A 72,089-nucleotide genomic window follows, 5' to 3' on the forward strand; every position below is an offset into this window, starting at 1 on the left:
CATACAACATATACATTCTGTCATTCAGATTGAGACAAAGGAATTCCTCTTAAACACTTACTGAGAAAACAAATGGCTCTCTTTTTGGCAAGGTAATAACTGAAAATAGCTTTCTTGATAAGAATACTAATCTTGAGAGGTTAATATGTGCCAGACACTGTTTTATTCACCTTATGTGAATTATCCCATTTAATTCGTTCAAGCTTTTGATGCAGATTTTAATATTGTAGGTCTTAACGGTCAATGAGGAAGAAACTTGCCATTTCAGGGCACCAAACTGACCCAAAGCTTTCAATGTGATGGACATAGACTAGGACCTTGTTCAGAGCAAGCAACTCTAAGATGTACTCACCAGGTTCTATAAGGACAGGATACAAACCAGTGTGATTCAGGATTAGAAGAATAAAAACTATCACGTTGGTCAAAGCCAATAATTTGAACAGTTCACCATAAAATGAACAACACTTAACTTAATCAGAGCCTGCCCAATGGGGTAGCCAATTCAGAATCTCTACAAAAGAGACACAGAGTCTCATGGGCTAATTAATATCCTGGTCCAGAATTCATCATCTGTTCATGCAGCAAATCTTTGTGAGCACCTCCTATGTGCCAGGTATTTTTCTGGACACTGAGAATTCAGCAGGGAGCAAAAGAGACAAAAAATATCTGCTCACCTAGAGCTTACATTCTTGCATGGATATAGAGACATTAAACAAATAAATAAGTAAAATTTGCAGATCAGTTGATGAAAAGTGCAATGCAGAAAATAAAGCAAGGGTAGTGAATTAGGAGCTCTGATTAGGGTAGAGGACAAGGGACAAAGGGATGTCAACCTGTAGCCTCAATCTTAATAGGTTGGGTAAGGTCACTCTGAATCCCCAGATGAATAAATGCACCAGATTATTCTGCCAGGGAAAAAATAAACAGAATAAAAATAGAAATAATGAAGAAACAAATAGGTATATTACCATTTTTGTACCACGTTTTGGTGTAAGGGTCTTGATTAGTACTGTAAACACGTTAATATTGTGTGAGTCTTGTCTGCCTTCTGAAGCGTTTAAAACATTTACAAGAACATGATAAATTAGACTTACAATTTTAATTAAACATTTAGAAATCTTAGATTTAACCAGTAATCACTGTTTACGTGTTTTCCAAAACGTCATTTGTTAAATTCACGTCTTTTTATTTATTTGTTGTAGAAATAGTAAGTATATAAAGAGAGAAATGTTAAAGCTTTTATACTTTTTAAAATACTCATTGATTAATAAATGCATAAGACTAATAAATTGTTCTCCAAAAACACACAAAGAGAACTGTTTCTCTCCATGAACCAAAGTCCCTTAAAGATGTTGCACATGAGAAAATGGAGGCTCAGCAAAGATAAATAACTTAGCCTCGTCCAAAGTCCTGCGGCAAAGCCACCCAGGATTTGAACATGACCGCTACACGAATAGCCTCTCACCAGCGATAGTAAGCGTTTAACGTGTGGAGCACAGAACCTGGCAGAGAGTGGGAACTTAATATTTCTCTCCCCCTGACCCCAGACTAAAGCAAACTGGCAGGACTAACCAGGGTAATCCAAAATACTGCCCCCACTACACACACACACACACACACACACGTCATTCAGAGTGAGGTAGTCCTAACAAAGACCCTTCATCTGCTCCCCTTCCTCCTAGCTCTTAGCAAATCAAATCCTTCAGAAGACAGACACCCATCTGATCTGTGGTAATTTAATGGGTAAACTCATTAAAAGGATCTGAGTAAGCCTGGTGATTGTGGTAGGCAGTCTACAAAGACGGCCCCACAACGAACCACACCTTTCTCTATTCATGATCTTGGGTAATCCCCTCCCATTGAACCCAAACTGTTCCTGTAACTCACTCACCACCAACAGAATAAGGCAGAACAGACCTACTGACCTTGCAGGACTTTGAAAGCCAAATCAGATAAAGTCTTACAACCTCTGCCTTGGTCTCTTGGAGCACTCACTCTGGGGGGAAATCAGCTCTCATAGGAGAAGTCTGACTACCCTGAGACCATCATGCTATGAAGAAGCCCAAGCGAGCCAGGTGTTGAGGCTGCTGGAGAGAGAGATGCCTAACCCGCCCCCAGGTGTCCAGCCTTAGAGCCGGAAGTGTGAGCAATGAAACCTTCCAGTGCGTCCAGCCTCAACCACCACCTGACTGGAACCATGGGAACCCTCAATAAGCAAAAATTGCCCCACCAGGCCCGTCAACCCCCAGAACTGTGAGAGATCATGGTAAATCGTGTTAAACCACTATGTTTCAGAATGGTTTTTACACTACAGTAGATAAATAATGATCACTCTGCGAGAACTCCATTTGGCATTTTCTCAATGTGTTTTTTTAGTTAATAAACACTGTGTTATCCTAGATGTTACTATCCATCCTAAATGGCCCATCAGCATGTTCTTTTTCTCCTCTATCCATACTCAGAGTAGTAATAACATACACTTTATCTAATATTTCAAAATTACCACCTATCATGATACCCAGACAAAGAATATTTTCTTTCTCCTTTTTCAGGAAATGGTTGAAAATGAACTTAATAATGAACATTTTCCAAGCAACGCTCTACTCCAGAACTCATGGGAGTTATAAAACAACCCAAAACTAAGAAGATGAAATGGCTCACTCTTTAAATTCTTTATATCTCAAAGTCTTTGATTTAAATCATTATTTTTTTAAAAAAATCAAATCACACAGTGCTCTTAATAAAGCATTATTATTTCAGGGCAAAGGATAAAACTTTCCAAATGCAAATGTTTAGCTGGAGTAGAGTCTTAAAAGATTCCAAGACATTAGTCAGGAGATGGATTGCTTCGCTATTACAAGTCTGGGTTATGATATCACTGGAACCGAATTCCCGTCAGATTAGTCTTTACTCAAAATGAATGTTTGTAATTATGAAATGAAATAAGTTTTAATTTGAATTGCCTAAAAAGGGGAAACCAAATATTGTGTAATTACAGGAGAAGAAATTTGAGATGGAAAACAAGATAGCGTTATTTACAAGTAAAAAGGCATTTATGGGATTATGGGGCTTTAAAGTGCATATTTGGACCATTTGGGGTGGCAGAATTTGGAACTAAAATATTTTTCATCAGCGTTTATTTACAGTGTGCATGCAAGAAATGGAATCCCAGACACATCTGATACTGGGCTTATTTAAACCTTTTATATCCCTACTAAATTTGAAAAGACTCAAATGTTAGCCACACATAATGGAAGTAATCGTGGAGTGTGATAAAATGAGTATTTGAAAACCACATGCAACTTTTAGGCCCAAATCCAGAACGATAAAATTCACCTAGAGACATAATGAGCCTGACTCTCCTTCTTGGAGAACGAAAAGCAGTGAGAGGGGAATCATGTCCTTATTCTCCTTCCCCAGCTGGTGGCACCTGAGCGGAGCCCCCAGTGACTTGTAAGCGCTTTGCTGCTAAGACCGCCCACAAGCGCCATTTTGCCTCTCTGTAGGGCGGCCCTCAGCAAAACTGTGACTTCAGAGGCTTTTTGTCTCTATCTTATATTTCTACTGTCCTCTTCTAAAGCCCTACTTCTTGCGCCCAAGAGTCTAGGACCCTAGGACCCCAGGTCTGTCCCAGTTATCTTTCCCATAGCCTGCACTGCCCAACTTTGGTAGCTCCAAACCTTTGTCCTCAACCTTTTTTTTGGGATAAAGCCTTCCTGTTGAGCGTCACCTTCCTCTGGTGGGGACAAACTAATTTCCACTAAGCCACTCTTCCCGGAGATGGTGGCTCCTTAAAAGGTATGGCAAAGACAGTTCACAGCTCACCAGATGCTTATGTTCCTTGTCCTATATTGCATGCTTATTACTGGAAGGCGGTCGCTCAGCCAGGTACTCCATTTCCCAGACTCCCTTGCAGTCAAGTGTGGCCAGGCGACTGAGTCCAATGAAATAGAGACAGAAGTGATAAGTGCTTGGGTCCCTGAACACCTCCCACCCAGCTCTTCTTCATGCTCCTTTCCCCAGTCAGCCGGCTGGAAGGGAGATAATCCCATGGTGATTTGACAAATCTCCACCAACTGGGTCCCCGGATGACTTCATGGAAGTGGGCCACCCCCTGTGCACATATTTGCCCTACTATTAAATACACATGTTTAGGACTTTCTCTCTCTTTTTTTGTTGATAACTGCAGCTATACCACCCCAAAGACTACTTAATCCAAAGGAGTCATTCTCTAATAACTGAAACTCAGACAACTTGAGGCAGATTTTGGAGGGTGAAAGAAACTTTGCAATTGCCTCCAAATTATCTCGTTTAAAAGTTACCTCCACGTAGGGGCCAGCTGGTGTAGTGGTTAAGTTCCTGCACTCTGCTTCAGTGGCTGGGGATTTGCCGGGACCACTTATCAAGCCATGCTATGGCAAGGTCCTAGGTACAAAATAGAGGATGATGGGCACAGATGTTACCTCAGGGCCGATCTTTCTCAGCAAAAAGAGGAAGACTGGTAACGGATGTTTGCTCATGGCTAATCTTCCTCACCAAAAAGATAAAAAAATAAAAATTTCCTTCATATAGGACTTTTTTAATAGACCTCCAGCAAGGGTTTGCCATCAGTCTCTCTCTTGTGTCCAGGTGACCACATGGGTCACAGACTCTGCCCTCCGGCTTCCTTCCTACCCAAGGACCTTCTTCAACCAACTTCATCACTGTTTGCACTCAGTAGTCATTGCTGAGCCTCAAGTATTTTCAATGAGTTTTCCCAGCATTTCAACTTAGAAATATACTGGTCAATGAAAATCTCCTGTGTCATGATCTCATTGTTCATTCATTCATTCACTCATGCACTTATTCAATACCCCAAATATCAAGTATTGTGCTAGGTGTTGACTCAATGCAGCTCACTGTCCGTTGGTGCCATTAAGTAAAGGAATGGTCACAAGAACAGGTAAGAGCTGTAAAACGATAATCTAGGTAACCATATAATTATCATTACAGCTGAATTTATTGAGCCCCTGCTATGTCCCAGACACTCTGCTGAGAACTGGACAGTCCTTATTTCAATGAATCATCATAAGAACCATCCTCATATTATAGATGGAGAAATAGAGCCTTAGAGACGTTGGGCAACGTGCGGCAATTGCACAAAAAACTACTAATCAGGGTTGAGGTTTAAACCAAGTTCTGTCTGATTCCAAAGTCATTTGCTAACTGTGTGACTTTGGGCAAAGTAGGTAAATGCCATAACTCTCCATCTCTAATCTGAAATACCATCTCAGTCACAAAGAAGTAATTTCTACTGAGAGCTAAATTGCAGAGCAGACATGTTTACACTTCCAGTGTCCATAGTATACTTTACGAATATCATGTATAAAAATCTGGCCTCTTGAATTTTCTTGCTTCTGAAATGACAGTGGAGGGTGGAGGAAGCTTAAATAAATATTTACAGTATTCCTATTATGAGAAAATTTTCCAGGTGCTGTGTCTTGAAACGCCGATTGCTTTCACACAAACCGAGCCCCCAGTGAAGGCATCTCAGACTTCATGTTTGCAACTTAAAACAGTTGTGAGAAGGGGATCGGTTATCGCATGACACAGGGACTCCTGTTCACGCGCCCACGTGAGTGTGACCGTGGGCTCTGAAACGCCCAGAGGAGAGCACCTCCTGCCTGAGTTTCTGGGCTGTGAGATGTACAGCATCATGAGCCCACTCCCAGCCTGGCTTTGCTGCCAAATGCACACTCGATCCAGTCATGGACTCCAGGTGCTTATTCAGGCTGAGCCGTGGACTGATGATAACCTTGGATCCCCTGGAGAACTGAGAAATACACATTTCGAAGAGACTCGAAGACTGTACAGAGAGAGCAGCACAGAAGAAGGCCTCCGGGAAATTGTGGAGCACAGCTGATGGATGCCTGTGAATTAAGGACTAAGGAGCACAACCTGGGGGATCTTCACGTCAAGGCCGGAGCTGCAGCCCCGGGTCAGGGGAGCTTCTGCTCCTCAAGGTGGACTGACGGAGCAGAGAAAGGATTCTAACCGAAACAACAATAAAGTTTGTAAAATGAAGCTCCAACACCCACCGCTCCCTAAGGAATTAGAGTATGTTTGGGAAAAGGAATTTATTTTTCTGGGGTTTTTAATTTTGTTTGTTTTTTTCAGCTGGGTTGGGTTGTAAAGCTGAGAAGAGTGAGATTTCTGGAGTCAGATACCTAAATTTAAATTTCTACTTTACCACTTTCTAACTGTGTGGTGCTGGGCGAGTATCTAAAGGTCGGTTTCTTTGACTGTGAATGTGAATAATAATTATACCTACCTCCCAGGATTAACAATAATTAAGCTCCATGTAAAACACTTTAACAAAGTACCTGGAATTCAGTCAATGCTTGAGCAACTTCACACATTTGTGTGGCAGTTTTCGGATAGGAACCAGAGCTGAAGTGCGATAAAGTAGCGGTTCTAAAAAGTTTTGGTCTCAAGATCCCTTATACTCTTAAAAATTGAGAACCCCTAAGAGTATTTGTTTATGTAGATTATGCCTGTCAATATTTGCCATACTAGAAATTAAAACTGAAAACACTCTTAAATATTTATAAACTAATTCGTTTAAAAATAATGATAGGAACTCCATTATATGTTTGTATAACATATTTTCATGAAAAATAACTATTTTTCCAAATGAAATAACTTGGTGGGAAGAGTTACATTGTTTTACATTTTTGCAAAGCTCTTTATTGTCTGCTTTAATAGAATTAGCTCGATTCCCAATGTCTGCCTCTGCGTTTCATCAGTTGTGACGGGTCATTTTCATTAAAGTAGATGAAGAGAACCCAGCCTCGCACAGACTGTAGTTGGAAGAGAGAGGAGTGGGTTATTAGTCTTTCCAGACAATTGTGGACAGTCTTCTTCAATGCAACATCAAAACGCTACAAGTGGTCGTTTCTTAAAGGCCAGCTGCAATGAAGAATCTAAAACTACATAAATAAACTTCCTTCTTGAAGTCTCTTGTACTTTGAAGGAAACCTTCACATTTGCAAAATACTGTTTCAAACAGATGTTGAAACGTTTCATTATAGAATAGCGTCTTGCATCTTGTGACTCTGGGATATTCCACTGCACAATTGTGCGAGTGGGAGAGTGAAAAAGATAAGTAGTCACTTCGTATTATTACGACAACAGGTTTGACCTCAAAGACTCCATGAAAGGTTCTTAGTGACTAAGGTGTCTGTAAGAGCACACTTTGAGAATTCCTGCTTTAAAACGAGATAGAAAAAAACAATGTGTTTCAGAGAGAAATCTGGGAGAGAGTCAAAAATAACAGAATCTGGGGGAAGATCTTAAGAGAAAACGTACCCACCCACCCCCACCCCCAGCAAGTGGTGGAATAGCTAAAGGGAGTTTGGGGAAGAGATATATGTAATTTATGTTTTTAAGTCATTTTTTGGTGAGATTTGTTCTATAACCCGTTCCTCTCTCTGCCTTGAGGAAGCTTCAGAAAAGCCTATATAGTTCACAAATGTTACACAAGTGAACCCTCTGGCAGGACATAAAAAATGCTGCTAACTTTGTGACCTGGTCTGTGCAGCCTGGGGAAAGTTCACTTGGACATAGGACCCCAGAAAAAATATGGAGGTTCCGGGGATTTGCAGAAATACAGGATGGGGTGAAGGGCATACCTCTGTGAGGAAAGAGGGCTTCCCCTGTCTGGGGAAGTAGGAGTTGACAACCAACTCCTATCTGGTTGTCAAAATCTTAGTGCCCCTAGCTGACTAGAGGGTAGTGAGCATCAAGTGTCACTCTGTCCCCCAACCTAGGACAGGCTGCTGTGTCCTCAGCTTGCTACCTCTACCTGGAGAAAACATCCTTCTATCCCAGTGGTGCTATGACTGGTGAGTGACTGTAGCAGGTAAATTGAGGCCCAAGTAGATTTTAACCAGAGGAAGGTTGGGGGAGTGGAAGAGAATCTCCATGTGGAGAGTAAAAGGCAAGAAGCCCTTGACCACAGTTACCTGAGTCCAGTCTGGCCGTGACCAAGAGAGAATAATCACCAGGTCTTCGGAAACTCTAAGCCAAGCGTTCGCAAATGGGAGGAATTTGCTTCCCAGGGAACAGTTGGCAACATCTGGAGATATTTTAGGTTGTCACAACCTGGTGGGGAGGAACATTATTAGCACCTGGTGAGTAGAGGGCAAGGATGCTGCTAAACATCCCACGATGTACAGGACAAGTCCTCACAACAAAAATTATCCCGCCCCACGTGTCAATAGCAACAAAGTCATGAAACTCTGGCCTAAGCCAGCCCGTCCCTGGGCTGCCCTGGGCCTGGCAACCATGCATTGCCTATCCCCCTACGCAATGGGGGGAAATTTTCAATGGCCTTTCAGAGTTTTGTGGGCTAAGGGGATCAAAGATTGGATGTGTAGTTATCCCCATGTCTTTCTTCTGTGCACACCTGTTCCTGGGAAAGGATCCGACGCTGGCTCTTCCTAGTGTAGGGTGGAAGTAAATTACCATGATTCCTCTCTCTCAGGCATATTGGCATTTTAAGCTACACTGTCGGCTGTGTAATGTGAGTCTTTCTGGGGGGTGGAGGGCACAGTCAACTTCCATAACAGAGTATGAGGCAGTGGCAAGCAGGTAGGGGAAGTTCTAGGGTTAAGAGCTAGAATAGCAAAAGGTTCCTTATTGGTAGCCTTGAAATCACATCACGGAAGGCACATAGTGACGAGGCAGTAGTGGCCACCTATGTTTACTGGGCCTTTGCTATGAGCAGGCAATGTTCTAACTGCCTTACCTGTATCAACTCACTCAACCTTCAAAACAGCATGTTGGGGTAGTTACTACCGTCATCCTCATTTTATAAAGGAAGAAACTGAGACACAGAGAGATATATAATAACTCACTCAAAGCCCACTAGTGACTGAGGACGTAAAAGTCACTCTCAGACAGCCTGACAGCAGAGGAGAGCATGGGCTCTTAGCCACCACGGCCGCACTGCTTCTTGTGCTATAAAAAGAACCCCGACTGGGAGGAATGGGTCCCACACTGCACTAGACATGTGTTTGGGGCAAGATGAGCTTCACACAGGGTTATGGTTTCCTTCTTTATGAAGTGATAGGATTGGAACAAGCAATCGCTGAGTTCCCTGAGGTCACGAACGTTCAGCAATTCTTATGGTCCAGACATAAAATTTCAAAATAAGTAGACTTCATCTGATCTTTGGTGCCATTTCTACTGAGCAACATGGTTGGGTTGGGGCCTTACACAGCATCCTCTTAAGCAAATTTAGCCATAAGAACTCCACCCTACAAGGATCCCCACTGTCTTCCCTTAGAATTATCCCCTTGTTCTTGGACTAGCTTGGCCACCAGAGCACAATCCCACTCCCTTATTTGGTGGATCTTTTTTGGGTGAGAGAAAGAAAAGCAGAGAAAACTAATTCATGTCAAGCCGTGATGGGTGATGAGCTGCAGAACCTTGCTGCAATGTGAGGCCAAGACTGTCAAGGTGGTCAGGAAAGAAAAGCTATTTGGGGGTCTGACAAACTTGGGTAGCACCCCTAAAATCAGCAACTCTCATTCCTCTCAAAGTCTAAAATTGGTTCCATGGAACTAGTCCCATATTTCTTTTATGTGTCATTATATTCAGCCATGAGCTAGGCTCAAAGCATGCTCAAAAAGTACTTGTTGGTTGACTAAGAAAATAATGGCTCTGTGTGCCTCGAGTTGTATTTCAGTAAGTTAATCTCTGTTGGAAAAAAGTTAGAATTTGAGTTTAGCTCTTGAAAAAAATATACCTTCACCACCTAACAAGTCAGAGATTTATCAGGATGTTCCCACCTGCTCTGACCTGACATCTTCCTGGAGGGAACTAATGACACATACCCAACGCTTTGCTTCTCAAAGTACTGAAGGGCTTATCAGGAATGAGGATCTCTGGCCCCACCCTGGACCTTTTGAAACAGAGCCTACATTTTGACAAGACCCTCAGACGATTTGTTTGCATGTTAACGTTTGAGAAGCATGGGAGGGGTTATTATATTATACTGAGGAGAGGTCAGGAAACTTGGACCTTGATGCATAAGGGTAGCTAAAGAATTCCTGTTTAAATATTAAAGATTGCTCTGCATTTTTGGAGTCAATTTGGGTCTAGAAGCAACAATGAAACACACACACACACAGAGGTATTATTCCTGTTCTGCAGGATTTCGCAGCCTAGAGAAGAACAGAAATGTTAAAAAAGTGACCACCGTCCATTGCGATGATACAGTAATGGTGGGAGATTCAGATGTGAGAGGAGAGCAGGAGAAATTACCGCGTTTACCTGGGGAACTGAGAAAATTTGGCAATGGAGGTAGCATAGGCAAGAGATCCTTTCAGTTTTCAGTTTCAAGGCAGAAAATTATTTCAAAGAGTGTCAAGCAAGTGACATCTGTTGCCTATCACCAGGAGAAGAAATCCAAACACTTCTGTCCACTTCGTCTTGGTATCAGAGTTGCCAGGACAACACAACTCAGTCAAGCGCGGGCTGGAACAATGCTTTACTCACACAGGGAAGGGAAAGAGCAAGATCAGCTGCAACAGTGGGCACCGGTCCCCCAGGGCTAGAAGGTCCCTCCTGGCAGCAGACACAGGGCAATTGACCTGCATGCACCCCTCTGATGCTGGAGTAGAAGGACTTGGTCCCCTCCCTGAAAAGGACAGAGACAGCAGTAGGGTTGGCCAGGTGCCATATGACGCACATGCTTAAGCAGAACAAAGGAGCACTGGCTAAATCTGAAACAGGGAAAGATATCCCCGCACAAGCTGATAAGGCCAGCACAGGCTGTGAGGACTCTATCTCTTGGCAAGGAAATGTTCTAGGCTCAAGGTCCATTCTTATCAGCCAAGCGGGGGTCGCAAGACTGCTGCATGAGCTCATGAGATCACCTTTCCCAACAAAGAGACTTAAACCAAAAAAAGAAATATATTGTTTCTTGTAACTAAACAATCCAGAGATAGTTGGCTTCAGGCATAGCTATATCCAGGTGTTGAAATCACATCCTGAGAGAGACAATTTTCTCCATTTCCTATGATTTCCTCTGCTCTGGCTTCATTCTTAGACAAGTTCCCTTTAGGAGTTTATCACAGAATGTTTAGGCTTACATTAACTTTTCAGGAATCTCTGAAGAAAGTTTCTCCCACCAGTTAATCCTAAAAACTTCCATTGGCCTGGCTTGGGTCATGTGACCATCTCTGAATCAATTGCTGTGGTCGACAGATCTAGACTGGAATCCTCACTCCGCTATTGCTAGCTTGCTTAACTGGTGTGCGCCTCAGTGTTCTCCTCTGTAAAAGGGCAGACGGGGTGCCCTGTTCCCACTAGTAAATGCAGTGAATGCTCACTAATTGGTAAGTACAATTATCATCATTAGGGGGTCTGTATTGCTAAAGGAGTTGATTTAATTTTTCAATATTGGGAACTTCTATTTTTTTCTTAGCAATCTTTCTTCCTTTTCTAAGCAATTCCATCCTTGGTTACACGTTTGTGAAGCCCAACACTATAAACATAAACCTTGGAAAGAAAGGGCTGTTGTCACGCTAGCTCACCCAGTGTGAGTGACAAGGGCCACTGGAAGAACACCAAGCATGGCAACTTAGATTTTAGACAGATTTCAGGTAACAACTTCTAAAAAAGAAGAAAAATTGGGCTGGCCCTGTGGCATAGCGGATAAGTTCACACGTTCTGCTTCAGCAGCCTGGTGTTCGCCAGTTTGGATCCTGGATGAAGACCTATGTACTACTCATCAAGCCATGCTGTTGCAGGCATCCCACATATAAAGTAGAGGAAGATGGGCACGAATATTAGCTCAGGGCCAGTCTTCCTCAGCAAAAAGAGGAGGATTGGTAGCAGATGTTAGCTCAGGGCTAATCTTCCTCAAAAAAAAAAAAAAGAACAAAAATTAAAAACACTCGTGGGGCACAGCAGTTAAGTGTGCACGTTCCACTTCGGCACCCTGGGGTTCGCCAGTTTGGATCCCGGGTGCAGACATGGCACTGCTTGGCAAGCCATGCTGTGGTAGGCGTCCCACGTATAAAGTAAAGGAAGATGGGCTCGGATGTTAGCTCAGGGCCAGTCTTCCTCAGCGAAAAGAGGAGGATTGGCAGCAGATGTTAGCTCAGGGCTGATCTTCCACAAAAAAAACCCCGCAGGACCACAAAGATTTGCAACATCATTTGTCTGTAACTTCCATCGGCCTTCAGATTCTGGCCGTGGATCCTGACCCGACTCCATGGGAGAAGGTTTACAGGGAATTTTTTCTGCTTTGGGTCAGGATCTCAATTTCTATCACTCCCTCCAATTTCCGCACCTTGTTTCCATTTGTCCAGGTGGACACGAGCAATTGCACCCCCCGATGGCATTTTCATGTGAGACTCTCACTGCACAAAAACCCCAAAAATGTCTTCCCTGGGCTCTACTGAATGAGGCCTGCATAGAAGAGAGACTATGAAACGACGTGCTGTGGTCAGGAGGAGGAGCAGAAAGGTAGACACGGTCCTTAGAAACATACATCAATTCAGTGCTCATCCTGTAGAAATGAGGTAGCCCAAGTGTCCAGGGGCAAGACTAGCCATAGGGTCGTATCAACCAGGTAGGGCAGGGTTCAAGCCAGGGCCTCCACAAGAGGAGGACCTCATGGCAGATCCATCTCACCGTGCTTCTCTTGTGGGTGTTAACCACTCATGTGCATTACCCTCTCCCCTGATCACAGTCACAAACAGCTGCCAATGGATGATAATGGGTTTGAATTTAACCTGACAAATAAAAATGGCAAGCAATAGGATATATTGGAGTATATGAGGAAGCCATTTTGTGTAAACCTAATTCGGCCTGACCTTGTCTTTCCAAAAGGGCCTGACTGTGGCTGTTGAGCATGCATTGTATATCTGCTTTAGACATTCCCTATGGCAAGAACAAAGGCCCTTGAGATAAGGGTGCAACTTCCCTCCCCCTCCCAATGTTGGCATTCCCTTAAGGATTAAGCATCTTTCCTTAGGCTAGGAACTGATTGCTGCGCTCACCTGTGACCACCCAGCTTGAGACGATAGACTTGCCTCCGGCTACGCCGTCTGAGACAGCAGACCCACTACCTGCTGTGTCCATCAAGTGCTGTGCAGACAGGGCAACCTTGTGACTATTGTGGGAGGGACATTTCAATCATATGTGAAACGTCCTGTATGGGGGTATATGACCACTCTGTACACCTCACTTCCTTGGTGCCCTTTCTTCCTTCGGGAGGAAAGGCCCCGGGCCATGGTCCTCAGATTTCAGCTCAGAATAAACTCACCCAAATTTTCATTTATAGATTGGTTATGGATTATTTTCTTCGACAAACCTGACTACTATTTCTGAGCAATTGATGGAGTCTCGACTAATATTTTCAGGGACAGATCAAGGAAAAACAGCTGCTTATGTAACAAAAGGTTATCCACAGAATACATATACATATTTTGTAAGAAAACAGAAAAGCTAAATTACAGGGCCGGCCTGGCGGCACAGCAGTTAAGTGCACACGTTCCGCTTCTGGGTGGCCCAAGGTTCACTGGTTCGGATCCCAGGTGCGGACATGGTACCGCATGGCAAGCCATGCTGTGGCAGCCGTCCCACATATAAGTAGAGGAAGATGGGCAGGGATGTTAGCTCAGGGCCAGTCTTCCTCAGCAAAAAGAGGAGGATTGGCAGCAGATGTTAGCTCAGGGCTAATCTTCCTCAAAAGAAAAGAATAAAAAAAAGCTAAATGACAAATACAGTCAGCCTGCTGCTGGAGATAGAAAATATCTGAGAGAGAAAGAAATAGGGAGGGCGGGAGACTGCTCCCATCACAGCATCGCCTATTGTTTGGATCTTTAGCGCTTCTTCCTCCTCCTGTAGTTCCATCTTTTCACTTTGAAGGAAAGTGCTGGCTGCGGGATTAGGCTAACTTTCCAACTTCACAGAAGAAAAAAGGAAAAACAAAGGAGAAACACCAAATGCATAACAATGATGACCTTCAAACTGCTAAGCTTAGAGGTCAGGCCTTTGCTCTGTGCTTGTAGCAATCTCTCAATAACTGATTAAAGGATTAACCACCCAATTTGTTCAAAAGAACACAAGATTTACGTACTTATAAGGTCCGGGAAGACATACACCTGAATTAGCATAACGATAAGCTCCACCAGCGGAGACAGACAGAAAAGTAATTCACATTTATAGTTTGAATTTTAAAACTAACTATAAAGTAGGAAATGGAGTCTACGTCGCCACCAGCGCCAACCGCATTAGGAACACGCGTTGGTTTTATCTGCACTTCTTGAGCAAACAGGTCTAATTAGAAATGAAAATCGTGCATCAATCGAATGCAGGTTAACGACTGACAGATCTACACATGTTTTATCTGGGGATCTTAAAGGCATTCCATCTGATTCTAACTGGCATGAAAAGAGAATTTCCACCTTCAACAAAGCAGAGAGGATGTTAAGCGCTACCCAGAATTCCTAAGAAGCTGAGCCAGCCTGGCCCGGAAGGGTGTCATTATGCGCAGTGAGCTCACCTGGGGGAGGCAGGTGCCAGAGAAACAACCTAATCCCAGGCTTTTGTTTTTTAATCTGGTCCCTCCCTCAACTGTGCAAAACTGTTTACTCAACAGGACAAGAATCACATTCCCTGTGTCAGTACAAGTGAAAAACACCCTTTGGGGGAGGGTCTGGGTTCAGGGATGGGAACTGGTGTGTTGGCCCCAGGGGAGTCTTCCCAAGAAGTCAGTGCAGGCAGATGTGCCCCTGGGAACACAAAGCTAATCTGTCTGCCGATGTCTGGATAATCCTCATACAGAAACAAAGGCCGGGGGAGAACCCACTGCCACCACTCCTGACCTGCCACACAATCCCCCTTGTGAGGACCGGCTCTGGCTGCTGTCTAATCCCTAAGCAGGGTTTAGTAAAGGAAGTGAAGAAAGAAGAGAGGAATTGGGATTTTAGTATTGGAGATTATGACCCTACACTAAAGTCCATACAGAAGCAAGCGAAGGGAAAGTCCTAATGGGAGTCCAATTTTATCAGGTTTGTCTGACTTTCCTCGGGGCTAGAAGATATTTTGCCTATCTTCCAAACTCTTCCTCCATCTTTTCAGCCGAGAAAGTAATTTAGCCAGTCCTTATCTTGATCTTAAATTTTGGCTCCTCAAGAATGCCTCCTTCACAGGATTTTATCATCTTCATCTCCTCTTCCAAACTGTCCCTGAATGCCCTCACCTTCAGAATGGCTGGCGATTCCTGTCTAGGATTCCCCTTTCTCTCCCCAAACCCACCCCTGGGGCTCTGCTATGCAACCTTTCCTCTTCTTCCAAAGCCTGCTTGAAGCTCACCTCCACAAAGAAGCTTTTCCAGAAATTTCTACCACACTCTACTGTAGTAACTTTAACGGACTCCCCTGAGTGGCTGCCCATTCATCTAACTCTGGGTTGGGTTGTGCTGTTTTACTGTGTCTCTATTAGTGATTGTCGTGTGCCTCATCATGAGGCATCCCTGCCAGACACCCCACGAAGGCAGAGCCCATCTCTTTACTGTGCACTAAATGTTCTCAGTCTCCAACACTGACGGCTCACTATAAACTATAAATGCCCGGCCTGTCTGTCTGGGCCTAAGTGGGTAGATCTGGGACACAAAGAAACAAGTTAATCCAATTAATAACAAGCTCAACACACAATAAAGATCATTATCTAATTTCAGCCACTCATTCACGTGTGCAGAGCGAACCCAAGGGACTGAGTTTCCACTATTGTTCTTGGTTTTGTTCCGATGGAGATAGACCACCCCTGTCGTTATACCACACCACTTCCTGACTTTCTTTTAACTCCACTGGAATCTTCTTTCTGTGCTGTTGAGACACAGGCCTATAATCAAAAGAATCCCAGTTTCTAAAATCAGAATGTAGTGGCACAATCTGACAAGAGAATTTTCCCTATTTGTAACTTCACGCTACAAAAAGCATCCTAATGATATAAAATTAAGTTCTGTTTATTTTTACGTTAAGCAAATCATCTATCGTCTTTTGAGACAAGAATAAAAGTTACGTTAATTTGATAATTTAGGAAAATCAAGAACATGTGATCACCACTGTTAGAACAAAGAAATCTTGTTTAATTCCTGTAATTCTTTCAGCACTAGAAGCCCTGGTCATCTAAAAGATAAGACCGTGAAGGGTAAGTAGGATTCTGAGATTAGTGGATGATGCACTCATAGATTTGTTTGTTCTGTGTCTCTAACCCAACCCCTTTGCCATGGAAGAAAAACATGGAGGCAGGCGAGTCTTGGAATGAATTTCTGGCATCTCATCAAAACTAACCTAAAAAAATCATCTGAGAGTGGACCAGAGCCAGCTAAGGAACAACCAGAACCGAGTTCAGAGTTTCAATGAATGAAAAAGAAGGGGGAGAGAGCTGGTGGAGGGGGAGGGGATAGTGTTGGGGACGGGAAGAGAAAGGAAGTCAAGGATAACTCAGACAGAGGTTGTGCCCAGCTCTCATTCTCACAGGTAGCAGAATACCATTGGGGGTTTTACAATATAAGAATAGCCCAAAAGGATCCTTTTTTTGTGTTGATCAAAGTGATTTCCCACTAGGGCTGCTTTGAAAAGCATCAAAAAAGTGAAAAAGGTTCTCACACCGACCTCTTCTTTGTGCTCCCGAGCCTCTTGGTCATAAATTACCGAGCAGGTTCCTCATACAGCAACCTCCATGTCAAGAGTTAACCGTGAAAGCAGTTGTTTTTAACACCTGTCTCAGACACAAATGGATTTAGGCCACTTTTATAAGGCATTGGAGTGGGGGTTCCAAGGAAACATATTCATGAGTTATAATACAAAACCATTTTTCTGATTATTTTCTACTAAAGGGAGGAAAGAGATCAATTGGCATGAAGCAATTTCTGAGGTCGGCTCAGTGACTCTTCACCAATGGGCAAACCATATTTCCGGCATCACAGAATTTTAAAGCTAGACGGGGCATCAGAGATCACCCCACCAACTTCCGCGTTTTCCAGATGAGGAACCAAAATCAGAGATAATCAGCAATTTTTGCAAGATGACAGTGTAATTTGCAAAGCCAGAATTAAATTTAAGATCGTCAGATTCAACATACATACTCATCTCTCTCCTGCTGCCTTCCTCCTCTTAGCTGAGAAGCATCCTGGAGCATCTTCTCTGGGGAAAACACAACAGCCGCTGACTTAAAGCATCCAGGCTGGCTGAAGGCTACCTCCGTCTTACAAAAGCCCCACCAACCTCAATATTCCCAGTTAGATTAATGGTTTGACTATTTCTATTCATGAAGGCACAGGTGTCTTTTAATATTTGAAATTATTCATTTCTGCCAAGAACATAAGCAGATTCACCATTATTCTAAACACTAATATTATGAAAGAACCCACCTATTGACCCCCAGAAACCCCTCACAAACTTTTAGGGAGCTATTGGCTTACACCAACTGTCCCCTGGACCAAGAAGCTACCTGGAGAATGCACGCAAGCTAAATTAGCCATTCAAAATCAATTTTTTACAAACATTGATCAACCCAAACAGAACACATCTTCAAAGTCATCTGATGGTTTGTGGACTCCGGGTGCAACATTTCTAAAATAATTTTTCAACGTTTAGGTAATTCGGTCTATTACAAAAGAACAATTTTATTATTCAAGGGAAAGGATGCACTCTGAAGAAGCAGAGCTGTAAGGCAGTCAAGCTCTTCAGTTTCTTGAATGTTCCAGCTTTCCTATGCTCACTGGCGCTGCCCTGCTCCCCACACGTATTTCCTGACCCAGAACGAGGAACAGCTGTCACTTAACCCTGCTTTAAACGTCGGTGGCAAATGCTGAAATTCCAGGGCTCTCCCTTTCATGTTGTCATTTGAGCAAAAAGACAGCTGCTCACTATTACATTCAAGATACCCTTCATCTACATGGAGAATGTGGCTAAGTCATTCCCATATGGCTTCCTGCGGTTCCCTGCAGCATGCACTAGCATTCAGCCTGCATAGGTGAAGGAGAGCTGAAATCGCACTCAGTGAACCTCCTTCATGAGAGTCAACAGCCCGCCTTTTCACACTTCTCCGTGGTCTCTGGTTCCTTTCTCCCAGTCCTGTTTACTTGTAGCCCTGTCTTCTCCTCTGTTTCTATTTCCTAAAAAAGCAGTAATGAGGGGGAAGTTATGATGGAGACCAGAAGGGATATGGGTACAATGACCATGGCTGTTCAAGCCCTCCATAATGCTCATCTGATGGATTTGGTGTCACCTAGACCACTGGATCTTTTGTTGGGGAGGCTGTGTGTGTGTGTGTGTGTGTGTGTGTGTGTGTGTTTATGCATGTGTTGGACATTCTTTGACTGTCCCAAGGACCTGACCCACAGAATGTATTGGGTGAAGACTTATTAAATTAAATGGAATGCAGTGGGATTTACATTAATTTCTGTGGGGCTAAGGTGATCAGATACATCATTTACAGTTTATATTAATACTTCTCTGAAACTTTTTGTGACTTCTAAAAAAATTATTTCCTGGTTGCTCACATGCTGCAAACCCAGATTGTAGGCTGGAGGAATAAGGTGGAAGACAATCCAAGAAAAGGAATAGAGTTAGAGAAAATAAAAATGGGAAGAAACAAGAAACAAGACATATGATAGGAAAAGAATGGACTAGAATTCAAGTTTCCTGACTGTTTTTGTTTGTTTGTTTGTTTGTTTTTTGCTGAGGAAGATTTGTCCTGAGCCATCTTCCGATCTGTGCCAGTTTTCCTCTATTTTGTATGTGGGTCGCTTCCACAGCATGGCTGCTGATGAGTGGTGTAGGTCTGTACCCAGGAACCAAACCCAGGCTGCTGAAGCAGGGCATGCCAATCTTAACCACCAGGCAACAGGGCCAGCCTCATCAAGTTGCCTGTTTTGTTTTTGTTTTTGTTTTTTGAGGAGGATTGGCCCTGAGCTAACATCTGTGCTGATCTCCCTCTATTTTATGTGGGATGGCGCCACAACATGGCTTGACAAGCGGTTCTAGGTCTGAGTACGGGACCTGAACTTGTGAACCCTGGGTCGCTGAAGCGGAACATGCAAACCTAACCACTATGCCACCAGGCAAGCCCCAAGTTGCCTGTTTTTAATAGAAAATTCAACTAACTCTTTGAGACTCAATTTTTTAATCTTTAAAAATAGAGAACATGGCACGGGACTAACAGTGTTGTTATGAAGGACAAACGGCATGGTCTATACAAAACTGCTTTAAATATCATAAAACACTAACAAATGCAAGGAATAATTGATATGATGGCAGATGATTAAGAACATGATTAAGAACATTGTCACACTGCCTGGGGTCATCTAATCCTACCTTTGCTCCTCATTTGCTGGATGTCCTTGGATGAATATCTTTAGCTATCTGAACCTGAGCATCCTCATCATCTATATAATGGGAATAATTATAGCAGCCACTTTTCACAGGGTTTTTAAGGACAAAATGAGATAACCTATAAGCCCAGCACCATGCTTAGAAATACTTATAAAGTATTTAAAATTGTCAGCTATTTTTATCATTGTTATTATTGTAGTAGCCTAATAATAATAAAAAAGCACTTGCATCGTGCTTACCACATGCCTGGTTCTAGGTGTGTTTATATCTATTATACACATACATATTTTATATACATATGTATATACTTTAACAGCAGAAAGGATTATAATTGTCTCTTTCTGGGCTAGAGAGAGGGTGAGAGCTGGGGGAGAAAGTGCAGCTATGGAAGGTCTCTACACCTTCCAGGAGATAACCACCACCAATTCTGCAGTGTTTTCAAACACCAACAGCCAATTCTCTGCTTCTCCAGACAGACACTGACTGGGGGGTCCAACAATTCAATTCAATTCTGACACCGTCTACCTGCAGTTCGCATCAGATCACACAGGTTAAAGGGGCTCAGTCCCACAAGGCTGCCCCCACTTCAGATGCCAATCGAAAGTCCTGGGCCACCCGTACTTCTGATCCATCAACTCTAAATCAGAGGTTCCCCACAACCCCCTCCTCAGGTTTGATAATTTGCTAGATTAGGTCACAAAACACAGGAAAATACTTCACTTACATTTGCTGGTACAACTCAGGAAATAGTCAAATGGAGGCGATGATTAGAGCAAAGTCTGGGGGTGGGGTAGCATGGAGCTTCCATGTCCGTCCTTTCTGGGCATGCCACCCTCCCAGCACCTTGAAGTGTTCACCAACTCAGAAGCCAAAATGAAGAGCAAACATACACTCAGGCATCGAAGGGAAAGACCTGAGCAGCTCTGCCCAAAATGTCTCCCCACAAAATGCTATCCCATGGGAAACTCCCTGAAAATGAGATTCTATAGAATTGAGAAATGCTGGGTGCTGTTGTGGCCTCATAGATATTCATATTAACCTATTTAAGGCTCTGAGAAGTAAAGGAATCTCTATAACTTTGCTTACCCAAAGATTCCCAGACTCAGCTGACCATTCTTATTTCTGCATTCTTATTTCCATAGTCACACGTCTTAAGAGAACATAGTTTGGGAAATGTTAAACTGGAGGACTTCTCTGCCCCTCCAGGTAACAGACATCCTTTTCTACAAGTCTTTTCACACACTGTTGGGCATAAAAGAGTCAATCAGATGATATTTCAGGACCAGAATGAAAAATGGAGTAATCATAGTAGACGGGTAGAGGAACTATCTCAGGAGAACAGAGTCTTGCAAAAAATTACACCATGAGGTCGTCACGACTGCTGTTCACCCAATATTTCAGGCACATAGTAGGACTGTATTTCTCTACCCTCTTAATGTTAGATATAGTCACATGATTTGCTCTGGCCAACTAAATATGAGTGCAAGTGTCATACGACTCTTCCAGAAACAAGTTTTAAAAGCTAGTCTGTAAGCCACCACATCCTTTTCCCATTAGTGAGGTGATTGTGGAAGCCATTGTTGAGACAGCCTCCAACAGCTTGGCCCCTTACAGACTGTGAAGAGCAATGTCCTTTTCATCATCCATATTGGACATGAAGCCAGAGAGAGACATGAATCTTTGTTATTGGAAGCCGAGATTCAGGTGTTGCTTGTTATCACAGCCAAACCTATTCTAATACACACCATCCATCTGACTACCTACTCTCCTCCATTTTTATCTGGCACTGACACAGTGCCTACCTCCCTCCATGCCAACCCTTAGCCAGAGATACCACTGCTATCCACGGACTGAATTCACCCCCAAACAAAACTGCTCTTTATAACAATGTGTACAAAAGAATCTTTCAACACTCGGAAATTCCCCACTCTCCTTTCAACAGTGGGCTTTTCCCACCGTTAAGGAGAATTAGCCCCAATAGTTTAGAAAGATTCATGCCGAATTTTATTGAAAAGGGAAATCAGGACATTCCCTTTGTAGATGGGGTGACTGAATAATTCATTGAAGGCTTCATTATCTATAATTGTGATAACACACACTTTGAAATAAAGTATTGCACCTATCAAATATCCCTGATGCATTTCCGAGCAAATATGTGCACATATGTAATCAGCTATGGTAATCAACTGCACATCAACAAAGAATCGGAATGTTGGAGGGGTGTAAAGATGCTGTTACAGGGAACAATCATTTGGCAGTGTGGCTTATTTTAATAGACACATCACTTTAAAATAAGTCTCCACCATCTGCTGCAGCCTCTAATTACAAATGCAACGAGAACGTAATTCACAATTGCATCATTAGAAAGGAAGACATAAGGGATTTAAGGCATGCCTATGTCCTTTTTAATGCAGCAGACGTCTCTTGTGTTTCAGGCACAAAACTGGTGGTGAAACTTCTTCCCTCCATGCTGAAATTTCCCAAAGAGTAGAGCGTTTCAGGAGACAACAGGAAATCCATATAAGGGTGCTTAGTTGTCAAAAATATTCATAGGCTATAATCTTACCCATATTAGAGTAACTTTTCAACATTGTTTTTCAGATGCTAAAAAAAGAAAAAAACTATCCTCAAACAATTTACAAATGAAGATAAGAAAAAAATCTATTCAGTAAGAACTACAGATAAGGCAATTTAATCTAACCAATATAAATAGCTTGGAAATTCACCTCTAGTTTAGGTGTCTATAATAAACTAAACTTTTAGCGGCCCACTTTCCAAATGTGCCAACTATCTTGATGAGCCAGGCTTCTGCTAGGCACATAATTAACATAAGAGTATATAGTACTAAAGCATCTTGTTTAAGGTCAATTCTCTATTTTTTCCTCCAGATCAAACACTAATTATTCAAAGAGTACTGAAAAAAACAAGTTCCATGGCGTAAACTGTCACTAGAAACTGGGAGCTGCAATGCTGTTACTTTGCCTGAAATAAGGGTGTCACCACCAGATGGATGAGGTCATGGTTATGACCTTGAGGTCTAAGTAGCAATGCTATCAAATAAATAGCCTAATTTACTCAATTTTGCCTTTAAAAATATAATCATTTTCATTGTCACCATCCTTTATATTAAAAACCATGTAAATACTCAACTTCATTACTAATCATTATAGGAAACTCTGTAGAACCACACGGAAAGAAAATACATATATATATTCATCATATGTATATCTATGGTTCCTTTAGTAATTCCTCGTCCTTAACAAATAGCACTAATAGCTTAATCCAGTCCAAGTAGATTTCCTTGTCCACCAGCATCATCACCACAATAATTGTTTTGTTTTATGGTGAGGAAGATTAGCCCTGAGCTAACATCTGCTACCAATCCTCCTCTTTTTGCTGAGCAAGATTGGCCCTGAGCTAATATCTGTGCCCTTCTTCCTCTGTCTTATATGTGGGATGCCTGCCACAGCATGGCTTGATGAGTGGTGCGTAGGTCTGCGCCCAGGATCTGAACCTGCAAACCCCTGGCTACCAAAGCTGAGTGTGCAAACTTAATCACTATGCAACCATGCGGGCCCTAATAATTGTTATTTTTTAAATAAGATATGTGACTATTTTCTAAGCTAAGAAAAGAGAAAAATATTCATTGCCTTCCTGGTATGGTACCGTAACTTGTGCAAAGCTTCATGATTTCCCCAGGTCAGCTGTTTCATAGAATATCGACAGGTGGCATATATGCCATTCTCCTTCACTCCTTGTGTTGGAAATACAAGCCAAATATTCTTACCACAAAATTATATTAAAGAAATATGAAGAATGAAACTGGACCACTATCTTATACCATACACAAAAATTAACTCAAAATGGACTTGAATATGAGACGTGAATATAAGACCCAAAATTATAAAACTCCTAGAAGAAAACATAGGTAAGTTCCTCGACATAAGTCTTAGCAAGGATTTTTTGGATTTGAAAGCAAAAGCAAAGGCTACAAAAGCAAAAATGAGCAAGTGGGACTACATCAAACTGAAAAGCTTCTGTACAGCAAAGGAAACCATCAGCAAAATGAAAAGGCAACCTACTGAATGGGAGAAAATAATTGCAAATCTTATATCTGATAAGGGGCTACTATCCCAAAAATATAAAGAACCCATACAACTCAATAGCGAAAAAACAAACCATCTGATTGAAAAATGGGGAGAGGATCTGAATAGATACATGGATGGCCAACAGGTACATGGAAAGATGCTCAATATCACTGATTATCAGGGAAATGCGAACAAAGACCACAATGAAATATCATCTCACACTTGTTAGGATGGCTGTTATCAAAAAGACAAAGAGGAAAAGAAAGATGTTAGCTCAGGGCTAATATTCCTCAAAAAGAACAAGACAAAGAATAACAAATGCCAGTGAGGATGTGGAGAAAAGGGAACTATTGTGCACTGTTGATAGGAATGTAAGTTGGTATAGCTATTATGGAAAACAGTATCAAAAAAATAGAAATAGAACTACAATATAATACAGCAATTCTATTTCTGGGTATTTATTTGAAGAAAACAAAAACCCTAACTCAAAAAGATATATGCATCTCCCTCTATGTTCATTGCAGCAGCATTTACAATAGCCAAGATACAGGAACAACCTAAATGTCCATTGAGAGATGAGGGATAAAAAAAAATGCAGTATGTATGTGTAATATATGCATATATATATATATATATATATATATATATATATATACACAAGGAATATTATTCAGCCATAAAAAAGAATGAAATCTCGTCATTTGTGACAACATGGATGTAACTTGAGGGCATTGTGCTGAGTAAAATAAGTCAGAGAAAGACAAATACCGTATGATCTCACTAGTATGTGGAATCTAATAAATAATAATAATAATGTTTTAAAAACCAAGTTCATAGAGACAGAGAACAGATTGGTGCTTATCAGAGGCAGGGGGTGGGGGTGGGCAAAGTGGGTGAGACAGATCAAGGGGTGCAAATTTCCTGCTACAAAATGGGTGAGTCATGGGGATCTAATGTTCAGTATGGCAACTATGCTATGTTGCATATTTGAAAGTTTCTAAGAGAGTGGCTCTTAAAAACTCTCATCACATGAAAAAAATTTGACAACTATGTATGGTAAAAAACAAAAGAGAAAGAGAGGAAGCAAGAAATATGCTATATCATCTGTACTTAACATTAGGCCAATAGTTGGCCAACAGAAGCTTAGAATTTCTGGTGCTTCAGTCTGAAAAATCCATTAACATCACCCACAACGACTGATGGTTTATTATTACTTTTCTGAGAGCTTAGCTTGGGGTGCACTCAGTGCTATAGTCAGTATCCTGGAATTTCTCAGGATTTCGATGAACTCGATGACTTGGAAGCAACCTCGAATTCCCTTTCAAGTTCTCTTTCATCAGCAGCAGCCTTCCACTTACTAGATATCTTGGCTTCTTTCTTCTTGGATACCATGGTACCTCCCTTACAGTTACTGCTTCTCACACGATGCCCACACACTAGGAGCAGAGAAGTCAGAGTAACTCTCCAATTCACCCAGGAAGGGTAACCTCAACCCACTGTTGACAGCCGCCATCTTGTTTCCATTCACATTAATGCCTTTTACTGTTCTGATTAGCGTCATTTCCTGTCCTCTGAGGTGCTCCAAGGGAACTTCCTTCCCACTCGGTCTCCCACTCCGCCTTTATGGTACATCTCTTTACTACAGACTTGTAGCCCAAGCAAGCACAATCAGTCATATAATTTTCTGCATCTTTCTTTTATCACATATACGACTCTCATCAAAGAGTCTTCCCCTACATGGCCTATATGTTTTCTCTCAAAAAACCAATAGTTACATTTTTCTATCACAATGGATCATTTTCACTTTCTCAGTCCTCAGATTCTTTCCCTGTTGGACTGAAAACTTCTATTATTCCAAATTCACACCAATGATCCTTAATAGTCATCACCATGAGCCATTTTATTCACAGAATTCCACATGCATTCCCAAAAAAACTAATACCCAAAAGATATTGGAGCTACAAACCCAGGTCATAAGAACACAACAATTTTTAAAACACTTAAACGAAACTAAAAGTTTTTACTGAGATATAAAGTGACTTCTCAACAGACCTTATCGTTCCATTTTCCAAACAGCGTAATTTCGCTTTCTTACCAGAGAGCAAAATAGGATTTAAAAATGTCACAGAATCAGAGAAATATGGGCCTAAAGGAGTATTCCAGAGAGCAAAAACTCCTAATTCATCTTCATGTCTTCAGTCAGAAAGGAATGTACTTAAACCACTTCAGAATGATAGCTCTCTACTATACCTTCTTCTAGAAACTTCAGAGAGGGCTCCCCAACCCCCACCACACACATGTATACACACCCCTACACTCTACTCTCTTGTCACCCTCCCTCTTACCACCCTGCCTTCCTGATAGTACATTCCTAGGCCTCCCAGCCCCGTTGCACAGGAAGTTCTTTCTAAACTCCCTTCTCCATTCTCAGATCTTTCTTTTTTATCAGTGGAAAGGGAGAACAGCTGTCCGTTCCTCAGTGTAATAAATCACTTCTCCTGTATTTCAAGATTTATTGATTGAGTTCCTCCAGCCATATCTTCCCTTGATTAAATCATGTAAATGCTTTTATCTTGTCATTATTTTTATTTTACTGATATTATTTGGTCAGCATCAATCCCTTTCCCTAGAAATTTTATAAAAATATTTTTTAAATCAGGTTTTTTTCAGCCATATCCAATTTTAACAGTTACGGCTTCTGCCATTTTGAGTTTTGTTTCTTCCCACAAAGTTCAATTTTCCCAGATCAAATTTTGCACATCTAAATTTTGTCAAGAAGATTTAATTTTGCCATCAATTTTGTAGCCAATAACAAATTCTACCATGAGCCATTTTAGTCGTTGTCAGTTTTATTTTGTTGCGATCAATTCTATTAGTAATAGCCATTATGAATTTAATAAAAGAAAGATAGCCTCATGTTTATTTCTCAGCTAACCCATGAGAAAATTGTCAGCAGTTTTGGTGAGAAAGAAAAAAAGGCAAAAGCAGGATATAAAAAAAGAGGGAGACAGAGGACAAGAGGAGAGACCCACAAGGAGGTAGAAACAGACATCCTCACTGAGGGAAACCAAGAGAGAAGCTACAGCAGTTTTATGGTATTAACAGCTCAGCTTCCAAATGCATGAGGTTCAAAATGTTCTCCAGCCAAAATGGCAGAATCTGTACACACAGCTTTATTACAGATTTTCGGTTCCTGTCTAGATTCCTAAAATTATGTTTTAAATTATAAAGACTAAACCTGAATATCATACTCGCCTAATGGTTTGACCAACGCTCTGTGAACAGGAGAGGTTTGGCCATGGTTTGATCAGTCATCCGTTTGTTCATTCATTCACTAAATAAATGTGAGACACTCAACTCACAATGGGCCAGGTATGATGCTAAATACTGAAGATACGGGGGTGTGGGGGAGAACACAAGCCTCTGCCTGTTCTCAGGCGCAAGAAGACCATAAATGTGTGACAAATAAATAAGACACATGCCAACTGTGACCAATGCTTTGAAGGAATAGATAGGGTGATGAGGTAGAGTCAATGGGAGGGGAAGTCACTGGAAGGAAGTGAAATTGAAGTTGAAACTTGAAAGGTAAGACACACAGAGCCAGGAATGAGCACCACAGACAGATGGAGTGGAGACAGCAAGCACCCGGAGGCAGGGAAAGGCTGGGGTGCTCAAGGAACAGAAAGGAGGCAGGCGTGTTTGGAGGTTAGTGAGCAAGAGAAATATTCCAAAATAAGATATTGTCCTCTGACGAGTGTAAATTGGTAAACAAACAAAATGTTTATTTTCAAAAAATTTAAAATCTAAATGTTTGAGATAAATACTGGAATACTGAGGTCAGAAACATTAATTCCACTACTCATTTTCCTACCAAACTGGTTTTCAATTCACCTCAAGTGCTCAAAACCAAATATATACATATATATATAAGTATGCAAGTCATATTTCATATTAACAAATCTTAAGATTACAGTTTTTAATCTGCTTGAGGGATAATTGGAGGTCTGCTCTTGCTCGAACTTCCTGAAACATGATTTTCCCTATTGGTTTAACCCAGTGTGCAAAGCCCTGAGGAATATTTCAGCAACAAAGACCTTCCCCCGTCAAACACAGGAAGAGAACTAACTTCATTTCCTCCTGTTCCTTCCTGCCACAAATCTACCTTCATATCAGAAGATAAACTGACCCCCAAACACAGGTGTAATTCAATATTCTATTTCAAATGCCATCTGATTTGAAACCCAAGTAATTAACAACTCACTAGGGACCCTATTGAAATAAAACCAACTTTGATCCTATTCCCAAATCCCTTGCCAAATGGATGGGCAGCTCAAACCCCTCTGCTTTTGCATTAATTGAAATGAATAACTATGTCAGAAGAATGCTGTATGCGGGAGAGCAGGCTACAAGGAGGGTGTGATTTTCAGCTTGATTATCAGAGGAGCTAATTTGAGTGTTGGGATGGGATAAATATTAACACGCACAATTATTCTCCATCCTGAACTGAGTAGCATCCTGGTTCCCCGGCATCTCGGAGGAGCAGAGGCATATGAGACGTGATGCATCTTAACTTCAAGGAGCAAACCTTTGGTTCTCTTATTACACCCCAGAGAAGGGCCATATTTCATTTCTAACATTTTAATGTACAGAGAGTGGGCTTCTGGTCCAGTGAGTGACTATACACAAACTAAGTGTATACAACAGGATAGTTTTCAGTATTTTGTCCTTTTGTCCCAATGCTTTAATTGTTCTTAGTGGCTTACATAGCGTAGTCCAAATAGCTTAACAGCTTTATTTACAGAAGTCAATTGGATGAGGCCAATGGGTCTCTGATGAATCACTTTCAAACAGATAAACTTAGAGACAGAATTAATGGTCTTTGGCACCTATCATACAATAACAGTGGCCACTTGTTGAATTCCTGCTTTCTTCCAGGCGCTGTGCTATTGACCCCAGACTGTTTTCCTTCCAGCTCTGCTCATAACCACTGCTTCAAGGTATCTCCCAGTTATAGCACAAGGATGAGAGTCAGGAACTTGGCCACCTCCTGGTCTGTGACTTTGTGCAATCCACAGTGCACTCTCTGAGCCACACTTTCTTCTGCTACAAAATCGACATCATAAAACCTACCCCAAAAAGCCATTGTGAGGGTGAATTGAAACTTTTAAAAATATAAAGTATTTTTAAACAGTAAAGTTCTGCAGGAGTATAGTATATCATAAATTATTGTTTATTAAATTGCCAAGTGGTGAGCTAGATCCTTTACAAACACTTTCTCCAATCCCCACACAACTGGAAGAGTAAATATTATCCCCTCTTTCCAGAGAAGGAAATGGATATGAGGAAAGGAGGACTATCTTGCCTTAGATTTAGCCAGAAAAAAAATCCCTGTTAATGATGACAAAATATTCTCAGAGATTATGGCAGTGAAAGATAAGTTCAGTTAGAAATATCTCTTGTCTTCGAATACTATCTTTTTTTTTTAAGTTCCTGGAAATAATCTGCAAATGTTGCATATATATGATCTCAGTATGTGTATACAAAATAAATGCACAGCTGTAATAAGTACATTAAGCTGCCAATCACACATAAACAAAGTGAAATTGGTACATAGAGGATGAAAAGTCACTGACTAAACTGGCCTCTCCCTGTGTTCACAGAGCCCGTACAGCCCAATTAAGTAAAATTAGCATGTGTCAAGGTGGAGAAGGTGAGCCACCAGGGGTTGTAAATTTCCTAAGATGTCAAAGGTACAGCAACTTGTGGGTGAGATATGGTACCTTCCCGTCTGCTGGGCATATTCATTACTTTCCAAATGGCCTCGGTCCTCTCTAAGCTAGGTAACAGCAGAATTGAGCCGGGTGATGTCTTCTGCTCAGTTGTTTCCATGATCCCTGTAGAGTTTGTTGTAGCTTCTCCTTCAGTATTCTCAAGGTTTAAGTGAGGTTATATCAAGAAAGAAAATGGAAGGTGCAAATAAATTGTATCATTCTAGGAGCTGCATTTGCAGATGCTTGGACTCTCCATTCAATTCCATGAATTATTGACCATCTGTATCAGTTAGGAAAGACTAGCCTAGTCGGGGAAACAAAGCAACTCTAAAGTCTTAGTGACGGAATGCAGCGAAGTTTACTGTCTACTTATGCAAAGTTCTCTTCCGGTTGGAGCAACTCTCTGGCCAACTCTTTTCTCCTTCTTTTCCTTCCTACCCTGTTTTCTTCTTGTGACTCTGCCATCTCAACACCTCCACAGTCAACAAAGCAGAGAAGAGCGAGCTGGAGGGCCACGCAGATCTTTTCATTGGCTCAGCCTAGAAGTGACACATGTCACTTTACTTCATTTTATCGGCAGGACCAAGTCACATGGCCCTACCTACCTGCAAAGGGCAGGGAAGTTTCCTCTTACACTACCTGAGGAGGAGGGAAGAACCAGAGGGAGTACTGCCATCTCTGCCAGTACGTCATTCCATATGCATAGGCTCTGTGCTGGGTGCCAGGATTTGAGGTTAAATTAGACCCAGTCCATGCCATAATGGGCTCGTGTCCTTATAGAGGAGACGGGAATGATACTCTTTACCATAAAACAATGCACACCATGATTTGTACTCTAATAAAGCAATTAATATCGGGCTTTAGGAGTGCAGATAAAGGAACAATTAATTACAACAGGGGGAATAAGAGAAGACTTAGAAGTATCATTTGAATGGAAATGAAACTAATTTTGACTTGTCACTCAACAAAAGTATATTAGGGCAATATCTGAGAAAACAGGCAGCACGGGGTGCTGCAGATCTCCCCAAACTCTTTTCTGGGATTGTCCCCAACATCAGAGGGAGAGAGGGGGCACTAGAAGAAAGTCCTGACGCCGCCTGCCTCCATCTCAGCCTTGCGGTGAATCCCGTGTTTATAACACAAATGCATACGCATAACATAACTCTTTGTTTTAACACAAATAATACTCTTCCCTCATAATCTCTAAGTAAAATTAATACTGAGTTATCCTCATTTGGCCCTGATTTCTTATATCGTAGCACAACCCCATGTGTTCCCTGCAGGCCCATGGACTCTGATGTGCAAAGCACTGAATTGGAGATAACCTAGAACCAAGAGGCTGCCATCAGTGCCAACTCTGCCAAGAACGCGTTGTGTGGCTTTTAGAGGAGTCACTTTACTTCTCTGCTCAGTTTGTCCACCTGTAAAATGAGATTATTATATATACCATCGCCAAAGTCTCTTTCTGTAATATATTTCGCTTCAATGACAGTGCAACTTTGAAAATTTATGCAGCAGGTGATAGCCCATCAACAGTTGTGATGGTTGCCGTGAATTAGCTCATAGACCTCTAGGCCACCATCCTTTTAGTTAGGGAGATTGAAAATTATGTTCCCAGACTCTCCTGCAGTGAGGGTTCTGCATGGAGCATAGACGCATTCCTATAAGGTTTCCAAGACAGGAGGGATGTGGCCACCACTTGCCTGCTCCTCTCGGCTGCTTTCCATCTTGCACACATGGTCCAGAAAACATGAGTCTTTTCTGCCCCAGCATTCCAGGGTCCATCTTCCAGCTTCCTGGGCATCATTGGGAGGCAGTTGCACAACGGCAGCAGCGATGACGGCTCCTAGAGTCCAGCAACTGATTCCTGGATCATAAGTTTTGGGTGTGCTCTTGAATATTCCGAAAGTAGTAGCTACAGAGAGGAGAGCTCCCTAGTGGGTCAGTTCCATATTTTTCTGGGAGTCATTCCTGAGAATCCAGCCCAGTAGTACCTGCTTGGGGGACTTTGTAAGCACCTTATCCCCTCTATTAAATGCCCTCCTGTTTAAAATACCTACCATAGTCTCTGTTTAATTCACTAATTCAAAAATCCTCAGTCTTCCTAAGCTTTCTTGATCTCAAACTCCCCAGTTGTGGAGGACAGTAAACATGAAATGGAATTGGCTCTTGGAATGTGTCCAGGTCACCTTAGGAGACAGCCTCAGGTTTCAGAGATCTGCTCTTATTTCATCAAGGGACGTGTACAAGGAAGGGCCTCACTGGGTTATGAAGCAGTGAGGAGAAGGAAAAGAGGAAAAGGAACCTCCAAAGCATAGTTCCAGGCTCACTACTCCCTCAAAATAAAAGGGAACAGGATACAGATGTACAAGGTGGGACTGTAAACAGAACAGCACGTGTCCAGACCTCCCCTCCCAGTTTTTAGTCTGTCCATGGGTAGCTCATGGGAATTGTTAAGAGGAAGCTTTCTCATGTTGCGGACCTTCAGCTGGACATTAACACATCCTAGAATGAGAGAACCCCCAAAGAAGCAGGAGGACATTTTGTTTCTAGGGACCATGGCTAACTTTAATTTTTCCTTCAGGAAGGAAACTGAGGATAGAAGGGAATAGCAAAAGAGGTAGCAAACGGTCTGTGAGGAAGGTTGTCTCTAAGAACCAGCATGTGCCGAGGAAAGAGCAACACAGACTCAATAACTCGGGGGAAACGCTCAAGTAGGATGCAGCTACAGGGCTGCACTGTGGTCCTGATGCCACAGGAGATGTCACGGGTCCAGACTCCATGGCCCGTGGAGACAGAACTGCCAGCCAGTGGCCCATAGACCAGTGTCCTCAGTGAGACTGAGATGCGTCACAGCAAGTACCTGTTCCTCTTCAGAGCCTGACAGCAGAAAGAGAAGGAGAACATGGCACGTACGATGCAGAAGGAGACTAAGAAAGACCCCTGTCTCTATGCCAGTGACAGTAAGTGACCTGGGGAGATATTAAAAGATTGCAGTTGTGTGGAAATCCTAGTCTCCATATGCAATCTGCCAAAGAAATATCATGACGGTTTCCATAAAGTAAACTCTTTCTCTATCTCTGCTTTCCCGGGGATTTTTAAATGAGATTGGTAGTATGCGTTCTTCCTCATCCAACTAAAACCACAGTTCTGTTTGGAAAAGCTACCTCTGAAACAAAGGAGAACACCAGTCACGCCAGGCTGAGGCGGAATCATCACGCGTCCTCTAGCTGACAGCCACGTGGCTGCTGCCTGTGGTTCTTGAACACACCAGAAGCTTTGTGCATGTGGCAGCTGTTGGGAAAGCTGCAGATAAGGGCTCAAAAGGGTTTTGGGTTTCCACAAGGCCATCCTTACATTCTATGCCTGGAAGTTTGAATACTGAATACTGTGGGAACTCAAGACTATTACTGCTGCTCCAAATTCCTGCAGGCCTCATTTCCAGCCCTTGATTAAGCTTTTTTCCAGGTTTTCCATCTCTTCATGGAACATTCCTCCAGGTTCCTGGTTACATGACTTTAGGAACCTCCCCGCTCCCACAGGTACAGAACCAGCCACTCAGCCCCACGGTCACTGTGGGCTGTCGAGAGCTCCCCTCCACAGCCACCTGCCTGTGGACACCATCAATGACATCAACACTTGTCTTTCAGCTGGAACTTTAACTCTTTGGGCTCATGTAGAAGTTGGCTCAACTCATTTTCCCAAATCCCTTAGGAACCTGTTGTTCACAGCATGTCCTCTCAAAGAGCGCTAAGTTGTTGAAATGGGCCACTCATTGGAGACCCATCTTGAAGACAACTCAGCAGAGATAGGGTGCAGGGGGTGAGCATTGCAAAGTGCAGAGTCTTATGCACCCAAACATCACTCTGGTGCAGCACAATGGTACAGCGTAGGGAACACTTGGCAGAGAGTCAGGAGACCCATGCAGAGTCCAGGCTTGGGCAGGTCGCTTAGTTTCTCTGGACTTCAGTCGCTGAGTTCCAAACTCAATGTCTTCAGTTAGGACTACCGAGAACACATGTGCATTTCTGAGTCCTAATATCCCATGATGAAACAGGAGAGTGGAAAGAATAGGAGTTTCCACATCTCCCGCGAATGGTTTATAGGAACCTGTTTATGGGCCTAAAAGTCAGATAATCAAATCAGATGAGACACGCCCTGGATTAAACCAGCTGAAAATAGAAGGACAACATCTTCCATACAAAACAGCAATAATAGCAACTTGCATTCAGAAGCACCACATTCTTATAAAGCACTTTTGAGTTAGTGTACCTCACTTAGTCTATTGTTTTGGAGACAGCTGAGGAAACTGACTGGAGCCTACACCTTAGGCTCCTTGCCTCTGGGTGCTTTACAGCGAGAAAGTCTTCACGACAAAACTTGTATATTTGCTTCTTCTCTAGATTTCTACTAGGCTCAGACCTGTAATCTAGATCTCTGGTGCTTCTTGCTCAGGGAAAATGTTCTGAAGGACCTCGTGCAAGACAGAGTGGGTCAAGATGAAGCCCTGCCCTTCAGAGTCTCCGCATCCTCAGCCATTAGAAGGGGAGCATCCCTCCTCAGCAAAAGCCTGCAAGGCAGAGATCTGAGGGAAGTTTACGTGTTTCCATGTGAGGCCAGGGCGTCTGTAGGAAGCTTAAGAGGGAGATGTACAGTCTGGGAGGAAAGAGGCTAAACTCACCGGAACATCAACTCACCAACAGTCCCAGTCCGCAAGGAGAAGGTATACATTTTCTCTGGGGTGACACGCAGGCTTCCCCAGGGGTCCTTACTTGTTGCCCCCACTCCCTCAGTCAGGCTCCTGCAGTTCCCTCTCACTCCCTCTCCCACCTTCTCCTCAGTATTCCCTCCACCTTTTCCCCTTGTCTTCTCTTCCTCTCCTTCTGCGGACCTTCTCTCCAACTCTTCTCCAGTTGCTCCTTCCTCTTTCCCTTTTCTCCCCCAAGGAGCTGATGAGCCTACGTCTTAAGCCTAGGCAGCATTAATCAGAATTAAATGCTTGGAAAACAAAATAATTTGCTACAGGAGCATTCGCCTTCGTGGAATTCTCTTGTTTATTCCTTCTTAACCAGATTCAGCTCGTGGATCATATACTTTGTTGCTGTTTTCCTTTCTTAGGGAAGTACTTAAAGGATCTCCTGAGGCCGTGCACATTTAATTATTTGTTGTTGCCTACCTTGTATTTATCTGTTTATTTTTGCCAAAAGATTCCACAGAATTCTCAGTAATTGGCTGGTTAAAACTCATCTGCATTAATGAATATCCAGGACTCCCTGTGTTGCTAGAATCATCTTTTACACATGTGAAAAAATGGGTGAGCTCTATTTCTAAAATATCCTCTGACTTTCCTTTGTAACTTTGCTCTCTGGCAATGATCTCCTGACTTTTGACTTATCTGGAAAGAAGCTGAGTAAAAAGACATTATTTTTGTTCCCAGAACTCTTCTGGCATGGAGAATTTCTTTTTTAATTAACTGTTCTGGAGCCATTGTTCAAAATCATCCATGAAAAGAGGTAGAGAATCCTAGGGTATCACAGGGGTCATTTCCTCACGTATTCGTGACATCAGAGCAATTCTGTGATACATCAGCAGTACTGTGAAAGACAGCACGTCTCTGTCCTGTGAAGTTTTGAACCTGAACGGTGCAACCCTTTCCTGGCCTCATGGTCCCTGGGGATTTGGAGGTGTCTAGTTATAGACCCCAAGGCAGACTGCATCGTCTGACTTTGTGGCACAGGCAAGGGCAAACTCCAGGGTAAGCAAATTCTGAGAGGATTCATAATGACCCTAATTCATATCACAGAAACTTCAATACTCTAGTCATTTGTCAACAGTGTGTGCGTGTGTGTGCATATGTGGTGTAAGCATCCACATGCTGCAAAGAAAAAAACCAATATCCCAATTCCTCCGGGGGAAAGCTTTTAAGCATGGCCATGATAACCAGTGGAATTGCAAGTGTGTACATGTCAACACTGAGCTTGACTACCGTCAAACTAGGAAATACATATCGAGAAATTTTAAGTGAAATGATTACTTCTTACAATGAATCCATGTGCTAGTTCAACCTACAGTTTTCCACTGTCCCACTGATAGAGACATATAGTTTTTCCTTTTAAAACTATACAAAGATGATCCATGTAGCATTCTTTACCTCCTCAACCTGCTATTTCCTAGTAAAAAAGATGTTTTTCCTGGGGCTGGCCCAGTGGTATAGTGATTAAGTTCGTGTGCTCCGCTTCAGCTGTGCGGGCTTTGTGGGTTTGGATCCTGGGCATGGACCCACACACCTGCTTGTCAAGCCATGCCATGGCAGTGTCCCACATACAAAACAGAGGAATATTGGCACAGATGTTAGCTCAGGCACAATCCTCCTCAGGCAAAAGGGAAAGATTGGCAACAGATGTTAGCTCAATGCCAATCTTCCTCACACACACAAATTTTTTTTCCAAATAAACATTGTCCACTAAGCAGAGTTGATTTTTATTGTGCCACACGCCTAGAAGGTGATGTTTCTAAAGTATGACATCTTAATAAGAACAATGCCTTGTATGTGAGCCCCTCGCTTGCATCCACAGACTACTTTCCTATTTATTACCTCATTTTTATTTTGATTCACACAACTGCATGAAGCAGGTACTGCTGTCTCCTTCATTTCACATACAATGAGAATTGGAAAACATATGGGACGTGCCCAGGGCCTCAGAGCTGATTAGTGCAAAGCTGATGTTCCATCTCAGTCTCTCTGACTTGGAGCCTGACACTCTTTCCGCTCTCCACCACTCTTCTTCTGAGTAAATATTATAATGAAACTGTACTTCTGGCAACAAGGGTGATAAGTGGGAGACCTCAGGCTTTAAATCACCTCGAAGGGCTCTCTCGTCTGCATTCCTTATCACTAGCTCTCAAAAAAGCCACATATCCAAAAAATGAGCCAGCACACAACAGAACAGGACCCTGAACCATCTGAAAGATGATGATAGAGCTGCGGAGGTGGAGTGAGGAGAAGCCACACACCTCCGAGCCTCTTGAGTCCTCCCAGCTGTGACTCACATTTCCAAGGCCACACCACAAGCCTTAGGGCAGATCCTGAAACTTCTGCAGAGAATGCAGCTAATCTTCCCAAAGCCTAGTCATAAATCTATAGAAGTCAGAGACCCGGGGATAAAACAAAGATTTTGATCACTAAATTTTCAAGTGATCATGGCTGACTAGCTCCCCACATTCCTCGAGAGGTTGGGGAGACATATTTTCCACTGCTCTTTACCCAGTATCTCAAAGGTAATAGCCAAGATGTCTTGGTAATAATTAGCATTCATTCATATATCTCGCAAAATATGGGACACAGAAACAAGAGACACGAGCAAGAAAGCTAAGAAGCAGCTGTTGACAGCTGCATATGGAAAGAAGGAGATAAAAAGGAATTGAGGGAAAGAAAAGTCAAGTCCTAAAAGATTGAGGGCATGACAGAAGAATATGAGGGTGTCGGCTGAGGTGACAAGTTACTTGTGCCTAAGGTTGAGGTGTAAATGCCACTTCCTGCCCCCTCCTCCTCGCTGTTTGCTCCACAGCTGCCTAGGATTCCCTGCAGGCAGGGTACACCCCAGAGTTTCCCTATTTTCCCTGAAGTCCTGGCTCTCCTATGAATCTGGGACTTCGTGGTACCTCACAGGCAAATAAAGCAGTGATTGGAGCTTGATGTCGGTATATGTTAGTCTGAACCTGTTTGGTTGCAAGTGACAGAAAAGTGACTGAAAGCCAGCTGACATGTAATGGGCACACATGACACAGGAGTCCAGAGGAGGACCTGGCTGCAAGGAGCCAAGGAACATGAGCACTTAAACATTTCCGTTAGCTCATTCTCTCGCTCTCTCTCTGTCCCCTTCTCTCTCTCTCTCCCACCCCATCGCTGCTTCTCATCATGTGTTGTCCTCATTCTCCTTTACTGCACATTTCCTCCATGAGTGAGGGCGGGCCCGGAGAGTGCTGGGAAAGGCACAGTTAGACAACCCCAGGCTTACACCATCTCAACCAGCAACCTGAGAGAGGAAAGAGTGTGTCCACATATAAAATTCCATGGAAACATTCTCGTTGACTCGGTTAGAGTCTCAAACCCACATCTGGGCCAATCACCATACCAAGGGGATGGGATACTATGATTAATCAGGGCTAGGTCACATGACCACCTCTCGTGCTGTGGTTACTGTAGCTGTCTACCCAACCAGAATCAAGTAAAATGATGTAATGGCAACTCCCTCCCCATTAAAGGAGGGAGTAATGATATCGGAATTAGAGTTGACTAAAGGAATTCAGAGAAAAACAACAAGCATCCTCTACAAAGCACAGTCAAAACATGGGTCATCCTGATTTCCAATTCAGTCTTGGCAATGGAAAAATCAAGGAGCAAAAAACTCATGTGGCTTGAGCCTGCACTGCATTCTATATGATCCATTTTTTTCACTGTCCATTAAAGAAAATCCAAGATATTGCCCAATTAGCTTCTGCTGAAAACTAAGAGTTGCCAAATTTTGATAAATCTACGTAAATCAGATTATTCTCTAGTCTACAACTCTAAGTAAATGTCATTCGTGGTTGCATAGCAAAAGCTAAACTCTGAATCTACCATTTAAGATGCATCTTTTGTTTAGAAAACATAGCTGAGCCCTTATAATCATTATCACTCCCCGGTGCATTACAAACAAACCAAGCCGGAGGCAAAGCTGGGTTTTGGGGGACAGAGAGGGCGGCAGAGAGCAGTTGCTTCCTTCCATCACATTCTTCATAAGTTGCCTTTTGAAACAACTTTAAAGGTCATAAATTAGTTGTAAGACCATAATGAAAATAAATTAAAGTCAAAGAATTAAAGGAAGAGCCTAAGACACAGAAAGAAAGTATGGCATCAACTTTATGTCTGGTTCTCTGGGGAACCGACAGCTCAGGCGTCCTGTCTCAGGCCTGGCCCCAGACTTCACCCCCTGCCTTTATAAGATGCTGTTTATTCCTCTGAACCAAGCCTATGTTGGTGCCGGAAAAGGGAAATGGAGCATTAAGACCATTATCTGGATATTGGAGGGAGAACACACGCAGGAAAGAAAAATCTAGGAAAAGTTCTACTCATTTGAATTAATTGAGATGAGCATTTATTTTTTGTTTAAATTGACCCTGTAATTGTTTCTGCTTTTTTCTCCATGAGGTATGCGGAGACCTAACCTCGAGGGCTAGTCCAATGACAGCAGAAAGAACTCAGCGTGGCTGAGACACCCTGTATCATTCATCCATGCAGGTCATACAATTGATTCTCTCGCAGAGGCCGACCATATGGGTTGATTTAGCAGCTTTTCACCGGCTGCCTAGAGACATGGCTTGAGTCATCCTATATAAATTACTTAACTCTCCACCACAAAAAGGAAAAAAAGTGTTTTCTTGCACAGCAGTAGCAATTAATGTTCAACATGTTTATGGAGTTTAATGATATACAGCCCAGCACCCATCTCTCTATGCAATACCATTATCTTGAGAGAGAGACTTAGGTGGTGTCATCAGCACACAAGACACAGATGATTGATTCATCAATAACTGAGCCTGGCCTTATTACAGCAAACAAATTAGACACTATGGAATATATTGCCATATAGACAGGACTTCCTTCTCTTCAAATATATGTCATAATTGATAGTGGTGACCTTTTGGCAACACTGAAAAACAGCTTGCAATTAACAGACTCCCTCTTCTTTCGGTGCCTGCCTACAGAAGTGGTTGTTCCAGGCTTGGCCCAGCCTAGCGGAGGCAAGCAAGGTCTAGATAACATCTTCTCAGGAAAGCGTTTGCCAGGAAGGTCAACCACTTCTTCCTCCTTGTCAGTTACATTCCAGAGTCATGCAAAAAGGAAAGTGGTGAGTCACTAACAAATATTTATAGAGCCACTTTTGTGTGCCAGGCACTGTTCCAGGCACTGGGGATAGAGCAGAGCACAAGACAGGAGGACCCCCACCCCCACCCCAGAGGGTGGAGAATCCCAACAGGCATGTAAGCAAATAAATAAGTACCTTTTAAGTTCTGGTATACGGCATGCTGATGATAAAATAGAGCACTCTTGAATCTGTGTATTTTTAAATGGCAAATAGGGACTTTAACAACAGGAGCTATTTCATGTACTCAGCAGCCATGGCATTAAATAATCACCAAGGTAAGCAAGATTTCTCTTTCTTTTATACTTTCTCTTCCCCGAATTTTAAAAATAAAACAGCAGTTCTGAAGAGGGATGGGTACTGTTCACAATTCAATAATTTTAAAAGATTCAATTCTTTTAAAATAATGATTGTGGAGTTCCACAATAGCCCAGATTAACCAAAAAAAAAAGTAGATTGCCTAATGCTAAAAAAAAAAGGGATTATTCTATATTTTTTAAAAACTAGTCGTTATGTGAAAAAAAATAGTGCCAGGACACATCAAAATCACAGAAATAACATGCTATATCTGTGTAGGTTGAGCCATTCATGGAACATAAGGTCTGCACGACATTTTCTTCTCCTGGAAATTTTTCTTCTTGGTAGGATGACATAGATCATGGTTATAAAGACAAGTTGAAGTTCATATTTAAGGCAATTGTCCATAAAAAAGAATCCTGTAAGCACATAAACAGTCAACGCAAAAGTCCTTCTCACATGAATTCTCCAGAATCCTCCTTCAATTTTTCACACTAGTTTTAGACATCGCCTTGCCCCATTTATACATGATGTAAGAATATTCTAACCACACCTTGTGGCCCTCAGTCCCTTCGTGGCAGCAAACTGGGACAGTGGGTTGGTTATGAAATGGGTGTCTGTCATAGGGAATTTATCTGCACTGCCTTCCTCTCCTCTTTCTCCCATAACGATGCCACTCTGTCTCCTGTGAATCTCAATGTCCTTCTGGAGTCATGGAAAGGAGAAGAGGTATGCACTGGCAGTGACTTGTAACCCCAAGCACATTTGTGACATTCATGGGGGTGTGATCTGCAAGTCATCATCATCTTCTATGTATGTCGCAGCCAAGAAACTGTCATGAACAACTGCACGAAGTAAATACTGATTGAAGGAAGAAATGATTACACACACGGTACTTTGGGTAGTTTTTCTTTCTACCGCATACTTCTTTCCAGAGGGAAGTGGTCTCCCAGGCCTGTTCTCCTTCAGATCCCTTCGTCACTCTTCTCCTGCTTAGCTCTGTGTCACGGGCAGGTTGCCCTGCACGGGTGGCACCACTAGGCTGACTTCCAGCTGGATGCAGCCAATGAGAGCAAATGGCAGGAGAATGCAGGGCAGATGGCAGGGAGAAACCACGGCATTGCTCTCCCCGTCTCTGCTTTGGGCATCATCATTGATAGTCGAGGTTTCAGCTCTCTTCAATTCTCTCTCCTCTTTGGGTCCAGTGTCTACCTGGAGGCCCTAACCCTGTAGTCCTGGCACCTCCACCTCCTCCCCAGGGTGGTAGCAACTTCCTCCTGTTGCTGTTCTCTGCTGCGCCTCATTGTCCCCTGTTCAGCTTCTCAGCTCTTCCATCTTCTGTGCAATGAATTCCCTGTATTAAAATTCCTCTATGTTCCATAATCAGAGTACCTTCTGCTTTTTTCGGTTGTATACTAATGGAGACAGAGAGTGTGCAAGGAGAATTCAGTTGAGTTCACAGGGCGCACCTACCATTTGCCAAGCATTGTGCTATACGCCAGGGAGACTATGATGCATGAGCTATTGTATCTGACTCTGAGGAGGTCTGAGTCTAGTGAACAGATCATTTCAAGATTACGTGGCCAGCATTACAACAGAGCTGAGGCTCTGGGGCTCTGGAAACACTGAGACTAGCTCCTTAGCTGGATCTGAGGCTCAGGGAAGGCCTCCTAGAGGAGATGATGGTAGAGCTAAACCTTGAGGGATGAGGGTTAGCCAGGTGAAAAGATGCTGGAAGGGCCTTTCAGACAGAGGGAATAGCATGAGTAACTGTACCAACGCATTAAATTGAAGGCCCTGTGGTTCTGGGGTTGGTGTCAGGGTGGGGAAAGACGGGGCAGGTACAGACTGGAAGCAGGTGGTGTCTAGACCTCGGGTCTGAGGTCAGAGGATAGGAAAGGCAGTCAGAGACACAAGGCAGGCAAGGGGCTTGAATTCTCTTCACTGCACAATTAAGAGTAATTGATAATTTTTAAATCAGTGGCACAGCATGGTCACATCTACCATTTATAATTTAGATGGATCACTTGGGCCCCACTGTAGTAAATGGTAGCTCTAAAAGAGGCAAGATAGGGGAAAGAAACAAAAAGCATTATTTGAGCCAGAGTGTGCTAATAATTCAATTCAACCTACCAGCATGGAATCCCTGGGTACCAGCCACAGTGCTGGGAGCAAAAGGGGCGTGAAATTGTGTGGGACATACACAATCCCTCACTTTTATGTGGTCCTTCAAAGTTTACCCAGTACTTTTAAACATGTCTCATGATTCGCATAAAAATCTGATGTGTTAGGTATTAGAATCTCTGCTTTTCAGATGAGGAAACTGAGTCTTAGAAGGTGATAGAATATGTCCAAGGTCACACAATGAGTAAAAATTGAACCCAGCAGTCTCCTGACTACTGAACTTAATAAGATAATTTTCTGCTTCCCATTATGTGACAGGAAGAATTGATGTCCCAGAAAGTAGAATTTTCAGTAACTACAGAAACAACGTAGGGACTCCCATATACACACACATTGGACTACTTCCAAATCAATGCATACCCTATACCAGGCATGGGCTTGTTGTTTTCTTTTGTTTTAACTACTCCTCTCAAGGCAGATTCTAGTTCCTTAGGGAGTTGAGAATAATCGTAGATCATTGACTCAACTTTTTTGGATTGGGACTGGCAGAAGATAGTAAGTTGCAGCAGTAGAGTTTTAATCAAGATTTGAATTAATCTTTCTATCCTTCCCCAACATAACAGGAGTGGGAAGATACAGGATATTATCCTAAAGAAAGTAATCATGCCAGTATTTGATGAAGAATATACATGGAGTCTAGAGGATGGCAGAAAATAATTACTTCTTCTATCGAGACACCTTTCAGTCCCTGAAGCAGAGGGCTGTTGGTCAAGATCATGGAAACTGGCACTCTGGTCTTCACACTGGAAGGAGATGAATGGATTCTTCCCCACTAGTAGTAACTCCGCCCTTCACAGGAGGAGGCTTAGGTCTTCCTAGTTTTCCACATCATTAAACCTCCTTCTTATTAATACTGATCCCCTCTCACGACAAAACACTAATAAAGAATTGTGATGCTAACTCCCCACTCCCAGTACGGGGGAAAGGACAAAGCAACAATGAGACCAAGGGGAGACAGAAAACCCAATATGGCCACAATTATAATTCCCTTTGGAAAACTTGTCTGTGAACTCACTGTTTCCCTTTCCTAGGATAACCACTCCCAAGCCAGGAACAAAGACCTTGGCACACTCAGCACCTCCTGAGGTTAGAGCCAGTGATTTACAGACTTATTTCCACCCCTAACGACTCCCATCAGTAACAGAGATTCATTCCAGCAGCCACGATTCTGCCCTCATTTGAGGATCGCTTTCTGACTTTTATGCACATGCATTCAGACTCCACACCTTTGTCATAAATAAACTCTCATCATCACAGGGGAAGTAGAAGCTGGGACAGCTCTGGAACAGTATCTCTTGCCTCTGGATCACATTTGCCATGAGGATATTTGTGCAAATAAGACTCCAATCAACTCTAAGCTTTGTAAGTACGAGAGTCTATGACTGCATCCCCACCATCTAGTACCTTCCCTGGCACATAACAGGCTCTGAATAAATGATAATAACTAACATTTATTGAGCATAATCCAGGTGAAAGGCATTGTTCTAAGCATTTTACACACACATAAACTCATTTCAGCCTCAAAGCAACCCTATGAATTAGGTAGTACTGTCCGCTTTGTAGGGTGTGCAATCTACAGCACAGAACAGTTATGTAATTTGCCTTATGACGTACAGCAAAGAACTTAGTAAGCAAAGAACTTAGTATTTAAATTCAGGCAGTCTGGACAAAGAGCTAGTCATAACCAGTCGGCAACACTGCCTTTCACTGATTAAGCGACTGGGCGTCCTGGTTTATAAAGGAGGATTGTACTTTTCTTCCTCCCTTCTAGCTACCCTCATTGTCAGTCAAATACTGCATTCTGTCCTGGTGACAGCCCATCTTCGATGGACTGTTGCTCTCATACTTGGCCAATGGTCCTCTACCTTGAGACTAAAAGGACTTCAGTAGGCCAAGCAGATTTGCTTTCTCTTACACGAACCCACAATTTGTTCTGTCTGCAGGTCCCCTGACTATGCACAGTGCCCATAAGTTTTCTGATATAAAACAAGAATGCTGGATGGTAATTCATCATTTTAGCAAAGCCAGCACCTTCTTTCAGGGTGGCCACGCATTTCACAAGTCTCTTGGTAATAATGTTCGGGCTGGATTCTGATGAAAAAAATCCCTTTGGATATGAAATTTCCTTCTCTTCAAATATCTGTTCTTAGTTCTCATCAGGAAAACCCGGGGAGGAGGGAGATAAATGTTCTCAGCTTGAGCTGAATTTACACTGAATGTTTCATATCTCAGTAGCACCGTGGTCTTTAAATGCACGTGTGTCTTTTGTAATGGTTACCCAGGTGATTTTAGTTTATCCAGAACATTCACCTTCTGATCTGGTTTTAAAAGGGATGATACCACTAAAAAGCTGCTTTAAAGTTGAAAGCAGACCCTCGACACTCAGAGGAAATGCTTATGAGGAAGAAAGCTGATTTTGACCTACATAGGAACATTTTGGGCTAAAGTGATGATAACTTTTCAAGAGCCCTGCAAATAGCCAACTTTTCTAGAATTGAACAGAAAATTCAGAGACATCATTCTTACTGAATCCTGGACACTTTCTTTTGTTTTCTAGCAAAGTATATACTACATACAACCATATAACCATAGTTTGATCTGATAAATTCCCCATGCCATGAACCAGCCAGCTAAAGCCAAAATAACCCAGTTGGATATTTTCATAGACCACTGAGCTATGGAATAACAGATGAATAGAGCAGGACAGGACCACATGAGGAAAGCCATACCTGATCCACCTCTAAGATTTCTCTTTCCCCCACTATCGTGATCCACTCTACCAGCACATCTTAACCACCAAAGTATAAAGGTCCCAAATCCATTCACTTTTCTCCATCTTCATAACTGCCTTTTAATCCAAGCCATTATCACCTCTCTCTTGAACTATTGTAGAAACTTCTATCTTACAGTCTTTCTGGTTCTATTCTTTTTCTTTTTAACAGCTTTGTTGAGATGCAATTCACATTCCATAAAATTCACCCATTTACGGTGTATAATTTAGTATATTTAGAGAGTTCCGCAACCATGACCACAATCTAATTTTATAACATTTTTATCACTTCCAAAAGAACCCCTGTACTCATTAGAAGTCACTCCCCACTTCACTCTAACCCTCCCAGTCCAAGGTAAGCACTAATCTACTTTCTGTCTTTGACTACCTATGGAATCATACAGCACAAGATCTTTTGTGACTGGATTCTTTACCGCAGCTTAGTGTTTTCTTGGTTCATCCAAATTGTAGCATGCACCTGTACTTGGTATTGTCCAATGGCGTTCTATTGTATGGATGTGCCACATTTTGTTTATTCACAAGTTGACAGACATTTAGGTTGTTTCCACTTTGGGGCTATTATGAATAATGTTGCTATGAACATCTGTGTACAAGGTGTTGTGTAGACATATGTTTCCCTTTATCTCGGGTAGATATCTAGAAGTGGAATTGCTAAATCATATGGCAACTCTATCTTTACCATTTTGAGGAACTGCCAGGCTATTTTTCCAATGTGGCCACACCATTTTACATTACCAATCAACAATGTATGAGGTTCCAACTTCTCTGCATTTTCACTGACACTTATTCTCTGTTGTTTTGATCATAACCATCCTAAGGTGAAATAGTATCTGATTGTGATTTTGACTCGCATTTTCCTTATGGCTAGTGATATTGACCATCTTCTCATGTGCTTATTGGTCATTTATAGTCCTTCTTTGGAGAAGGATCTATTCAGTTCCTTTGCCCATTTTTTCATTGGGTTGTCTTTTTGATACTGAGTTTTAAGCGATCTTTCTATATTTTGGATACTCATCTTTATTAGATATATGATTTGCAAATGTTTTCTTTCATTCCATGGGTTGCTTTTTCACTTTCTTAATGGCATCATTTGCAGCATAAAAGTTTTTAATTGTGATGAAGTCTAACTTATCTATTTTTTCTTTTGTCACTTGTGCGTTTTCAGTGTCATATCTAAGAAATCATTGCCTAACCCTAAACCATGAATATTTATTCCTATGCTTTCTTCTAAGAGTTTCACAGTTTTAGCTCTTATAATAAGCTCTCTGATCCATTGTGAGCTAATTTTTAGGTATGGTATGAGGAAGGGGTCCAAGTTCACTTTTTTGCATATGGATATGCAATAGTCCCAGCATCATTTGTTAAAATGGACTTTCTTCCCCCTTGAATTATTTTGACACCGTTGTTGAAACTCTGTTAACAACAAATATGAGGGTTTACTTCTAGACTCCAAATCCTATTCGTTAATCTCTATGTCTATCCTTGTTCCTGACCCCACTGTCTTAATTATTGCAGCTTTGTAGCGTGTTTTGAAGTTAGGAGGAGTGAGTTTCCCACTGTGTCCTTCTATTTTCTGCTTCTATCCTTGCTGCACCACAGTAATTGTTATATACACCACCAGATCTTGTTATTTAATATGTTAATAAAGCACACATATTTTTATATGACAATTTTAAAATATGTTTTGATAACTGTGTTCTAATATCATTGTTATCTTTTGTAATTCCACTTATGCCTAGAATTCTGTGGGATTTTTTTGCACGTACAAACACCTTTCCTCGAATCCACTTTGTACTCTGCAGCCATCATCATATCACTTCTCTGCTGAAACCCTCCAATTGCTTCCAGCCACGCAGAGTAAGATCCATTCCTGCCGTGCCCTCTCCAGCTTCACCAGCCCCATCCTCCTCTGCTTTTCCCATATCCTCCATGGCTAACCCGAGTTCTTAAAAATCCCCAGGCCCTTTCCCACCCACGGCTTTTGCTCCAGCTGTTCCCTGAGGCTGGAATCTCCTTTCTCCTGATCGCTGAAGGGTGGATCTGCTTATCAGGCAGATCTCAGCTCCAGTGCAGACTTCTTCATCTTGTTTGTGACATCGGTCCCTTTGTCAGTCTAGTAAAGTCTACGGACATCTTCTCAGAGTAAGGTTTTTAAATATATAAAACTATATATATATATATAGTTATATAAAAATATATTTAAAAATGTAAAATATATAAAAAATATAAATATATAAAATTACAAAGAAAACTGACATCAAGTTGCAGTTATTAAAATATTAAAGAAACAGTTGACAGAACACATCAGCTTCTTTATTCTTGTATTAAGTAATAAGATCTAGTTGTTGGTCTCATAACTATGTTGAAGTAGTAAGGAGAATAAAAGACGTTAAAGATACCACAAACACCGTAATGTGATGTGAAAATATCTGTGATTTCCATTAGTGACAAGTCACAGGCATTGCTAATACTATTGTGGTTTGTTGCTTATCATCATAATTGAATTAAACGCTATCTTCCAATTAGAGATTAGAGAAAGTGAAGATTTTTTTTTTTAACTGTCAAGTTGAAAGTCACTCTGCATTCCTTCCCAGCTTAAAACGCCAGTAAGTATCAGGTGGAGCTGGGAATCTGCCTTTTTCACAAGCTCCCCAAGCGCTTCCACCTGTTGTAGCACTGCGGTCAACACCGGGAGAAAGAGTGACTTACGGAGTGACATATAAGCAGTATCGGAAGTTTTTTCCCTCTTGCTAAGTTTCCCCCCATCCCGTCAAGGGGCCTAGGATGCTATCACAGACTGGGGTTGAGGGACCTTTCAAGAGAGCCACATTAAAAGCAGCTCTTGCTGGATATCTTCTGCGAAAACCTGCGAGGAGGAGCCATAGAAAGTCAGTGGGAGGCATCGACCATCCATCCAGAAATCCCACAGACCTCAGAGACACCGTGGCCCTGTTTACAGAGGAGGTGCCGTCCTTGTAAACCAGTAAACACACATGCTCCAGGCATAAGAGAATGCCAGGGTCACATTAAAGAGTTGGGACACTGAAGAAAATAAACACATTGGCTCCAAACGATAGAAAGGAAGCTGCAAAATCTAAAATTAATGTGTGGTTTAATTAAAAGTCTACAAATGTAAAATGTAGTAAATTAGTCAACTGTCACTCAAAATGAATTAATTAAATGGAATGTAAAATGATGCCACCAAAAGAGAACGTGCCCCGGGACCACAACATCTTGAAATGCCTCTCAAAACTCAAAAACGCAAAGATCTGGGAAGCCACACCCTTGCTCTCACCCCAATCTCAGTGGACTCTGCCTCCCCCATCCCTTGGGACACTGGCCAGTCTCCTCTAATCTCGCTAAAATGCCAATTGGAGCCTAGCCAGAGGTCACAACCTCAAATGCCGATAGGGAGCTGGAGGACCAGTGGATTCCTGCGGTAATTCAGGCACAGGGTATGGGGCCTATGCATTTTTAAAGGCTCTATGATAATGTCTGAGAACTGGAATATGTAAAAAATGTGTTCCAAACTATGAAAACAGAAAAACTGAAATTTTTTTAAATCAAAAAATCTTTGCCAAATCCTTTACGGCCAAAGAAAAAAATCTGTATTTACTGTGGCATATAGGTTAAACATGTTTGATAGGATGTGAAATGGGACCTCTAAAAGTAAGAGAGCTTATGAAATTCTTAAAATCCTTAGATCCAGGCAGTAAATGAAATGAATGGAGACAGATATAGAACGATGATAAGCAGCCGATGCCTGGACCCCACGTTGGATATGGAGATGTGGCAAGCACGTGCCCTTTCTGAGACGGGAACTCACTGCCTAGCTCTAACTAGTTGTTGTCTCTTGGAAAAGGAAGTTCAGCATTGCCAGAGAGTCCAATTTCTAGGATAAGGCAGGAATCCTGATTCTTATGCAAAATCTCCAATTTCCAGATACTGACAACTGACTCAAGGTTTTAATAAACACTCTCTAGGCCACAAGCAAAACTGGCCACACTCGGTTTGGAAACGTGGGTTCAGAATGCTAATTCATATCCAAGACAGAAAACAATAGAAATTTCCCTTCCAGGTAGCTGAGGTCTGTAAGTTGTCCAACATAGGCTGCGTTGGGGTGGGGGACAGACAGGAATAAGCAGGAGAAGGCACTGTCAATGACTTGAACCTGTATTTATAGGTCCAGAATAAGGTTCAGTGTGAATACTATAAAGCTATTTGAAGAATAATTAGTTGGATAATGAGTCTGCAGGAGAGAAGCAGCTGTTTTGCTCCTGGGCTCGGGGTCACTGTCTCTGCTGTGTGAAGAGTCAGCAGTAATTAGAAGAACCCGGGTGCCAAACTAAATTAAAATTTTTCAAACCGTTACTCACTGTATGATATAATTTTGTTTCATGTTCCCAGGATGAGGAAACTCAAATTAAGTCTCTATTCATTACAAAAATAGGCTAACTAATTTAAGGCTATGAACTATCTGTTTGTCGATGGTATTGAATGGATCCCATCTACTGTAACAGATCACTGCACTAAAATAAATGGCAGTTGATTACATGCCAATGGTTTCTTTAACAGCGCTCAATTGCACTGAACTCGGAAAACGTAATGCGTCTCCGTGGACCCTCCTGCCTGCCATTTTTCTGAAAATAAAATATTGATGTAATTGGATTTCCCACCCACATTGATCCTCAAATGCACAGATGGGATCAGTTTAAGCAAAAATTGGGAAATTAAGAAGTTGTGATAATCATGGAATAAAGTTATTTCAGGATACTTGGAGTATGTATAATTAAGCTGCCGTGAAATCCATGGAAACCTTTGGATGGTATTTTCATAAGTCTTAGAGATTGTTTTAGAACTCCAGGTAAAGGCTGAGAAGGAAAAAAAAAAAATCAACAAATGAATACTTACGAGCAAAGAGAAGAAACCTTCAGAAAGATTTCATGGACCTGATCCCGGTAGTACCAGACCAACTGGTTGGTTCAGTCAGTTTGATGAAGAAAATGCTACAAAACCTGTTGTTCAGCATCTTTTAGAAAAAAACAAAAGAGTTTATTAATTGAATCTTTCCCTTTTCACCTTGGTATTCTGCTATTGTGTAAGCATACCTTTAATCACACCCTTCACGCGGCCAATTCCACTGACGTGACGATGTAAGCAAGACCACAGGGTTGAGCTTTTAATAAGATGGGCTTACTCTAATGAAAGTGTTCTTGGTCTTTTCTTTTAGATTTTCCCTGTTTTCTTTAGTCATCAACCTCTGGACTAATCTTGTTAATAGAATGATTTTGCCTGGTTTTTTTTTTAAATGTCTTCTCTGATCCAATCCAACTTGAGCAATTGAAATGCTTTCTTTCATCATCATTCAAAAGGTATCATTAGCAGCAGCAACAATATAAAGGCTCAGATCCTTGCTGAATTTTCCCATCATTCCTCAAACAAGATAAACAACTCCCAGGACGATTGAAGTTCTCAGCATCTGAGCAATTAAATATTTTTTTGTCTTGAACGTAGACCACACCCTCCCAGGAAGGGGATTGGTCAAATGATGCCACCTAAAGGTTATTTAGAGATCTGCCAGTTTTCTGCCGTTAAAGAATACAAAAATGGCTTCCCTCTGTCATCCTCAGATGCCTTGTGTGAACAGATCTTCATGCTGGAGTTGTCTTTGCTAAAGTGATGTGAACAGTGGCTTGTAAATTAGATCAGATTTTAAGTACATTGGAGATCCTGATAGTTTAAAGAACTTTGTTGTGAATCTTTTTGTAAAGTGAGTAATACTTTAATTTATCTTTGCTGTGAATTTGGGTTAGGTTTCCTTTAAGTACAATGTATGTTACAAAGTGCGTTTTCACCCTCCCCCCAACGGGTGAAATGTGGTCAAGGAAAGAAGGCCCATAGTCAGGAGACCTGCGTCTTCACCTGGGTCTTCAACTAGTTCTTTTTCTGATCCGCCAGGTAACCTTGGGAAAATTCTGGACCTCTCTGGATCTCAGTTTTCTTATTCATAAAGGGAGGATAATGATCATTTCTAATTTCCAGAATCTTCAAGGAATTAAATAAGACTCTTTCTAAATGTGAGGGTGTTTCATAGGCTATTACAGACTATTAGTGCTGTACAACATGGCTGCTGTTAATAACAGTTGTGGTCAGGGTGGGAAAGAGGATAACATGGGGTGATCATCAAAGCCACTATAGGGGAACTGACATTGCCAACTTGATCCTTCAAACCCCATTGGGAATGACATTCTTGGTTTGAAGAGATCTATGCAGGTCACTCTCCTGGCACCTACTATTCTCTTAAATATCTTATCAGAAACCAGTTCAGCTGGTTTTTCCCTCTGAAAATTCAATGAGTCTCTGGATACGCACATAGATGCAGACCTCCAGCATATTATTAAATTAGCACACGAAAGACTCCCTTGTGTTTCCTGGGGCAAAGGAAGGAAAATCTAGCTTTATGTTTATAACATTTTAGTAGTTATAACACTTCTTTTTCTCTGGGGATTCCTACGCACATTTTCTCTAGTAAAGAGGTAATTGGTAAATTTTTAGATTTTATTTTTCCCTCTTGATCTATGGAGAAAGTGGGGTGGGCAGGTAGGCATTCAAATGGCAACAAGGGTAGATGAAGGAGTTTATACAAATTAGAACACCAAGAGTCTAATATTAGTATTAATGGGCAAGCCAAATTTATTCCTTCAATTGTATTCTAAAAAAAAATGTACCCACACCTTATAAACGTCTGAATCAAGGCTGTGTAAGGGCATTTTTTCTGATGCTACTTAATGGGAGAAGAATGACTAGTAAATGAGGTCTAAAATTAGTTTCTTATACAGGCCTCCCCAAGAAGTGGTAAAACCAAGCACATGGGAGGTCTCCACCGTGCTCTCTGCTCCACATCCCTGAGACATCCTGTACTCAGGGAGTTATTTAACCTGTGTTTGTCTTTTTTCTCCATAATCAAAAAGAGGAGGTGAGCTTAAGTTCCCAAGCCTAAAAATTACAAAAGGTAAATTAATCCAAAAATAGGCTCTAGGTAAAAGGCATTCGATCACAGAATGAGGATTATCACAAAATCAAAAGATTTTAGCATGTTAACTGTTGAAGAGCATTTGTATAAACCCTTGGTAATCTGGTCACATCAGTGTCTTGTGAATTTAAGCATCATGGGTCAATTGACCCCAGGGCCTGATCATTCTGAACTCAATGACGAAACTCAACCTGATGACTCCAAATTTCCAAATATGAGTGAGGATTCAACCTCATCAAGATCCTGTTACTGGTGAAGACCCTGCCCTCGTGGCCACAGTCATGCTGTACCATCCACTGTTACCTATTACTCCCACAGTATCTTTTCATCCTCTCTTAATTGGACCAAACAAAGCCTTGCATTTGTTAAGCCTCTGATGGTTTATAAGGTATATACACACATAGTATCAGACAGGACGGGGATTAGTCCATTTTCAGAGGAATAAATCATTTCTGAGGAGTCAAGTAATATCCTCTTGGTTTACATTACTAGTAAGTGGTGGAATCTAGTCTAGAATCCTTCTAGCAAGGGATTCCAAGAACTGGTTTCATCACACGGCCTTTTAGGGCTCTGAAATGATGGGATTCCGTTACTTCAATACACTACTCCAAAATGTGCCCCCAGTAATGTCTAGCATGATCTGGAGCAAATAGGACACATTCAGTCAATACTCTCTGAATTGCTTGAACTATTTCCCAGAGCCTCCACACACCCAGCAAGTAAACAATTTCACCCCATCATCCTCCTTCCTTGTGATGATTCAGAATCTAACTTGGTAGAAACCCAAGACTTCCCTCACAAACAGCTCCCTTCAGTGACTGAACCAGCAACTTCCCCACCCAAGACTAAGGCAGCAGATGCCCTCTTTAGAGGATGTGTGGCTATGTTATCCTGGCTCTAAGAATTCATCCAACCTCTTACCCATCCCTCACCCCATCTTTGAACTCCCCTCCATTGCCTGCTTTTTCTATTTCTGACCTGCTGCACCAATTCTCCCGTTCTGCCTTGGCCCTTGGTTTTGCTAACATTGTCTGCTCATTTGTTGATTTGGGTCCCTCCTCTTATTGTTGTTTCTAGTGCACCAAAGCCTCAGCATCCTGTCTGGCTAGAAAGAGATATAGAAAAAGCAGGGTTCTCTATGCTCATGTCAATCACAGCACCATTTAATGTTCTTATTTCAAGAGCCGTGTCTTGTATGTAGCTGGGAGCTACTTACCTCCCAAAGCTCAAAGACTCATTCCAGCTGCCCCCAAAATGGTTACTACATAGATCTTGCTGTTGGTGCAAGAGCTGAGCCAGGAGCTGGCAACTTGGTCAATCCTTTAGGGATGGCGGGCTCATGAGCACACAGCCCACAGCCAGCATTGAGGCCTTTGAGTCAGGCCTGGGGCCCTAGAATCTAAAGAACTGGGCAGGCAGAATTCACCACAGCTTTAATTCGTAAAATTCTCCCTGAAATTCTATATTTCCAGATTCATTCCAATTGGATTTGTAAGTACCTGGAACACCATTCGCCCGCATCTTCACACGCCTGACTTCTCATAGCTTCTGGTCTCCACTCACATGTCAAATCCTCAGAAAGGAATTCCCTAACTACTCTGAATAACTGGAGAAGAACAGCCTGATTTCTCCCTCCATCGTTCTCTACCCCATCACCACGATTATTTGCTTCCCAGCACTGATAACTCCCTGAATTTTTTGCTTCCTTCTATCATCTATCTCCCCCAATTAGAATGGGGGCTTCATGAGGGCAAAACTGTTGTCTCTCTCATTCACAGCCACTGGAAGAGCTCCTGGCATAGAGGGGTTTTCAATAAATGTTTGTTTTAATAAACGAATAAATGGATGGATTAATGAATGAATTGGCTATGAATGAATGAAGCCAACAATACTGGTGGTCTTATATGTGCCAAGCACTGTATCAAGTTCTTTTCATACATCATCACAGTGATTTTCAAAAAATTCATTTTTTGTTCAGGTAAAGCCTCATAAGAAACTCTATATTTGACCCAGAAATCAAAACTTAAGCAAAAAGGCCAAAGGAAATAGAGGTCGGTACCCAGCCACTTCTTCTCCTTTGCGATATCAAACTCATTTAATTCTCTTACCAATTCTATTGGATATGAATTATCACCCGTCCCATTTTATAGATTAGAAAACTGAGGCTCACGAAAACTAAGCGACTTGTCCAAAGTCATATAAGTCATAGGACAAGGTTATAAACCAATTCTTTCTGACTCTAACTATGTCTGACTTTCTAAACCACAATTGTAAAGAGCTTGCACATTCTCTGAAATCCTGGGGAACTCTTTCCAGAATAAGTTAACGTTAGGTTGGCATTTTCAGAGCTTATTTGAATAAGGTTGGAACAGCTTATTGTAGTGTTTAATAATTAATCACTGGAGGTATATGAAGAATGACTTTTTCTTAATGAAAAACTTCAAGATGATATTGTAATGTTAATATTCTCAGAAAGTACTCTCATGTGACATGGACCTCAATGTTAATGGGAGAAAGTATATTCATATTTTTTTCCACAGATAATTCTTGAAAGCCAAAGTATGTAAGAATCTTCATTGAGGCAAGATTCTATTATATGAGAAGTAGCTGCTTGGCAGTTTCTAAGAATTTAATAAATTTCTTTACGAAAACGGTTGTTTCAAAAGAAAATTTCGAAAGGGACTCAAGAATACTCTCTGTTTTCTTGTATTTGCATTAAGAACTGTTTTGCTGGTTGTCAGAAGCCAGAGAAAACAAGAATGTTCGTTTTGCATTATTTGGCGAGTGGGATTGTGTTACCATTTTTTTTTCCTTTTAATGTGAGAAGCCCACAGATTTCACGGTGCAGATTTGCAGCTATAGAATGCTTGTTAAGAGTTCTGTGGAATATCGTTTTCACCAAAACACACCATCTCCGAGTCGTCTGTTTTTTGGTGACTTCAATGAAGACAAATGGCTACCACACACAGGGCCAGGAAGAGCCTCCTCACCGGAGCCGCCCTGGGCACCTTACACTCTCCTGCCTTTTATTTTTCCTTTGGGCCATGCATTCCACATTCCGTGTGTATATAGGGGGCAGAGGGAAAATATATGTAACATACAATTTACCATTTTAAGCATTTTTAAGTGTACAGTCCAGTGGCATTGAGCACATTCACATTGTTGTGCAACCGTCACCACCACCCAGCTCCAAAATTTTCCATCATCCCACACCAAAACTCCGTATCTATTAACCAACGACTCCCCGTCCCCTCCCCCTCAGGCCCTAGTAACCACTGTGCTACTGTCTGTCTCTGAATTTGACTAAGCTAGGGACCTCGTATAAGTGGAATCATACAATATTCATCCTTTCCCCATTTCCCATTCTTGGTGCACTTGACCTTTATTTCCTTCAAAATGAGGAACATTCTCCGGTGTCTACAATGAGGTTATACAGTCTTGCAACATGGCTCACTTTGAAAAGGTGATTATTTTTTTTAATACCTGGTTTACGCACTCGGTGGTAATGGTGCTAATGAATCTGTAACATTTTGGCAAACAAATTATCAAGATCATATCATTTGGTCTTTCCTTTGTGGAGGAAATTGATAAACTCCATCTCAAGGACGGAAGGGAAACAACTGGTGCGAGTCGTCTTCTGGAACCGCCTAGGAAGTCGGGAACTGCGGTCAGAGTCCCAATGGGAAGGTGCCAAAAGGAATAATAATTTTTAGTCCTACAGCCTTTTGGGAGTTTTTGTAACTTTGTTCATGATTTTTCTCTTCGAAGCCTTCTCTTTCCCCAGTGACGGTTAGCAGGAAAAATAAAATAGAGAGGAAAAGAAATTCCTGCCTGTAGGGTGGAGGTAAGACTTGAAGGGAAGGCTCAGGAAGGAGCTAGGAAGGAGGGAGCCTAGCATGTCCATACCTCTCTGCAGCTGGTCTGGGGAAATGAGAACCCCAGAAGGACAAGTATGTGTTGGCAGCTGTGGAGAAGAGAGGCAAGCAGGCAGCACCTGGGGCCTTGGAGGAGGAAGAAGTCTCCAGAAGGACATGGCCCAGGACTGAAGACGAGGCCCCTTGGAATGCCCTGGCAGGTGCCTATGCCAGCCCCTGGTCAGTTCGGGGACAGCTCTGGTACTTTGATCAGCACAGCCACGTGCTGAAACCTATGGGAGGGGTGAAAACAGCAGGGTTTCCTACAGTGCCATGATGGATATAAGTTCAGGAACTGAGATATGGCCCTGGTTCAGAGACCTTGAGAATATCTGCATCAGGACACTGGTGGTCTCACAGAATTCAGGCAGCAGATCTGTGTGTGTAAGTGTGAGTTTGTGTGTGTGTGTATGTGTGTAAGGGAGGAAGGGAGAAAGGATAAAGGGGAGGAAGAGGTCATGTTCAAAGAAGAAGATCCTATTTGAATGTTTCCTAATTTACCACCATTCCCAATGCTTCTAACTTCATTGTGCCCAGCTAGCTTCAATTCTCATTGTGCCCAGTTGGTGTTTGCTTCCTCAACTAGACGCTAAAGGATGGATTCTGTGGATTTCTCTGCTGCCATGTGGACTCCCTGAAGTCTTCACGTTGATTTCTAGGAACATCCCATAGTGTTTCTGGACTCAAATATTGAGCTCTCTACCTCTCTCCTTTGCCATATGGATAACACAAGATGATCGGGCAACAATGTAATGAGAGGTCAATCGAGCTGATTATAGAATCTGTTGTTACACCAGACTTCTCCTATTCCTACTGGGAGATTAAGGGTGTTTTGCCCTCCCAAGAATCACCACATGGGCAGAGGAAAGATGGGTCAATCCTCGAGCTTATGATCAGTTGATATAGATAAGAACTGCCTTGCTCCTCACCACTCTCCCTATTTTCCACTTCTGTCAGGGGTCCCAACTTGCCACTATCTGGGGAACTAATTAGGCCCATCCATGGTGTAAGACCAGTACAATAGGAAATATACAAGGAGAACTGCATTAGTTTTCTGGGGTTGCCATTATAAAGTACCATAAACTAGACCCTGTCTCCAAATAAGGTCGCAGTCATGATACTGAGGGTTAGGACTTCAATCTATCTTTTGGGGGACACAATTCAGCCTATAACAAGACTCTAACGTCAAACTCTTCCTTCATCTGGGCCTCAACCTCCTTGTCTTGATTCTGACTCGCTGATTGTAAAACCCTTCCCCAAGACTCTACCTCTCTGTCGCCCAATTCCTCCTTTCTGTGTTTCTCTTTTTCTTGGTTGACAAATCAGACTTCTATTCACTGGCCCTAACCTGAAAAACTTTATTGATCCTTTGGCATTTGTCTGACTACCCAGTCTTTGAGGCTAAGACTTGTAGTTTCAGAGACTAACCCAGACCTGTCCTCAGCACCAAGTCCCCAGCTCTGTGCTGGCCACTACACCTAAGTTATCACTAAGGTCCAGCCCCTCCCTGGCCCACCAAGCAATTCTCACACAACTTTAGGCATCCATATACATTTACCATAGTTTCTCAAACTCGTTTTGAGAAGCAGGAAAAATTAACCAACTTTATAACAGGGCAGTAAATAAAATAATTTAGACCAGTGAAGGGGCCAATTATGAGAAATAAATTAATTTCCTCAAAGACCAAATAATTAAATTAGTTCAAGTTTATGGTAACAAACATATAAATGGAAAGCTGTAGTAATTTTTAAAATTTTGGATCTTAAAATAAGTCTTAGCCACAAAACATATGAAGGCAAATTTTTTTAACTTTAGTTGTTGGATTAATTGTGTTAATCCTCCATTTACCACGTTGGTATAGGGCTAGTTTAAAGCTGGATCCACATACAGGAGCAAAGACAGCTGATCTATTAGCCTACCACCCTCTTTCTAAACAGCAGGACCTGGTTAGCTTAGAAAGATTTGAATATCTCTCAAGTCCATAAAAAGTTAGGCACTTTCCAAAGAGCCACAATTTCCTTTCCTTCAACACAAAGAGATGGCCAATGATAGAATTAAACAGACTGAAGTTGCCAATAGCCATGTCATCCTATAGCTTTAAAAATCCTGTTGCTTACAATTTATAAAAAGATTAACAGCTTGGCCATGCTTAAGGTCTAACAAAAATAAACTTAATGACATTATTAGAATCTTCCAGTTGGCCACATACATGAACCCAAAGAAGAAAGCCAACACTTTGCCCACTGCTAGTCATTCTAATTGTGTGTGTGTGTGTGCATTTCTCTAGCCTGCCTCATCCTACCTTGTGAAGTTTTAAAATAAATCATCCTCGTTTGGTGGAAAGAAACTCAGAAAGTACAAGTGACCAGCACATGTTTCACTGCCATTCAAACTCAGCCAATTCCCCAGCCACTATTTCTGCTCATGGGGCCACCAGAGACTAAATGAAATATTTCCATCCCCTGCCAAGAACACATGCCAGTATTTACTAGTACTTATGCAAAATAATTTTCCAAAATCACTTTTCAAAAGCTGGATGCTCAGTTGACTTATAAAGTCTAAAATGAATTAATAGGAAAGAAATAGTCCCAGATGCACAAGTTATCAATTTTATGCACAGGATGAGTAAGCCTTACATATTTCAACTGAGCTGGAATTACAATAACACCATTTCTCTTGAGAGAGATGGTGGCTGCTGTAAAAATGAAGATGTGCTTTGTTTCACTTGCAAAACAGGAAGTATTCTTGGCTGGATTAAAATGATTGGCAAGAAGGCTTGAAAATGCTGCCTCTTCAACTGATTTGTCACCAGTTCTAAGTCATGGGTACTTAACCATAGTGGGCTGAATGATGTAAGATAAACTTTGTGTTCACTCATTTATTCATTCATTCATTCATCCAACATTTACTGAGTAATTCCATATGCAAAGCATTGGACTAGGACCTTCGAATTCAATGATAAAGAAGAAAGTGTTCCTTCTTGCAAGGCACTCAATCTAGCAAAGCCACTTCACTATCCTCGTATATATCGCCTTTGTATCAGTCAGGGTTTTGGGATTGTAAGCAACAGAAACCTTCTCTAGCTCACCTACAAGTATGGAAATCTTGAGAATGATGATGGACAACTCAGTGATTCTAAGGACAAAGCAAAGAACAGATCTCAGAAAGGACAGGGGCCAGATCCCTCATGGGTTTCTGGGTTGTAAGAAAAATGTCTGGATCTTTCAGGTGGCTGCATTCTAGGTGAATGTTCTCTGACTATTTGCAGCTTTTGTCACACCACTTTGGATTTTAATTAGTCTATATGGTATCACATATTCACCCCTTTACCAGGTAAGGATGGGGTATGTTGACTGACAGAGTCACCAAGATTGTTTCCAGTGGAGGAGAAGCAGTTTCCCAAAGCCAACCCAGATGACTTTTCTAGAAGAACAGAGAATGGATTCTGGGCAAGCAGAATAGCCCTATCCTACCCTTTATTCCTCCCATATTCCAAAGGGGACTTTTCTCATGGCTAACGCCACTTAATCCCCCACCTGAAGGCTAACCTCACCCTAAGCTTTGAAAAGGGCCCAGTTGAACAATTCAGAAAATCAGTATGAATTCAGTCTTGCCTCACGTCCCACTCAGCCCTTGCACCTGATTCTAGTAACTGGGCTCTGCGTTGTTCCTGAGGACCTGAGACCCAGGGACCATGCCTCCATCATCTTGGCTTCCCTGGTGTCCAGCACAGGACCTGTTCAAAGAATTGCCTCATGGTTGATGCTTTTCCAGCACAAGGTCCTGTCTTCTTTCTATGTGATGCCACCCCTGCCCTAACAACCTGTCCAAGTATTCTAGTCCCTACCAAACCTGCACCCTGCCTCCCGGGTCTGACTTCCCTCCTTACTTCCACCTGGAAACGAGAATTCTGCTCTTGAGTCTTGGGACTAAAACTGCGTGGTTAAGAAGCAAGACTTTTTAATCAGAAAAGTCCAGTTAAACCCAGATTCTTTCACTTAACTATACTATTGTGAATAAGTTGTACCTCAATAAACCTCAGTTCCTCATCTGTAAAATGGGTACAATAATATTTATCTCATTAGATTGCTATGGGGATTAACTTACTTAGCACAGTGCCTGACAGATGGTAAAATGCTTAAGTCACCCTTGATCCTCCAATCAAACATGTTTCAGAATTTTACTTATTAATGTCATATTCTTACTTTGGATTCCTTGGGCTTCAGAGACCTCTGCTTATATTAACCTCCAAATCTTGACGGCTTCCACACTTCAGCTTTCCACTTCCCATGCCGTGGCTTGGCCTCAGTCACTGATGGCCAGACGTCCTGCTGCTGCTGTGGCCTGCCCTCCCAGCACTGCATCCCCTGTGGCCCACCTCGACCTCTTCCAACAACCAGATTTGCTTCACCAGCTTCATGGGTTCAAGTGCAAACCTCTCTCAGCTTCTCCCTCCTCACAGCCTGACAGGCATGACCGAGGCACCCAGCCCTTCTGATTTACTCATCCTCATTATGACTGTGGTGAAAACAGTTGGTCTGTTTCCAGAGAACTTGCTCTCCTAGGGCTGCTCAGCACTCACCAGATTGCTAAGCAATTTCTGATTTTCTTTTTTGCTACAATTATTTGGATAAAATCCTTAGTTACTTAAATCTGGGAAAGATTTTTTGCCCCCCTCGGCAAATAGTTTATCTAAACATATTGATCGCTTTCTCTATGCCAAGCACTGGAGGTAGAGATGCATTAGACAGGATGCTGCACCCACAACACAATGCCAAGACTGAAGAATCACAGAGATGTCATTGCTCCTCATCTCCTTCCATTTTATTCCTTCCATTTTATTCCTTCTGTTGCTCCTTCCAAGTAATGATGATGCAGATATCCTAAAATATAATTCCAAATAGTGAGTAATAAAGACATCACTTAGGTTGGGTTTTAGAACAGTCTTTGGCAATTACATTTACAGAGAAATGTGCCAATCATAAGTGTAGAGCTCAATGAATCTGCACATCCAGCATCTAGATCAAGAAATAGAACATTACCAGAACACCAGCAGCCTCTTGTGCTCCCTCTCAACCACTCTCCATCACTGGGAACCACTGGCTTGACTTGGAATAGATTATACAGTACCCACTCTTGTGTGATTGGCTTCTTTCATTCATGATTGTAGTTGTGAGTTTCATCCACGTGGTTGCATGTAACTTCAGTTTGTTGATCCTTACTTCTGAATGGTACTACTCTGTATGAATACTTTACAACTTATTTATTCATCCTCCCTAAAGAGACATCTCTGTTGTTTCCAGTTTGTGATATTACAAATAATGTTGCTATGAACATTCTAGCATATGTCATTTGGCTGACACATACACTCTTCTCTGTTGAGTTTATACCTAGGAGTGGGATTGCTAGGTCATAGCCTATGTGTATATTCAACTTTGATAGATCTTTCCAAATGGTTCTCCTCCTCAGCATGTGTTTTTAAAGAAGATGCTCTTCTAGAGAAACAGCAGTTCATTTGTGGAGGCCTGACTCTGAGGGATCCAAGAAGCCGATTCTAGGACCTGAACTCGTAGCTCAGCTCCCCTCTTTGTGCTCAGGGGAGACTGTTTTTATTACCTGCCGGGCAGGTGCACAATGCCAGCAACAAATCAAGAGCTCACGCGCTCCCCTAGAAAGCAGATAAGAATTCTTCAGAGCTGAGAGTCTAGCTTACCCTGAGCTTCAAGAGCCTCCTGGTGACAAATGAGTGAGGATTTGATCAGAGAAAGGGGATGGAAAGGGTGGAGTGAAAAGAAATGGGTCAGGAAGCCAAAACCAGGCCTCCAAGGCGCGAGAACAGCCTGGGCAGGTACTCAGTTATGAATGGAGAGTGAGCAAATAAGAAGGAACTACAGAATGGCCAATGGGAAGGCAGTTGGATACATACATGAGTCCAGGGCAATTGCCCAGCAACAGCTGTCTCATGTGTTTCCTGCAGGGTGGTCGTGGGTGGGGGAACAGCTAATAAGGAGAGGGACAAAGCAGACATCATTCTTTAATTTCCTGGCTCACTACTTTCTCAAGGTGATTGTTTAAAAGCCCAGACCTGGTGGCTGAATTGTCCAAACCCTTCTCCACGTTGTCAAACCTCTGAAACATCCATGTCTACGGGTGCAATCCATTTGGAACGTAATATAGCAATAGACAATGATCCATACAATGCTTATACCCCTTACTGCAATAATTCACTTCTGAGAATGACTGTAAGGCTACCATTCAACACACACATGAAGAAAATCAAATGTATCAACCTGTGCATTGTAGATATATCTATATTGCTTTTTAAAAAGTGGGGGGGAGGGAGCAACCTAAATGTCCAATAGTGGTGGACAGTGTATTGATTGACACAGTTTGATTGACACATAAAATCATTAAAACTAATTAAAATTAAGCTTCTGTGCAAACTTGTTTAAATTAAAATCTCAGGAGACAAAAGTGTACAGACATTAAGATTACAATGAAATAAACATGCATGTGGAAGCAGACAAAACCTAAAGGAATAAGGAGAATAGCCAACACCACATGCTCACGGCACATCAGTATTGTTCCGAGCGTTTTATACAAATGAGCACATCCTCACAAGAACCTTATGAGGTGAGGAGTAGTATTAACGCCATGTTACAGATGAGGAAACTAAGCCACAAAGAGCTAAAGTAAGCTGTCCAACTAGGTAAGTGATAGAGCTCGAGTATTTTAACCTCTAAGTCCTCAAGACTTGTTGTGCCATTATTGTGAAAATATGAGTCATATTAGAGAATGGGACAATTAGATTTTCTCATCTTTGTATGGGAAATCTTTTAAGATCTTTATAACTAAATCAAATACGACAAATGTTTGTTGAGCATTCATTGTCTCTCGTATAGAGCTAAATTCTTTCACAGGCATCATTTCATTAAAGGTTTGCAAGAATCTTATGCCATTGGGACTATTATCGTTATCTTGGAGATTAAAAAATAACAGTTATCTAATTAATTATAAAAATTTCAACTACAAACAAAGGGAAGCAAACCCCACAACCTCCCACAAATCAATGTAGGAAGTAGAAACGCCACAGAAAAATCATCACAAGTGAGAGCAAAGATGAGCAGCTCCTCCTGTGAGAAAAGCCACCAGTGGGAAGTGGGGAGTTGACTACACGACAAAGAGTGCATGCTTTCTGCTGGAATCTGGCCAAACTGTAGACAAGTTTCATAGCATAAAACTAAATAATACCAGCAAATTATCTAGAGGCTATAAAATGGCCATTTAGAGGGGCTGGCCCCGTGGCCGAGTGGTTAAGTTCACGCGCTCCGCTGCAGGCGGCCCAGTGTTTCGTTGGTTCGAATCCTGGGTGCGGACATGGCACTGCTCGTCAAACCACGCTGAGGCAGCGTCCCACATACCACAACTAGAAGGACCCACAACGAAGAATATACAACCATGTACGGGGGTGCTTTGGGGAGAAAAAGGGGAAAAAAAAATAAAATCTTTAAAAAAAAAATGGCCATTTAGAGGGAAAAGGCAACAAATGATGAATTGGGAATTTTTCTTTTTTCCTGTGGTCATTGTGAAGCCGTACGCCAAATGATGACTGATTCCTGAGAATGGGAGCTCCCTGAGGGCAGGGACTATGGGAGGATTCTCTGAGGAGGTAAATTGTAAACACTGTGGTCTTAAAATCAGGCTGAGATAAAGAGAGATTGTCTTTGTGCTGGCTCAGCATGATTCTTCTGGGACTAGAATCTGAGCATTATGTATTAAGCCTGGATGACATGCTTCATTGAGTGTCAAAATTATTGAGATATACAAATGTATACATACACATATATGTACACACATACATATACAAATATACATGCACACATATATACATGCATACACATATGTACAGATACCTGTATATACATGTATGCTTGTGCACATATCTACATATGCATGCGTATGTCTGCACATATGCACATGCATATATATACACACATGTATACATACATATAGATAGATAGCTTATGGATGTTAAAGTACCTGGAGTTATAACGTAAAGCTTGCTCCCCTTCACATGGATTGCCAAGAACACTAAACCTCAGATGCATGTCCCTATAATACCACGGGAGCACTGGGGAGTCTTGTCACCAACCTGTGTCTCTGTCTCACTCATCTCTTCTAGTCTAACGTGTCGGTTCTAAAGGAAACCAAAGCAAGAGTAACCTTAACCAGGTCTAAGGCAAAGTTTTTGCCCGTTCCCGAAACCAAACCTGCCTCCATCCTCTGCCGTGACACAGGTCCGTGTCTTTGCCGATCACCACCGTGTCCCCAGCACATAGCACACTGTCTGGCGCATGGAAGGTGCTCACCTTGACTAAACTACTTTCTGGGGAAGATAAGAAGGAAAAGCCATAGTGCCACCTGCAAGGAGCTCACAAGCACTTCAGGAAATGACGGTTGAAGTTAGGAAATGAGACGTGTGCCCGAGCGCAGAGGACAGACACTTTGTGCACTGGGGGTCTAGCAGAGGGGAGGTTTGTGGAGGGAGGCCCTGGGTGGGAGGCAGGGTGAGGGGGTGGGCGGGCTCCGGACTGTAGTGGTGCAGATTCCATGCGTCTGCTGCTTCCCACCAGCTCTGGGTACCACAAGTCTCCTAACCTCCCTGAACCGCTCAACTGGCATCACAGGGTCAGAGCGAGTCTGGAGGACACTAGACACCCAAGCGTGTGAGAGCTGGAAAAGAGATTCTTCATCTAGCGCTCTTGTTTTGCAATGAGAAACTGAGACTGTGGGAATGAAAGTGCTTCTCCCAAGATCACGGCCTGTTCCTCAGGGAGCCAAACCCAGGACTGCTCTCTCTGGAGCAAGGTGGGCATTTTCCCACACCTCAGACACAGGCGAGGGAGAGTAGAAAGATGGAGAATTACCACAGAGTTCAGGCCACTAGCTTGCTAGAGACGGCAAAAGAAAAAAGGCAGTGGATCCGGTTACCTAGTGTCGACATAGCCCAGAGGCAGCCACAATATAAAATCCTACAGGCAGACCTGGAATGTATAAATCAGAACAATTGGGTATAATAATTCGGCTATCAACTGTTAGCGCGACAGAAAGACATTTCCTTGGGAGGAAGGGGGAACAGAAAGAAAGCTTTGTTATATATTGCACTCAAACCTGGTGAAAACATCAAAATAATCTCATTAAAGAGTAACATACTTACTCAAGGCGGACAAAAGGAGTTCGCAGCAGTCTTAAAAATCTGTTTAAGGAATTTCACTTAACCCTCCCCTTCACTAGACTTGGTTTTTTTTTTCAAATTTGCCTGTAGGTTAATACTTATATCATTGTATTTAGAGCAAGGGCCTCTCCCTGTAAGCATTCATTTAAATAAACGTCCCTTCCACAACCTAAAAGATCAGTCGTATTGAATCGTATCTTTCTAGTTCATCTAGTGACAAACATTTCTGAAAACCTCTTAAGGCGGAGGTGACCTGTCTTCTTATTTTTTAATAAACAGTAGTTTCTCTTAGACTAGGAGGTAATAAACAAGGTCACTTGTAACAGCAAAGAAGCATTTACATAAACCAACAGCATCCAGAGTATGCAATTTAAAAAAATGAATGGTTAATGAGCCTGCCAAATTATATGCACCCCTTCCCAGAGCAAATCTTACTACATGATGAGTGATGGAGTTTTCCACGGTTGAATCTCTTTGTTAATTGAGTAAATAAGTGAAGGTAAGAATTAAAGCATAAAATTAAAGTGGGACTATAAAGACAATATGTGGGAGAATGGAGGATAGAGGCGTTCAGTACAAGAGTAGGAAGATTTGTTCGTTTGCTTTTTTAAATGTTTGTATCTCCTTGTCATTTAATTGTGTGTGTGTGTGTGTGTGTGTGTGCATGTGTGTTGCACACAAAAGGAAGTGTAGTGTAGGCCTTGGAAGCACATTTGTTTTGCCTAGCCTCCATATTCATTCCTTAACGCTTTTTTTGATTGTTGCCATTGACTTGATTCCGACTCCTAGAGACCCCGTGTACAGCAGAATGGAACCCTGCCTGGTCTTTTCGCATCAACTCTCCCCTTCTGGCCCTCTATCAGACAATGTTCCACTGCTATGCACCGGGTTTTCATGGCCAATTTTTTCGGCAGTGGGTGGCCAGGTCTTTCTTGCTAGTCTGTCCTTGTCTAGAAGCTCTGTGGAAACCTGTCCACCAGGGGTGACTCTGCTGGTATTTGAAATCCCAGTGGCACAGCGTTCAGCACCACAGCAACATGCCGACAGACGAGTGGTGTGGTTCCCTGACTGGAAAACGAACCCAGGCCACAGTGGTGAGAGCGCCTAATCCTAACCACTAGACCACCAGGGCTGGCTGGCACTTCTACCACGAAAAAAATGCACCTCCGTTTGTGAATTTGTTGTCCACTAGGTATGCTGGGTTGCTTTACTGGCCCAGTTCTTCACTCCTCCTTGCACTCTTGACTTGTGTTCAGTCACGTGAGCAGTTGGCCCATAGAGTGAAGTAGACATGAAAGTGTGCCAGGTCCAAGCCTGGGCCTTAAGATGCCTTGCAAGTTTCTTCTTGCCCTCTGGCACCTCTGCTGCCACCACGTGAAGAACCTGCCCAGGCTAGCCTGCTGGCCCAAGAGGAGGATGAGCAATGCATAGTGCAGAACAAATCTGTTCCAGTTCACACTAGAACAACCTAGCAAGTCAGCCAGGATCAGCAGAACCACCCCAGCCAAGCCCAGCTGACCCACAGCTGATCCACAGGGCCTTGAGGATTAATGATGCTATAGTAATAATAACTACTATATTTTACATCATAGCTATACTAATAACATAATAATAGCTGTTGTCTTTATCCCCTGAGTTTTAGGATGGCTTATTACACAGCAGTAGCCAGAAAGATCTACTAGATCAGCTCAGAAATTCAGCAAACAAGAGGTTTCATCCTAACATATTTCAAGTGATGGGGAAAACATTTCTCTGTCAATGCTTCCCTTCTCCCATCTGTAAAGAAAAGCTAGTACTAGCCGTTACCTTCCTCCAAGGCGCTATGAGGATTAAATGCCCGTACGTTTCTCACTCCAGAAAACTAACACGGCTGAACTCAAGGATGCTGAGATGATACATTGAAAGATAGATGAAGGAAAGAGAGAGAGAGAGAGAGAGAGAAAGGAAGGGAGGGAGGGAGGAAGGAAGGAAGGAAGAAACAAAGAGTGAAAGGGAAGGAAGAAAAGAAGGGAGGGAGGGAGAGAGAGAAAACCCTCCTCTATCGAGGTCATTGTATGACTTGAAAGGACACACCCCGGTAGATAACTGAGGCATTAGTTAAAATTGATGGAGAGGACACCTCACTTTAAATAATCCAGATAACTCCTTTGTATGAGACGATCTAGACTAAATGTCTATCTGAATGCCCCGCGGAAGTGGTCCCCTAGAAACTAGAACAGTGACGCCTGCTAAATGAAGCTCCAATTCCTCCTTTTCTTCCAGGCCTTCACGGAAGTCTCCTTAAAGGAACAACCGCTGAGCATCTTCCCGGAGGCTTCCTCCCCAGAATTTGAGTTACGACCTCAGACTGCAATCGGTGGATCACTGAGGCTGCAGCGCCCTCCGTGCTCAGGCGTGACAGGCACAGCAGAGACTCCTCACATTTTACATTATGCAAGTACAGTCGGCCTGAATCCTTGACTAATTAATAACCTGCCCTGCCCTCCACCTAAGGCCTTACCACCCAAATTGCCGATGAGATAACTGTTGGCCGGGTCCACCCTCCTAAGAGAAATCGTACTTCTGCTAAGCGGCTGTCACCTGAGCATTTAATTGCCTAGAGAAAGCTCCATCAGGAAGAGTTGCGTGTGCCCCATTTGACAAATCCAAGCACAGACAGAGACAAGGTCAGACGTGTCTTTATCAGTCAGAAATTGGCACCACCCCATCACAGTGGTAATTGGGAGGGATGAGAAGGTTGAGGGTGGTGGTGGGATGGGCGTCTGGCCCAGTGTACAGCACATGCACACAGACATGCACAGAGGACAATTTGAAAGCAGGCGGGAAACCTCCACTTGTCCACCACTGAATTCACTACCTGCTTCTGAGTCCTTCGGTTTGATTTCCCTGATGCTCAGACCCCTCCAAGTTCTCTCCCTCCCACACAGGAGGTAACCTCTAATATTCTGCCCAGCCTGGAACTGATAAAAAACAAACAGGCTACACTCTCAATCGGACACTCACCCATATGCAAATAGAGCTAGGGTACCAGATCCATTTCACATTGCCAACATCTCTTCCCCTTGTCCCATTGAACATTCCCTACGCAACAATCCAGCAACTAAGAGAACCTAGTTGCCACTGATAGCACCCAGATTCCAAGACAGAAGAACACAAGCCATAATCCTGGGAAGTTTCCCAGTCCAGGTTGATGGAAATGCGTCATATGTTAGAGCTGAAGGAGAAGCAGTATGTTGCCGACATTGTCGGAGAAAGGGCCTCTGTCCCCAGGTATGTCACGTCACCAGTGGAGGGAGGCTGGCTCCTTCCCAGGCAACATCACTGTTGCTCTTGGATCTGTAGGATTCACTCCCTTTAGTTAACTAATTCCTCTTTTACAACGTAAATTCTCTTATCCTCTTAGGAGAGTGAAGAGCATGGTAGTCATTCACAACTTAATATAAGTGTAATTAGATTATTTCTGTCCAATAGAAAAGGGTTGATGATGAAAGAATGGCCATTTGGTTGGGTTGGAAAAAAAAGGTCAGTGGGGAGCTCTACCCACTTCTAGGGTTGGGAGGGGACTTTCAAGTATGGACTCCAGACTTTCAGAGGCAGCTGTGAGGTTGGACCTGTATGCACCTATACACTGAAGGCACAAGGGATCCGACTGGGAAGGGAGGGGACGGCGAAGTCTAAGGGGGACGCATGGAACGGGTAGTGCCAGGGGGAACCAATCATGATGCCTCCATGGTGAGTCTTGAAGGTCAGGTTTTCTCCCGAATGGAAAGCGCTGGAATGGTCACAGATGTGCTCAGCTGTCCAGGTGGGGCCTGAAGCACCCACAGCCCTTGCAGCTGTCTCCACTTAACCGACTTTTACCATCCAAATGTGACTTTCTACATGTGCCATGATGTGAAAAAGGTTAGGAAGCTGTGCTGTAGCCTAATGGTCTAACAGGGTAAGCGGCCTTTTAAAAAATCTCTATTTTTAGGGGCTGGCCCAGTGGCATAGTGGTTAAGCTCATATGCTCCACTTTGGTGGCCCAGGGTTCACCAGTTGGATCCCAGGTGTAGACCTATGCATTGCTAATCAAGCCACGCTGTGGCAGGGTCCCACATACAAAATAGAGGAAGATGGCACAGATGTTAGCTCAGGGTCAATCTTCCTCAGCAAAGAGGAGGATTGGCAGTGGATGTTAGCTCAGGGCTAATCTTCCTCAAAAAAAAAAAATCTCTATTTTTACTACAGTTAACCACTTGTGGATGTTTCCTGAAGCCAGGAAATCTAGTTAGTCATCTCAGCTCTCTACTGCCCCATCCACACCTTCATCCTCTGGTCTATAAAACAAGAGGACCGTACTAGATGGTCTTTAAGGTTTCTTCTGGTTCAAGTTCTCTGTTGACTTCCTGACCTCCTCATTCTACCACTCCATCCACTGTCCATCTACCAGACCTGTCCCTAGGACTCAGCCGAAATGCCCCTCTCAGAGTGACCCTCTCAGACGTAGACTAGTTTAAATCCCTTTCTATATCATGTTTCCCCTTTGAAAAGTCTCTTCACACTTGCACTTATTTTATTTATGCATTCATTTGTCCTTTCATTCCTTCATGCAGTAAGAATCTATTGAAGGAGGGCATACCCCGTTGAGAGCATGGGTTTAGAAGTCGGAATGATGCGTTTAAATCCTAGTGCCACTGCCTACTATCTGTGTGACTTAGGGTGAGTCCCTTAGCCTCCCTGTGCCTCACTTTTCTCACTGATAAAATGAAATTAATAATCATATCTATGTCTCAGGGCTGTTACAAAGTGAGTTAGTGTTTTTGAAGCACACCGCCTGGCATAAAGTAAGCACTCAATAAATTAGCAGGAATGACTTTCATGATTTCTTTACATCGTGCAGTACAAGGTGTCCATCCAATGTCGTTCTCCTTGAGGCCGTAATTCACATTTCCTTCTTTGCCACCTTCATCTCCAGTGCCTGGCACCAAGCCTGCCATATAATCCTATAGTCGAGGTTCAAAATATTGGTTGAGTGAAATAATGAAAGCAAGTAGCTTGCTTTGTTTTCAGTCCCATCAATTTCTCCCAGTGCTAATTTTCATAGTGAAAATTTTCTGCCTCTTCAGCTTAAACTGAAGCTCGCTTTGTTTCCAATCTTTGGGGACAGTGAGACGAAATGCACATTTCTCTGTTCGCAAGAGAAATATTACCATTTGGGGGAGTTGCATGAATACCTTTCCCCCAGGCTTCTCTCTCCCAGCTCCCCAGTCTAATTGCCATTTAAGGAATAACGGTGTGGATCACCAAATAGCATTTCCCAACAAAAGGAGAACATTTGAAAATTTATGCATTAGATTTCCAGATGTGGACACCTCTTGTTTTTGCCTAAATGGTGTTGACAATTTATGGTTGCCTTTGGAAAATCATTTGATAATGAGCCAACTATCTAGAACCTCTTTTTTATGCCTGTTAAAAGAAAAGCAAGTTATTACCCAGGAAAATTTCCAGACTGCCATAAAAGAAAAGCGATGGCTGCCAAGAACCATCTGCCATAAAACCTCCCCTAACAGCTTCTTACCTTTATGTATCTGCAAAGCACTCTTTTTAAAAATGAGGAAAGGCCATCAATCATTTCTTTTAAGGCTAATTGCAAATGTTTAATACAGAAATTAAATATTACAAAATATGAAATGAGGTGTGTGGCATTCTAGAATTGAAGGTGGGCATCTCCCAGAGAGGAAAGCAAGTGTCGAGATTGTAGACCCAGTGGTGTCACTCACAGGTTGCAGGACCTTCAGCAAGTCCTCCCTTGGCCACTGGGCTCCTCCCTATCCATATTGGCTACCGAGGGTGACGGTGGCAGTTCCACTGACCTTAAAGATCTTTTACGAGAATCAAATAAGACAAGAGCAGTGAGAACACAGTGAAAAATTAAACGTGGTATGAAAATAAACGATGTAAGCTTTCATAACGAGAGAAAACAAAACGAAAACCTGTATGAGTAGCTCCATGTTGATGTGGCATTCAAAGCCGTTGTAATGAAGATGCAATAAAATTAGGGAGTTGGGTTCTAGGTCAGTGGTTCTCAAATCTGGCTGAGCATCTGAATCCCCGAGGATCCCTAGTTAATAAAGAAGAGGTCTAAATCCCACTGTAAGATTTCCACAGACCTGTGGAATTAGAATTTGTGCATTGGACCTGGGAATCTGTATTTTAGTACTTCCCAGAGATGCTGCCAAGTAGGGAGATGGGGGAAATGTTGGGCTGGTTGATGTCTAAACTCCCCTGCAGCAGGAGAAAAAAGAAAACCTGTTATCTTCTTCATTCATGTCTGCCACCACAACTAATGATTCCCGTGTCAAATTCTACTCTGCATATTGCTCTGCCTGATCCCGACCAGTGCCCATCAATCAGAGGGACAGATTACAGGCTCCACTGGCACCAGCATCACCTCCCTCCACCCACAAATCTCGTGCAAAGAAGGGATCCAATGGCACTGTCTCAAAATATGAGGACTACCGCCCTCCTCCTTCCCCCCAGCCACAGAGCCAAACCACATCATGTCCAGGACAAACACAAGTCAATGAGACCTTGCTCACACTCCTTCACAACACATCCTGTACCTCCACCCCTCCCTGTCCACTCATGGGGGCGCCTCACACCTACTTTCACAGATGTGTTTCCCTGGCTGATGGAGCATGGCCAAATGCACGGAGTCCCCACCTTGTGCAAGTCTTGGGGGCTTTGCAAACAATTACACAAATGGAGGCAAGGGGCTTCCCCTGGTGTGCATTACACTCACCCTCAGCCAAAAAGATGAGCGCAGCCGAAGGAGTCAGAGACCCCACGTGGTCTCTGAAACAACTGGCCCCTCATATGGATTGATACAGCGGCTACTGTGAGATTAATTGTATTTTTACTGGAACAAAGCTGGAAATCACTCAAAGGGCAATAAATGCTGAAATCTGTCTATGTGCTGCCAAAATTTCAGACAAAAAGCCAATAAGGCAATTTTTACCTTACGTGCTTGAATGGGTTTTTTTTAAACAGATCCTTGTTGAATGCAATGGACGAGACCAGCCCCGGAGCTCAAAGGAGGCTGCTCACTTTCAGGAGGAGAGTGAATTCTGCCAGGTCAGCTGTACTTCAAACCACGTATTGGATATGCCACCCAAGGGAGACCATACCTGCACCTCCTTGTTAAGTTCCATGCAGAAAGAATGGCCTGCCAAGTGTGTAGACAAAACAGAACTATTTCTCAGGTCACTTCTTCTTGGAGGAGAGAAGCCAAGAATGTGAAGTTTATGGTGGCAAGGCAAGGGAACCTGGTAGCCATGACTGCTTGTGGGTTTTCAAAACATTTCAAAGATTAATATTGCAAAAGCTCAGCCTGGAATCAGACCAAAGCTCCTCAGTTCTCCCTCGGGGTTAAGTAAGTGGTGATAATAACCTGTGTCTTACATGTGTAAAGCAATTTATAGGTTAT

General features: G+C 42.4%; 1 long non-coding RNA gene across 1 annotated transcript; it reads right to left on the reverse strand.

Annotated features, from left to right (window-relative positions):
* Positions 1-6,767: 6,767 nt before the first annotated feature.
* LOC124228506 (uncharacterized) lies at positions 6,768-49,446 on the reverse strand. Its single transcript, XR_006885731.1, has 3 exons — positions 49,351-49,446; positions 8,004-8,142; positions 6,768-6,839 (listed from the first exon to the last, which is right to left on the reverse strand). It is a non-coding gene; the product is annotated as an uncharacterized LOC124228506 (long non-coding RNA).
* Positions 49,447-72,089: the final 22,643 nt, after the last annotated feature.

The sequence above is a fragment of the Equus quagga genome, chromosome 17 (genome assembly GCF_021613505.1).
Source record: "Equus quagga isolate Etosha38 chromosome 17, UCLA_HA_Equagga_1.0, whole genome shotgun sequence".
Classification (NCBI taxonomy): domain Eukaryota; kingdom Metazoa; phylum Chordata; class Mammalia; order Perissodactyla; family Equidae; genus Equus; species Equus quagga.